The sequence below is a fragment of the Chenopodium quinoa genome, unplaced genomic scaffold (genome assembly GCF_001683475.1).
Source record: "Chenopodium quinoa cultivar QQ74 unplaced genomic scaffold, ASM168347v1, whole genome shotgun sequence".
NCBI classification, from domain to species: Eukaryota; Viridiplantae; Streptophyta; class Magnoliopsida; order Caryophyllales; family Amaranthaceae; genus Chenopodium; species Chenopodium quinoa.
In genome coordinates this window covers 310767-382855 of record NW_018744093.1, presented here as the reverse complement: position 1 = coordinate 382855, position 72089 = coordinate 310767, and the positions used below count along the sequence as shown (strand labels likewise).

The 72089-nt window shown below is 36.1% G+C and overlaps 1 protein-coding gene across 4 annotated transcripts; it reads left to right on the top strand.

The window, feature by feature from the left end:
• Positions 1-15163: 15163 nt before the first annotated feature.
• On the top strand, positions 15164-53208 carry LOC110692103 (putative 3,4-dihydroxy-2-butanone kinase). 4 transcript variants are annotated; one of them, XM_021869087.1, is made up of 21 exons: positions 15292-15365; positions 15457-15524; positions 16379-16452; positions 16542-16605; positions 19487-19599; positions 19742-19789; positions 29458-29529; positions 29605-29691; positions 31520-31693; positions 32984-33067; positions 42345-42400; positions 42964-43094; positions 43169-43261; positions 43468-43532; positions 44345-44488; positions 44587-44630; positions 48830-48913; positions 49042-49115; positions 49194-49306; positions 49392-49487; positions 52684-53208. In XM_021869087.1, the coding sequence occupies exons 2-21, from the start codon at positions 15485-15487 to the stop codon at positions 52807-52809; spliced, it is 1782 nt and encodes a 593-aa protein (XP_021724779.1). In that variant the 5' UTR covers positions 15292-15365; positions 15457-15484; the 3' UTR covers positions 52810-53208. The 4 variants fall into 4 exon arrangements, 3 of the variants coding, with proteins under 3 accessions (XP_021724778.1, XP_021724780.1, XP_021724779.1); XM_021869086.1 differs by having other exon boundaries at positions 15169-15524; XR_002505383.1 differs by lacking the exon at positions 52684-53208 and having other exon boundaries at positions 15164-15524; positions 49211-49306; positions 49392-49485.
• Positions 53209-72089: the final 18881 nt, after the last annotated feature.

Genomic DNA, 72089 nt, shown 5'->3' with positions numbered 1-72089 from the left:
CAGGAGCATCCACCTAGTGGTTAAAGAACATAAAAGGCTTAAAAATCTTTTCCTTCTGGCCAAACATCTTCACACAACAGGGGGTATGATCTATCAATCCCTCAGGCAAGAAAACAGCAGAAGCATTATCATGATGATCCAACCATTAATTATTCACAAGAACCCTATCTATCTTAGATCACACTCTCCCTTTCCCATTTTGTTTATTATTCCAGGTATAGAATAAGCCTCCTCTTCACCAAAGGTGCAACTCGAGCCAATTTTGTCGTCTAAATTTAGGATATTATAAAAATCGCCAAAGACTATCCAAGGACCTGAGATCCCATTGGAAATTTCAACAACCTGCTGCCACAAATCAACCCTCCTACTAGGCTCATTAAAGCCTGAAAGGAATGGTGTCCTTCCAACAAGTGTATTATATTGATAGAGGGTTTAGAATTATTACAGAGTTAATTCTTCAGTAAGGTCAAGTGATCAGAATGCCTAGGTGGAGGCCGCTTCCGATCAGTAATATTAAGGTATAATTAATATTACAACTTAATCTTAATTGAACCCTTCGGGTCGAACCCAATCGAACAAACGAACCGAGACGACGAATTAATCCAAAGGATTTAATGAGTCGTCGGAGTTATACAAACACGGACGTCGAATATCAAGCATAGGGCGTCGAGGTCGAGCGTCGCAAAATCACAAGCAACAAGTACGAGAATAGTCGTAGCACTACATTGGTCAAGCCATGTGGATGCTAGGCTAGCTCGAGCTAGCATGCACCTAGCATGGCTAGGCGCAAGCCAAGACACACTAGGTGTGCTAGGTGCACCATAGCTAGCACTAGGCGCTAGCATGCGTGCGTGCCTAGCATGGCAGCACCATCGCTAGCACCGAGTGTTGGCATGCGTGCATGCCTTGCATCGCAGCAACATACGTGCTAGCTTGCGTGCTTGCCTTCGCATGGCAGCACTAAGCAGCACGCTGTGCTCCGCAATGGAATGTGCGTGGCCTAGGCGCTAGCACAATCCTAGCCCTCGCTCAGCAGCCCAACAACACTACGCACCAGCCCGCAAGGCTGTGCGGGTGTGTGTGTGATGGCCAGGCAGCAGCGCCCAGCAGCCAAGCATGCATATTTGTATGCGGGTACCTGGGCCAGTGCGTGTGCATGTACGTTGGCTAGGCAGCAGCAACACCAGTAGCGCCCAGCAGCCAACAACATGCGTGGCTCGCTAGCAGCATGCATGCGCTAGCTGTGCCGGCTGGTGCATGCTGGCCATGCTAGCTGCGCACAGCCTGGCAGTGCATGCTGACCAGCTAGGCTGGCTGCCAGCCCAGCAATGCTTGGAGCCGGTTTGGGAGAGTGGGGACCAATCCTTTGGGCAAAGGCTTGGGGAGCAAGGCAATGGTCCCCCCCCCTTGCTTTTGGTCCTCACCTAACTCCCTCTCTCCCCTTGACAGTTGTTGCATTATGATTGATTTTATTATTCATTTAATTTAAAATTAAATTAGTTATTAATCTTATTCAATCTCCCACATTGGTTGGGGATTGAAAATCAAGGGTTCATTTCCCTATAAATACCAAGGCTTGGGTATTTGGGAAAGAACACACTTGAGTGGAATATTAAAGGAAACTCCATAGTTGAGTATACCTTGAAATTCATAAAACTCTAAGTTTATATTTATTCCGGGCCTTGACTAACCTTCGAGGCTTAGGACGATCGGGTCGGGTTCGAGGGTACGATCCCGTTGGAGGCCTTGCATTATCGAGGTTGAAGTAAGAGCTCGTTGTAAGAACAAAGCACGCGTCGAGGCTATATTTCTTATCCTTACTCTTAATTGTGTTTTAATTATGTTTTGCTTGTATTAGTTTCTTTAATTATGGGAACGGTTCTTGGGGGGTTTCATTCCGCGTAGAGAAGGTCACTACGAAACCCTACAGCAGTATCGGAGCCATGCTCCTTTTAATTTTTGCAATTATTTATTGATCAAGGTATTTTACAGAAAATTTATTTCCTGGTTTTGCATATCTAATTGGATTAGAAGCTCGTTTTAATTAATTTTAAAACTCGTATTTTTCTCGTTTTGGCTGTCGAACCCAGATTTTTGCTCAAAAATAGTGTTTTTTGGGTGGAATCGACATTCTGAATCAGATTCAACCTTCTTCGAGAACTGTCCAGAAGCCAAATTCGAACCAGAAACCCATTTTTTTGGGTTTTTTCATTTTAAACGAAAGTTTTAAATCTTTTAAGCCTTGATTAATGCAAGAATTTCAAGGATAGATTAAATGCATTATTGCATCCCAAATCTACTGCCATTTTAAATATCCTTAAGCAAAATTATGGAGTTGTAATTAGTGCTTGAGTTGATATGCTCCTTTTCACACAAACTTGTTTCTTCACAATTATGCAAATAAATTGCATTAATGTGTGAATGTTTGATGTGAAATTTTAAGTTCCTAAGTATGTTTAAGATCTAATCTTTAAATGTTTAAATGATTGGAACTTTAACCCTAAATTCCATGATTGAACTAAGTTTGGATTTTTTTCATTTTTGTTTGATTAAAATCCTTGAAGTTCAAATGCTTGTGAGTAAAAATTGATAAAGTTCATATTGGAAGATGTAATCTTGTTAATTTACACAAATATGAAAGTTAGAAAATTGTATCATTAAATGATTAATTTATTTTTCCAACTACAATTTGTCAAATCTATTATTAATTTGCATATTGGTTAAATTAATTATGGACATAGCTCTTTTTGATTTTAAGCATAAAGGAAGACCTAAATTATTTCAAATGAAATTTTGGATGATTTAGGCTTGTGAAACATTAAAATTGAATTTAATTAAGTTGGACTTATTTTATTTTCATTTTTTCACTAAATTAATACTAAAATAAATTTAGATTAATTTTACGTCGCACGTAAATCGGGATTAAAATCCCGAGAAAAATGCACGCAAATCGAGGCAAAACCCCAAAAGTCACCGAGGCTAGTCGGGCTACCCAGCAACCTGCATGTAGGCTGCCTATGGTGCGCACAGGGGCTAAGCCTCAAAGCGTGCAGTTGTGCGCTGTTGTATGGCGAGGAGGCTGTTGCGTGATGCCTGTGCTGGGTGCGTGAACCTTAGGGTGCTGGCGTGCTTGTGCTACTGCTGGGCAGCGAGGCAGCAAGCCCTAGCTAGCCAGCCCACTGCTGCCAGCGCCAGCAAGTAGCTAGCATGCGTAGGGTGCTGCTGGTGCTAGCTAGCAGAGTAGGTTGTGCTAGGCATGGTTGCTAGCAGCCAGCACCACACACATAGGCCATGGGCTGCCTAGCAGGCATGGTGCGCAACCCACTAGGCAATTCTGTGGGCTATTTTTGCTTAATTTCGAGCTATGTATTTTGCGAAAATTTTGCCGGTTTTAAAATATTTATGTAATTATTTTAATGAGGTTAAACCTCAATTTTTCGGTTTTTGAAAATTTTTGACAAATTATGGGTTAAGCCGACTTAATTTATCGGATTGATTAAGTATGGATGCGAAATTTAGTGGGAGCTTAGTTAATTTCGTGAGCAATTTTGCACCTTAGAAATAATGGATTAAACAACTTTGACTAGTTTTAATTAGGCGCGTTAATCGGATTAACCACCTAAGTTAGTTACTAGTTTTGTGTGTTTAATTATGTATCTCGAAATGTGCATGGGCCATTCACAAATAGTGAATGGGTAAATGAAAGATTGTTTTCAAAACAGGTTTTGAGAAAATGGCAACTAGTGGGACCCGACTAGGATAGAAAATACGGACTGCGTTCCGTTATGTATTTTTGTAAATCTAAATACGGTCTGCGAACCGTTAAGTATTTTTGTACTTTAGATTAATCTTAGTCGTAGTAGCTAGTTATTTTATTTTGGCAAAGATGTCTAAAGACGGCGTTTCGATGAAGACGAGCCAAAATGAAGACCCTTGAAGATTTGAAGATTTCAAGGGGTCATGCTAGTTGCCAAATGCTTCAAATTTATGCTTTATATATTTCATTGTTATATATGAATATTAGATGCATGTCTAGGATTTCCATATGTTGCGACAATTAGTTAAATTCACTTAAATCAACCAACATAGAAACCCTAGGTCCCTTATAATATTGAGCTAAAATTTTCCGTTCCAAGAATAACACTTACCGAACTAATGCGCGTATGTGATGGGCTATGCCAAAGCGAGGCATCACTACTTCCCTAGGAACGTAAGGTATACAAGTTATACAAGTTGTCTTGGTCAAGCTCAATGATATCAGTGAGGAGTCCTTAGATGTCGTGGCAAAAGAGATAAAATGTCAAGATTGCATTAGATGCGACATTTTATCAAACCGAGAGTAGCTTAGAGCTATTAGAAATTGGATTGCTTACCTTAAGATATTCAATGTTAAGACAAGCCAAAGCATGCTTAACCATTTCTTGATCTTTGGGATCTCGGAATCATTTTATTCTCGCCCAAACGGGACAATTTTATTAATGCGTGGATAAAATGCTCAATAAGATTGAAAATTTGCATGAACGCTTTTAAATTTAAAACTTATTGGTTATATGAATGGTTTTTCATTTCAAATTATTTCAATTGTAGAACAATGTCTGCAAGTAACTCAAACAACAACCATGTGTCCCCAGAACACCTCGATAAGTTGGCTATCAAGCTTAACTTAACAAACCTTGAAGAATGGGAAGAGTAACTCAAGAAAACTCTCCGGAGTTGTTCCAAGGAGTATGTTTTGAATACTTCCCTCCTAACCCTCTGTACCAAGAAAAACTTGAGTGACGAAAATTATTGTGCATGGTCCAATGACTGAAAATTAGTATCACAACTCATGGCTAACTCCATCCTAGAAGAATAGAAAGAAAAACTTTCATTCTCTTTTCCGGACTTATTCCTTGGAGGACTAAGGGATGTTGTCGGTGTGAGATTCTCTAAGAGTTTCAACGACAACAATGATGGACTCTTGTTTGAGGTGACTAGGTCACTTACAAACATGAATGTGAAGGCATCAGATAAAGGTTGTCTTGCTAAAGAGAGGTACTATCTTTGGTCTACAGTCTGTAACACTAAGTTGAGACCGGGTATGCCCCTCCGACCCCATGTGGCAAGAATAACTATGATCTTCATGCACATGGAACTCCTCGGAATTCCATTAGAAGATGAAATGGCTGGTCATATTATGCTTACTTCACTCCACTCAGGATATGATGCACAAGGGCATATATTTCTGAAAGAAAGGAGACACATTCTTTGAAGAGTGTGGTGGAGCTACTTCACTGAGCCAATTCATTTGGGGCAACCAAAAGACCATCAAGGAGGAGGGATTTCAAGAAGGTCAAGGCAAAGATGCGTTGCTTCTATTGTGGTGGGCAAGGCCACAACAAGAGAGAATGTAAGCTCTTTCGAGAAGAGGAGGAGAGGAATGGAGCATCTGCCTCAGGTATCTTCCTTAAACACTTGTGAATTAAGCTTATCATAGGTATTAGATACCAAGTATTACTCACTTTATGTTACCTTTTCAAGAACCAAGTGAGAAGCTTATCAAGTGATGGTGCAAGGACAAGTAGACAACGAAGATGGTTTTTCGGTCGAGCTTGCATGCACTATTTTGTCTATGACATGTAATTAAACTAATCTTAGTTTTCATCATGCTTTTGAACATATTATGATCTATAGTGTTGGACACCTAGTTATTTTGAATGTAAGACTTTGACATTAGTTGTTTCAAAATTGTCTTGCAAATATATGTTCAATGGAAATTGCATGTTTTACATATGATTAGACAAGAGTTGATACCGCTAACTAAGACATCTAAGAATTCATTTTCATTTACGACAATTTTAGTACATATGGCTATGTCTACTTAATGTCGAATAAATATGAATCCTTTGACAAATTCAAAGAATTTCATAAAGAAGTTGAGAATCAAATTAGCAAGAAAATTAAAGCACTTCGATCGGATCGAAGTGGCGAATATTTTAGCCATGAATTCGACGATCACTTGAAAAAAATGGTATTCTCTCAGAGCAGACACCTCCCAGAACTCCTCAAAGGAACAAAGTGTCCGAACGGAGGAATCGAACCTTGTTAGACATGGTTCGATCAATGATGGGTCTTAGTGAACTTCCTATCTCTTTTTGGGGACATGCGCTACAAACCGCGGCACTAACACTAAACCGAGCTCTGTCAAAAGCTGTTGAAAAGACTCCATATGAATTATGGACTAAGAAACCTCCTAGGTTGTATTTTCTTATGATTTGGGGATGCGAACACTAGTAGAAAAAATGAAAAAGGCACCCCCCTTTTCGCACCGGTTCTTAAAAACCGGTGGGAAAAATAGTGGGCTTGATTTTAGATAATTACTTTTCGCACTGGTTCCTGATAAACCGGTGCCAAATCCTAGTTTTCCCACCGGTTTGAACCGGTGCTAATTGTTTTTGTTAAAAAAAAAAGGAGGAAAACAGATTTGCCACCGGTTCAACACAAACCGGTGGGAAAAGTTGTTTTAGAAGCGGTTCGAACCGGTGGCTAATTTAAAAAAAAACCCGCCTTATACCTTCTTTTTCCTTCAGTACTTCGTTTTATTACTATTCCATTCGCATTCCCCATCCCCTGCTTTCCCAATTGTTGTTCTTCTCGCCTCCATAACTGCAACTTCATCAATTATTCTTCCTCTCTCGTTCTCGCCTACATATGACCCTCAACATTGCTCTCGTCCTTCGCTGTCGTCCTCCATTGAAGCGCATTCTGGGTTTCTCACCTCCATTGCCGCGCAACTCTTCTCTTTCTCTCCATAACTCTCCTCCATTGAAGCGCATTCTGTCGAGCTTTCTTACCTCCATTGAAGCGCATTCTGACTTTCCAACTGCATTGTAGCAGCTTGAGGTATTATTGATTAATTTCTCAATCTAGGGTTAGTCGTTAATTTACGGTTTTATGTTCTTTGTGGTTTTCTTTAATTTCTTTTCTTTAATTTTGAGTTGTGCATATTCAACAATATAGATTTATGGAGATCTTACATTTTCTTGGGAGAATTTTCAGATTTATGTGATTTCTGACAGACCATTTGTATGTCATTGCACTTGCATTTGAAGTTAACATTGTAAAATGTAACGGAATTTCATAGATTAGCATAAAATCGCAAAGCATTTGGATATTGTTCTGCTTAGCTTCTTTTTTACTTTTTATTTTGATACATATGAAAATTACAAATTGGTTGAATAGGAAAATTAGATTATTGTTGGCATCTCACTCTCCTAGACCTTGTTTTCCCTTTCTAATTTATGCACTTTAATCTTATTTTCTTTTTTCACTTTCAATATATGCATTTAGCTATTGATGATCTTTGGAAACATACAATTATTATCGTGAATTTACATAAGAACGTACGAAATCGGAAATTTAAGCTATATATCATAGTCATTGATTAAAAGGGGAGGGCTAAAAGCATGAAGAACAAGGAGCAGTATCACGATTTATCTTTTTCATTCTTAACAATAATTAATTGAACATTGTTTGCACTTTGTTAGACATGCATGCATTTAGAACAATTTGTAGCCGTACGTAGCAAATTAAACAAATTAATAAAATGCATCACCACACCATGAAACCTCTATTGTTTTCCTAGCTGCTTAAATAAAATTTTATGTCTCTTTAAATTAAAGATTATAAACCTTGCTTTGATTAATTGATGATTTTATATACGTCATATGTATAGGTGATAGGCTATTATTGTTTTTGTTGCAACAATATATAATTGAAGAGCAAGCTAAAATGTGATTGTTTAGAAGCATGGTCATTGTTATACATATATTGTCGGTGTAGTGAAGGCCTTAATAGGGATAATGTTGTATAAACAGATTATCACAGGCTTTCCTGTGCATCTGTAATTGTCTTTTTAAAATTCCTCTGTTATCTAGCTGCTTATAAAAATTATTACTTTTATAAATAATGACATTTCAATGGGGTGAGATCCCACCAATGCTACTCGAACTCTTTGTGATTTCATTATTTACTCAAAAATTTAAATAAACTAGTGATTAGCAATTGTTAGTTTGGTTAATGATGTGTTATTCTTTAGCAATGTATGTAGGTATTAATTACTTACTAACTTTTGTTTTTCTTTTTAATTTTTTTATAGATTCATATGTGAATTGAAGCACAAGTTTAGCTTGAAGATTACAAATTTAGCTCAATTGTGGTATGAATTAAAAACTTAGTCTATGTTTCTTTTTCTTGATTCATGATGAAAGTTTTCTCATGCCATTACAACTTGTGTATTGTTTAATGACAAATTAATACAACAATATATAAATGCTTCTATCATCATATGCCTAGATACCCGTTCAAGGCTTTCTCATTAGGAGAAAGTCTTGAATAGTCCCCGGTTGGGACTGTTCTTGAACGTTTACTCTCACTTAGGTGGTGAATGTATGTCTTCTTTTTTCGATTTTAAGGAACATCTTGGCTTAGCATTTCCTCGATCACCATGTTCTCTAGGTACATATGTGGGTAAGTTATTACCTACATCGTGTACTTGGAGAACTGGGGGGAAATGCTGCCGAATTTTCCTTAAAATTGGAAAGTCGACATACATTCACTAGTGAGAGTAAACGTTCAAGGATGGGTTAGGTTGGAGCGATAAGGACCCTTTGGAAGCATATATGCATTATTGTATCTATATGAATGTTATATGCATGGTGTGTGTTTAAATTTGATTTACATATATAATAGATGTAGCAATTATACATTATTCGTAATATGTTGTCATGTTTAGAGGCAATTTACTTAATGGAGAAGGATCGTGGCTGGATGTATGGTAGACGTGATACATTGGAATTCTTTGATGGGGTTCAAGAGTTTTGTGAGAGGGCTTCATCTTATCAGCGTAGAATGGGTTTCGATTGCCTCTATTGTCCTTGTGTTGATTGTAATAATGTGAAGGTGGTTAATAATGTGATTGTTATGGCAGGTGATCACATCTCATGGCGGACGATCAGGATCGTGTTTGTGTTGAGGATGTAGAGGATGATGATGATGACTTCTCTGAGGATGGTGATGAGTTGTATGATGTGAACAAGGAGCCTGATTTGGGTGAGGCAGAAGATCAGGCTCAAGATGAGTTAGAGCGTAGGCTGGATGCATTTGAAATGGAGGCTGAACAAGCGCCTCCTATTGAAAATACAGCTTCTGAGACGGTTGGTGAAAATGCTACTTCCCACAATCAAATCCAAGGACAAAGTGGAGTAGGGGTGAGGGCACCGGCTAAGAAAAAGGTGAGGGGTCCGACGACAAGTTTCAAGAAACCCGTCGGTCCCATGGTCCTGGAGTACGACAAGGCTATAGGGTTTCGTAGTGACCCGACACTACGCGGAAAGGAAACCCACCAAGACCCGCCCCTTAATTAAAGAAATTAACAAGCATAATAAACTTAATCAAACAAGATTAAGAACAAGAATTATACCTTTGACGCGTGCTTCGCTCCCAAAGAGCTCTTACTTCAAAATCCCGAAAAGACGAGATCTCCGACGGATCGTACCCTCGACCGACCCGAGCGTCCTAAGTCTTGAAGGTTAGTCAAGACCCGGACAAAATAACTATGAGTTTTATGAATCAAAGGTTTACTCTTTCTTAGAGTTGGCTTTTTAATTCCACTCAAGGTTGTTCATTTCCCAATACCCAAGCTTGGTATAGGGAAATGAACCCTTGGTTTTTCATCCTCCCCCAATGTGGGAATGTTGAAAATCAATCATTTATTTAATTTCCAAATTAAATAAATAATGAAGTTAATCATATTGCGACAAGTGGCATGTTCTCATGCAAAGGAGTGGTGGCCAAGGTTAGGTGGGGGACCATATCCCTTGCTCCCCAAGGGCTTGACTTGGTCCCCACAACCTTGCACAAACTAGATTAAGGGAGGGGTAGCTGGCTGCCAGCTAGCGAGCTAGCTAGGGTTGCCAGCTAGCAGTCCCCTGCTGCAGAGCACCCAGCCAACCAGCCAGTGCGTACTGCTGCTTGTGTGCTGGCGCTGGGCGCTGCTAGCACATACTGCTAGCACTGGCCCTTGCAGCCCACGCACACCTCCTTTGCGCGCCATTGCTAGCACAGCCAGCATGCGTGCTACTAGCGAGCCACGCATGCTGGCCCTTCCCTCGCATCATCCTACGCACTACGCACCATGCACCACGCAACGCTCGCACACGCATCAGCCAGTGCCTAGCACTGCTATGCTTGGTGCGAGGCACGCAAACACATAGGTGTGTTGTGCTTGGTGCATGGCCTGCGATGGTGCCCATGCACGCATGGCCAGCGTTGCTTGCTAGCTCGTTGTGCTTGGTGTTGCCATGCGAAGGCACGCACACAGATGCGTGCTGCTGGGCGATGGTGCACACGCACATGCACACACGCACGTGCCTAGCACTACGATGGTGCTGTGCGTGGTGCCATGCTGCTGCGATAGCCTGCCACATGCACCCAGGCACCCAGGCTAGCACGCTGCTAGCTGCGATGGGCTGCCTGGGGCTTGTGGTGCTTTGCGATAGGCTGCGATGGTGCCCCTTGAGCTTGCGATGGTGCGCCTAGCCATGCTAGTTGCATGCTAGCTCGAACTAGCCTAGCATCCACATGGTAAGACAAGGTAGTAATCGTGCAATTTTGTGCACAAAACTAGACAAGGAACCCTAATTAAAATAGATAGTATGTGCTCACTAATTAATTCAAGAATGAATTGAAAGTATGTGTTCAATGTTGCTATGTTTATTCTTGATTGATTGGTTTGAGTCGTCACATGTTAAATTGGTAAATCACGTAAACTATAAGAGGATACGCACCAAAACTATTGGAACATATATACCTTGAGTATGAACATATGGGGGGAGTTATAGGGTTTTATATTTAACCATAGCTTCTATAGGGGTACAGGACGCTGTACTTTCTTTTATTATTTATGCGCTGGAATTTCGTCACAAGTGTGACATAGTAGGTGCCAATTGGGGTAGCTCCCTGATTGGAAGCTCAATATTTAAATAGGCTATTTTCAAGGAAGGAAACCCGTTCGATGCGTAATTCAAAATTTATTTTTAATAACTAATATTGCTAGTTATGAGTCAAAGGTAAGTTGACTTGTGATTGTATGGCGAGTATGTTTTAATTATTTTTATTTTGATGCTAGGATATTCATGTTAGTGTGCTACATATGTACTCAGCTTTGCTGATTTGTACTTTTGTGTTTGTGTTTGGCTTTCCTTTGGATTGGCCCTACTATGACCCATTTATATGGTGAGTAGAGGGTTGAATAAAGAGGAAGTAACAGGTACTTGAAGCATGAAGAGCATGATGGGATAGAGTGCACAGAGTTACTTGTTATGTTTCTAAATTTTAATATTTTGAATTATTGATTTGTTTATGGACTAACAATATTGAGTTTATTTTTAATTGGTTTTAAGAAGGGCCATGTTTGAATTGGTTCTAACTTGTGAATGTTTTATTTTACTTTTGTTTTGAGGTTGTGAACTCAAACTTTATTTTGAAAGTTGGTTTTTATTTTTAGACTTCCGTTGTGTGACTTTGAAAATTAGCCTTAGCCGTTATCACGGTGGCGGTAATATTTTGGTTATTTCCTAAAAAAGGTTTTATTTAGAGTAAAATGAGTATTTTAAAAAGAAGGAAATTTCCAGGGTATTATATTAAAAATCCCGAGGCACACCCTAAAACTGAGGCATTGAAACTCGATGCAACCCTTGGCCAGCATACGGCTCACACAGCTATGTTAAGTTGCTTACCGAGAGCTGTGGTGCGGATGTGTACATTTATGTGCACGAGCAAAGTGTGCGGGAGGGAGTGCGATGGTGCGGGTGTGTGCATATATGTGTGTGAGCAAAGTGTGCGGGAGGGAGTGCGATGGTGCGGGTGTGTGCATATATGTGTGTGAGCAAAGTGTGCGGGAGGGAGTGCGATGGTGCGTGTGTGCGTGCCACAAGGGCCGCTAGGCAGCACCTAGCTCGCAAAGCAGGGTTGCCTAGCAACACCTGCTACCAGCACTAGTGCACGCACAAGCATGCTGTTAGCACCATCAGCACACAAGCATGGTAGCTGCCAGTGCTTGCGCATGCTTTGATGTGCTGCAGTGCTTGTGCCCGACACCTGCACGCAAAGCTAGCTGGGGTTGCTAGGCAACACTGAGCGCTAGCAAGGCTGCTCGGCTAGGCAGCATAGCAGCACCTAGCCTTTAGCTTGGGAGCTAGGCCTCGGCTTAGACTTGTGATTTACAGTTTTTGTTTAAAATTGAGACTAGGCCTCGGTTTTTTACAAAATTGTGTAATTTTGACCAAATTCTCTCGATGTGCTTGATTAAATTTAATAGATTAATTTAATTAGGATGGATGTGGGATTTAGTGGGAGTGTCGTTAATCGTTTTTGAGCATCTAAAGCTTTAATTATGCTTATTATTGCATTAGTTCACATAATTGGTTAACAACTCAACTAGTTGTAATTAGGCATGTTAATCGGATTAAGCACCTAATTAAGTTAGTAACTAGTGCGCGTGTATTTGATACATGGTTTTGTATTATCACTTGTATTGTTTGTAAAATATATGTATGGGCCATTCACTTTAGAAGTGAATGGAATATTATAAATGTTCTTATAATCTTATGTAGGTTTTTATAAAAAGTGACTAGTATGGCCCGACTAGGATAGAAAATACTAATTGCATTCTGTTATGTATTTTTGTAAATCTAAATACGGACTGTGTGTCGTTGAGTACTTATGTACTTAGTTTATTTAGATTAATCCTAGTTACTAGTACTTGCATGCTTAATGGTGAAGTCTAAAGATGGCGTGTCTTTGAAGATGGTGCCAAAAGGTGCCAAGATGATCTTAAAGATTGAAAATTGGATACTTCAAGATAATTTTCAAGGGGTCATGCTAGTTCACTATACATTTTATATATGTCGATTTACATTGTTTATATATATCTTGATATTTCGATGCATGTTTTAGGATTTCTAATGTTGAATGATTAGTTAAGTTCACTTAAATCAAAACAACACATAAATCCTAAGTCCAAAATAAAATTGGGTTGAAATTTGCCATTCGAAAATGACAACTTACTATTACTTTGAAAATCGTGATAGGCTATGTTTCGGGGTTTTTTGATGTCCTGCGGGAGAGTTACAATTTCGGGACTGGTATTCTTGCGCCTGTACCTGCAAAACAACGGAGACTCCGGGTGGTGGGAGCTCCGCCTCCGACGATCAAGTTAGTACTTGTATGTGGAGTAAAAGGTGCGGAAAAGTAAAGAGGGTGATTTGGTTCCTCAAAGAGGAGGAGTGATCGGGGAGTGCAAATAATGCTAAGTTTGGTCTAGCAATTAGTATGCACGTGTGTTTAGGATTCTCTAGGTGAGATCATTCTGTTGTTTAATGGAGGCTAATGACCTGTTTATATAGCCTCGAAGTACGTGCCCAATACTAGGTTAATTGGTAAACCTAGGACTGATTGGTCTTGCCTCGGGAATCGGGCCTGTGATGGCCGTTTTCCAGGTTGGCGGATTATGGGCCACATGGCGTGGCCTGATAAGTCCATGTTGGACCTCTCAGGTGACAAGTGGCGGATGCTAATTGGCCCACGTGGTGGACACGTGGCAGGTCCGGATTGATCCATTTGTCATGGGTAATTTTACCCTAAACAGGCTATGCCAAAGCAAGTGTAATACTCCGTATTTTTATAATATTTTTTATATATAAATTATTTATTTTATTTATAAATTAAAATGATTTATTTCATTTAAAAAGAATTAATTATTTAAATATAAAATAAGTGTGTATAAAATAATATGAGTCATTAATTGGGGCAATAAAGTGTTTTTATTTGGTTCAACATCAGTTAAATTGTTGGATCAGGGTTTAGTATACAAACCACTTACTTCCTCCTTATTATTTCCATGTGGGAGAATTCATCCACATATAACATTAATGTTGGAAATATATTCCGACAATAGGAGGTTACTTGTAGGGGATACTTATTCAGGAGTTATTCATTTGGTCAAGGGTTACTTATTTAGGGGTTACTCGTTTGGTCAGGGGTTACTTATTTAGGGGTTACTCGTTTGGTCAGGGGTAAATTATAGGGGTTACTTATTCAAGGGTTACTCGGTCGATCGGGGTTACTCTCACATAGAAAACGTGCTAACCAATTGAGTAAGTAACCTTTACAACTAACCCCTAAATAAGTAACCTTTACAAGCTACCCCTAAATAAGTAACCCTTGCCTCATGTAACCCCTGCCACACGATGTGGTCAGCCAGAAAAAGTTGCTATAATCTATCAATACTTATATACTAAAGTAATCCCCAACCTTATCCTCCTAATACATATGTCACCCCTCTCAGTAAAAATTTTCCCGCCCAAACTTTTGTTATTTTTTTTACAATTTTTATTTTTTATTTTTTTTGGTCATCTTTTAAAAAAAGTTTGTTACAATATAAAAGATAATTTGGTTACTTTGTTTTTTTATTTTTTTTAAAAAAAGATAATTTGGTTATCTTAATCTTCATTCATTTATAAGCATAAAGAAAATTTTCCCACAATATCTCTTATATTATAAAAAAATATCATTATTAATTATGTACTTTGAAATAATTATGTAATATGTGTATATAAAACCTATAAACAAATACAAAGTTAGAGTAATTTATAAAAATATTTTTTTCCAGTAAATAACCGAGCGGGTAAAAGACTAGTACTAATATATTAATGTAGTTATAATTAATAAATAAAAAAGCTCACCATAAGATTTAAACACGCAACCTCTAATTCTAAAACTAAATATTTTACCACCAATGATTTTTTATGCAATCTTTTGAATACAAAATATTAATATGTAATAAATGACTAGAAGCATAAATTACACCGTATAATAACGATCAATTCATGTAATAATACGGGGCATTGTCCGAGCCTCAAAAACTACTCCCTCCGTTTTTCAATACCTGTTCCACTTTCCATTTTCGGCCGTTTTTGGATACTTGTTCCATTTCCTTATTTAGAAAACTTTTACAATATTTAATTCATTTCTCTCAACTAGTAGACCCAACATAAATCATATTTTATTAATTTTCATATTATATCTCCTCCAATTTTTTCAATTATTTTATTTTTTATAATTTTTTATTTTTTCACCTATCCCACTACCTCTATATTTTAATACTTTTCCCAGTTTTTCGTAAAAAACTCTGAAGAAATAAAACAAGTATCTAACAATGTAAGGAGTACTTTAATTACAGTACTCCGTAGGAAAAGTTGGCCGAAATTGTTGAAGTTCAATTTAATCTCTCTCTCCAGTTTCTCCCACCAAAAGTCAGAAACTAGGTTTCCCCAAAATTTCCTTCATTTCTTTCAACAATTTCTCCCAAATTCTCTCGTAAACTGCAGTACTGATTTCTTCTTTCTCTATCGCTAGAAATTTATCAACTTCACTTGCCATTAACATGTCGTTTCAAGGCAAGAAACTCATCAATGATCCCAATGGTCAGTTTATCCTTCGCAATCATTCAATTTTCTCGAATTATTCATATATTTTATCATTTTAATTCTTTTAATTTTCTTATATTCTTACAATTAATTTGCGAATCGTTAAGCTTCAATAATGTAGATAAATTATGAACTAACCAGATATATTAGTGTTTGCATGTTACTTTGGGTACAATTAGCTGCTAATATGTTTAACAGTTACTGAAAGATTATTTAAGATGAAACATACAGTACTTGTTACTTTGACATCAATTTTTTTTCTTTTTTATCTTTTTTTTTTTAAAAATAATTTTTAAATGACTTGTTTATAATTCTGCTACACTAGCACTATGATTTCCATAATCTAGAGTCAAATATTCAAATATAGAGCTTCCTCTGTTGAAATTGCTGGCAATGTCAAAGGGGCGTATTTCGACTCCTATTCGAAACATGGTTATGTTTTATACTTATTAATGTATGTCATACTTTGTAGTTTAAGTAATCCGTGCCTTGTTGGGGTTGTGTTTTGTCGTGTTTTCTTATCATTATTAGGATATATGGTGATTAGCAATTTTAGCACTTCCAAATCCGTAAGTCCTCTAATGTGGGGCTTGTGTTTCATGCAGTTTGTTTGGGATGTCTTGAGTCAATGTGTCAATCACATTGGTTTAAAATTTAGCGGCTATTAAGGAGTCCCATGGTACATGGAAGAATTAAAACTAATCTCCTATATCCGTTATTAGCTGTCACATTGTCTTAATTACACCCCTCCTGACTAAGGATTCGGCATGATTTTACTAATCATCTTCTATGAAAGAGTTGAGTAGGTTCTTACTGAAACAGTGCTAACATATTTTTTTTTTTTCTCACAGCCGTGGTGACAGAATTCATTGAGGGACTGGTGGAAACTTACCCTGGATTGCAGTATTTGGATGGTTTTCCGGAGGTCATTATTCAAATTAACCCTTTATTCAATTACTTTTCCTGGTTTTCGGCTTTTTATCGTAATATGATTTTGTTATTATGTTTGTATAGGTAAAGGTTGTTTTGCGCGCTGATGTGTCAAGCTCAACTTACGATCATGTGTCTGTTATATCAGGTGCCAATGATGTTTGTTTGCTAAAATTTATGTAGTGATCCCAATTTCTAAGATAAAAAGTCAATCTTTATGATTTATTTATTTTTAATAATATGGGGGAAGTGGGGGTGGAGGGGAGCAATATCACACCTGGAAATTTTTGGTCATACTTTCTGCCATGCTTATTTTGATATGGAGAAGACGAGAGCAAATAAATTAGAGTCGTTCTTTGCTTTATTTATGTTGAAGTTGAGTTTTCTCATCCAAAACTATTCAGTCTGATCTGGTCCCTGTGCATTTGAGTCATCTCACGGAAAAATAAAAAATCAAAAGTTTTCAGTTTTGTTTAGGTTTGACAAATATATAATTTAATTTACCAAGTTACTCTCCATGTCTCTTTGTTGTTATTATTTGGGATGTAGACATTATTGACACTTAAGGCTTTGATTGATTGATTGATTGAAAGAGAATTTTTTTAATTCTTTCCACCATATAATAAAAAACATAGTCATGTGGATCGTTGTTTGATTAGTTTCAATGTGAAATTAAAATCTATCAAACTTTTATAATTTTACTAACATGTATCTGAATAATTTGACGCTTATAAATGTTCATTGAGAAATGTGACAAACAGGAGATAAAAAGAACTTTTAGACAAAAGTCGCGAAGGAAGTAGCACTTAATCTAGTGGCTACTTGAGGTTATGGGATCAAACCCCAATAAGGGCACTTAATAGGTAGGGAATTCCTTACCCTTCACCTACTCCTAAGAGGCCTTTTTTTTGCTAAATGGGCAGGGATGAGCCATGTTGGCTTCTCCAAGAGGGTGCTTTTCTTGCCTAAATTATGGAGTACTTTGGTAATTAGTTGCATGCTGATAAAGTGGTGGAAAACGAGGTAGTTAATTGTTAAAAGTTTCTCTAAAAAAGTAGTTAAGAGGTAGAAATTTTTAGAAGATGCAAGCAAATCAAAGTGTGGTGTACAACCCGAACTCTTGGAAGAAGAAAATGAATGCAAGTAACAAAAGCTTTCTCTACTTACGTTTTCTGACTCATGTTCTTTATTCCTTGAATTCATTCTCTTGAATCTGAAGCATTCATTTCCAACACAAAAAGTTTTGTGAAATTATGCTTGGCAAGAGCAGGTGGCTCCACCATGACGTTTTTGAGAGATTCGAATGACTTTGTGGCTGCAGTGCTCCAACCAAATCAGGCCCTTTTCAAATGCTCAGTCAATGGAAGAGCAATTCGTGTATAATTGGGCACTGTTATGCCTATAAATCCCTGCCATTCTTTCTTAGATAGTGACTGGCTGACTGCGGCCTAGCTTTCATGGCTTTAAGATGTCGTCAAAATATACTTATATACGAGCACAAAAATCCTGTGATAAGTCTTGAACACATTGCAATAACTAAAAACTTGCCCTAGCATTTTTCAACCTTATCTTATCTTTCTCTTTGTTCAAAGCACTGTAGTCCACACAAAACTACCTCATCCCCATTTCTTCTTTCCACGTAAGTACGTAACAATAGAAGGGGGTAGTGGAGGTTGTATTATTCCTACAATCATCATCAATTTGGTAAGACTTTCAATTTCATCATTCTGGAATAATGGTAGCAATGTAGTGGTAAGGTCACTGGATTGTCACTTGTCTTAAGAGTTAAGAGTGATTTTTGTAGGAACTTAATAGTTGCGATAGTGGAATTTCAGGAGCGCTTTTTAAACATCTAAACAGGATTTCATGGATATTAAGAAGAAAATCACATAATAGGAGTTAGATATACCTTTGCTGTGTGTACTCCCTTCTAGCCTTTGATAACCCTCCTTCGGAAATCAAGAACCTCAATTGTGATTCCTCTACTTGGTCCACAAACACGAGAGAGATCCCCACGTATGCTAGTACGGAAGGAGGAAGAAAACTGTCATTTTCTTTCTTTGTATGGGTGGCCGTGTATAGTAGTAGTATTAGGGTTGTATTTCTTACTCAAATGTTATGTAACATTATCATATACATAAAACCAACCCTAATTTATAACATAAATTAGGTTATAGGAAGTTAATCCCTAGTCTTTTGCCTGCCACTTAGCCCTATTGGGCTTAGTGTGCTTTTGATCCAACCCATGTTTATATGTGTGACTATTTAGGATCTGGCTATAATTAGTACTAAGCCCATTTACAATAAACTTACACACTGTAGTTGGTTTCTAGCAAAACATTACGACCCCTAAATAAAGAATAGTATTATTTTCTTAATTAATCCTATTTATACGTTTGCACTATTTATCACGCTTGTTTGACAACATATTGACTTATACGTAAAGTAAAATATAGTCATGTGAGATCTTGTTAGATTCGTATCGTAAAATACTTTCACAATGTCAACTTTTTATAATTTTTACTCTTATATAATTATATATATTTAACATATAAAATGTGCTTTGGGATGCGTAATTTCATCCTTATTGCAATATTTGTGGAATGGAGGAAGTATTAGTAATTGCTATACTTGATTAAGGACACTTCCTTCAATTGCGTGCTCCTTACCATATTGAGGAACAAGGCTTCAAAGTGTATTGAATACCTCTTCAAACTGTCTGAGTATTTCTTATCTCGTCTGGCATCTTACTGGCCAAAGTTTCAGGGAATTGGTTTGGCTGATAAGTCTAGATTTTTGCAAAAATGGGGCATTTTGAACTTAATAGTATAAACTCTTTTTTTTTTTTTTTTTTCCTTCCTTTGATGTGTTATTAGTGAAGTTTATTTATTTATTAATTATATTGATATAAATGCAATTCTTATTTTTTTTTAAGCTAAAAACTTTGGTCTTGTTGCACAACTTATTATCTTATAGTCTCGTGGGGGGTGTTTTTTGCCTATTAATTTTAAAATTTATGTTTCCTTTAGGAGGTGGCAGTGGTCATGAGCCTGCTCATGCTGGATTTGTGGGTCAAGGAATGCTTACTGCTGCTATATGTGGGGATATTTTTGCCTCTCCTCCAGTGGATTCAATTCTGGCAGTATAACCTTCGCTCACTTCTGTTTTGTAGTTCACCAGCTAAATATTTTCTCTCTTCTGCAATCATAGAGAAATATAGATTTATAGAAGTTTGTTACTTATTTCTCAATATATACCATGTTGAATACCTTAATTTTCTGCAGGGTATCCGAGCTGTAACTGGGCCCAAGGGATGCCTTCTAATTGTCAAGGTATTCAAACTTCTTGTCATCATTCTAGCTTGCTGAATTATTATCGTGGGATGTATAGGTAGCCTAAGATTTTGATTTCAAATGTGAGATTGAGAACAGTATCCCATTCATCCACTTCCCTTGAATAGAAAGCTGGTGGGTAGGGGCAGTACTGAAGATTAGGCCCGTGCAAGGGGGCACTTACTAAGTTGTCACCTGACATCATAAGAAGGCTGCAGGGAAGTCAATTGTTCATCTGGTATCACTGATGATCGTAATTTGAACAATTATTTGAATTACCATTAATTATATTGTCATTTGAAACTTTTTCTAAAATCTTGGTCCATTATGCTATTTCTGTCTTGAGACTCTTGACTTCCTTCTACCCCACTTTTGTGTGCATGTGTGTTGGAGTGGGGTTGGCTGATTGAATCTCTTTCATTCCCATGATCTTGGTTCATGCATGATCAGGAGTATGATACTGTCTCTCTTGTAGTAATGCATAGCACCACTCACAGTTTACTTGCTATAATTAGATATTTGGAGTGGACTTTTATGTTATTCGCCCATACTTTCTTACAATTTAGTATGTGACGTTTGGTGTTTCAAAGGGAGAAGAGTATTGTAGTATTACTGGTATCAGCCCTCTATCCTTCATGTAGCAGATTTGATTGGGCAGAAATGATAGAAATTATAAACTGTAAGTCCTTTATGTGCGAGTGTGTAAGGCGACACATAAGACAGATTTATAGGGCTCAACCTAGAGGTGGAAATTGTGCCGGGCCGTGCCGCTGCGGGCAAGAGGATGGGTGGGCCGTGCTGTGCCGGTCCATCAAATTGCACACCCCAGCCCACGACACGGCACGGCACGACCCATGTGCGTGGCGGGGCCGTGCCGTACCGTGTTGTGGGCCAGCCCTTAATTTTTATAAGGGAAATTATCATTGGTACACCTCAGGTTTGGGCTTTCATCAATGATACACCTGCTTAAGTTTTAATTATCAGCGGTACACCTATACTTTCAACTAATTAACTACAGTAAGCATTTCGTTAATTAAACGTTAGTAATAGGTTAATGACTTGCAATTTTGACTATTAGCCTCCTTTTTTTTTTTTTTTTTTTCCCCTCATAGGCAAATCTATTAGCCCATGTTGAGCAGCAGTCTGCAGCCTTTTTTTTTTTCTGTGACAGCAGCTATTACCATAGTAAAGATGGACAAAAACAACCCGATTCCAATTCTCTGAAGCATTGATATGCCTGCAGGCTTTTTGGACAATTTTCTAGCCTTTGGCACAAGAACGCGGTCATAAATAGGGATACAAGATATAATGCTGATGCCATTAAAAGACATTAATGTTGCAGCTGGTATTGCAAAATTAGACCCGAATGATCTGTCCAATGTAATGCCTTGTTTGGTGAAGAAAGTTGTGGGTTGTGAGAAGTCGATTGCAAAGACCAGAGTTGTTGCCTATATAGAAAACAACCTAAGTACCGCCTTTGCCTCTTCAACATCATTCTTGCTGCAAGATTTTACACCTCTCTTTACAATGTCAGGTGCAAGTAAAGCTTTATATAGAAATCTGAATTGTCTGAAATCTATCATAAGGTTCGGTTTCTTCAAGCTCTCCTCAGTTAGCAACCACAGGAAGTGTAGCATTCTAATTTCTTGCTGCTGCAACAAATACCCTTCCAATCCTTGTGAACGGACTCTCCCCTTCAACTTTTCATAGAGTAGCGATAAGTCATAGTTCCAGCCATAAATATGACCAAAGCAATTATCATGATGATGCATGGAATTCCAAATCCAAGGCCCCAACTAAGGTTGTCCTGAACATAGCTCTGATACCAACCAAACCACCCAAGCAAACTCCAAAATACCACCAGTTAAAGAATGAGCTTTTAGCTTTGCGCTCCCTAGGATCTTCTCCATCAAACTGATTAGCCCTGAAAGCCTGAACACAAGGCTTGTGACCACCTTGCCCAACATACCAGGTAGAGGGCAAAGAAAGGAGGGAAAAAATTTGCAAGTCATTAACCTTTTACTAATGTTTAATTAACGGAATGCTTATTGTAGTTAATTAGTTGAAAGTACAGGTGTACCGCTGATAATTAAAACTTAAACAGGTGTATCATTGATAAAAGCCCAAACCTGGGTGTACCAATGATAATTTCCTCTTTTTTTTTTAATATCAATATATTATTTAAATAAATATATTATTTTAATTATTTAAAGTTCTTTATAGTATTATGGTTCTTTTTATTATTTTTAGTTCTTTTTGTTATTTATGTTCTTTTTGTTATTACAGTTCTTTTTATTATTCTTATTTTTATTATTATAGTTCTTTATTATTATTTATGTTATCGTTCTTTTTATTATTTTTATTTTTTATGATTATATTTCTTTATTATTTAGCAAATAGCAATCATGCATATATTTAAAAAATTTACGAGTACTATTTACGAGGATCTAAGTATAGTAAAATAATTAAAAATAAGGAATACATACTTCATATTACTATTATTTGAAAGATTGTTTAATTAAACTCAAAGTCTAATATAAGTCGAGACCCGAGAGTAACGCTAAAAAAAAAATTAACAACATTCCAATCTAATCGAAGAATAATGATAATAATCGTACAATAATTAATGAATAACTTATTTTATTATATTGGGTACGTTCTTCTTCTTCTTGACGTTCTATCATCATCGTCGTCGTATTGTGCATAAGTACGATCTTGCAAGCGATTTTCGGCATCCAACCAATCCTTGAAATACACATACATTTCAAGTGTTTTGGGTTTTAGACTTCTTTTCGTCTAAAACTCTTCCTGTCGCATTAAAAGCTCTTTCAGAGGCAATAGAGGAGATTTGGATAGCGAAAATACCACGTGCCATTGTCACCAAAATTGGATGTTTCGTGCTTTGTGCTTTCCGCCAATCGAGGATGTTGAGGTCGTGTTTCTCTTCTTTGTCTATGCCTTTCATGAAGTCGTAACTTAAATACATTTGCAAGTCTGAAACATCGCTTTGTGTTTTCATAGACGATGATTTACTACCGGAAAACTTAAGACATTATGTTAGCCGTGCAAATAAACCTTTAGCACTTTTGCTTACGTTTTGGGATGATTGAGAAAGAGCAAATCGAGAAACGGTTTCATTTTTAGATTCATAAACTCTATATAATGCAAAAAATTGATCGTTCACATGAACTTTATAAGACTTAACATCATCATCAAATTGCATGCATTGAAAATAAATGTCAATTAATAGAAATGTGTCATTATACTTTTGTTTTGGATCTAATATAGAAGATAAAATATAAATCATATGAAGATTGGTGTAATATTTACGCCATTTTTCCTTATATTGATGGAAGATATTCATCATAATCGTGTTGGGATCGATGTTCAGCGAAAAGTTGGGCAAGTAAACGTGCATTGCTAAGAAAAGATTGAAACAAGGATTATAAATAGAAGAAAAACAATGTGTCATACTATATATTAATGGTAAAAGTTGCATATATTTTTTTTTACAATTAGACTAATCATCTTCTAGTAAAGCAAATTATGGAAACTTTTGATTAAAAAACTTGTTAGTGGAACCTTTTACTCGATTGCCGTACTTAACATCTCATAGGTGGAGTTCCACCTAGTTTGACAATTTGTTTTGATTTTGATATCCTTTGTCTTTTGCTGCCTAAGAAAAGTTTTCCATTGCTTAAATCTCATGCTGTTAATAGAAATAATAGCATTTCTAATTTTGTGATAAAATGGACCAATTGCACGAGTTCCATCCTTCACACACAAGTTAAGAACATGACAAATGCATTTAATATGAAGTGCATCTCCATCTAATATGACATCGGTCAATTGTTGTTGAATTAACTTTGCACTATATGTCATGGATGTTGCATTATCAAATGTCATAGACATGATTTTGGGTCTAAGATTATATGCATCAATATCTTGCATTAAATGATGAGAAATGTTAAGATCGGTGTGGGGGTATTCTAGCATTTTAAAATGGATAATGCGTTTTTATAATAACTAATCATTAGTCACCAAATGATAAGTCACACATAAATACTGATATCCATAACCACTATCTCATGCATTTGCGGTCAAAGAAACTCTACAAGTAAGATTACTTATTCTTCAACTAACCTCCATCTTTTACTCTAAAGAGTTTTCATGGGAACGGGCAGTTTTTCTAGAGATTTTTTTGTGTTGGGGTTGTAGTGCTTTATTAATGTAATTGTTAAACGAATCATTTTTAGCAAAAAAAAATGGTTATTCAGCATGTACTAACAGTCTCCCAAGTTTATCTCTATCCCTCTCATAATTGTAAGTGAAGCCATGTGGACGGTATTCGAGAAATTTTAGGTTGAATTGGATCACTAGATGGTTCACCACATTTATGGACATGTCTACCTAGGTGCCCTGCCTTGGACTTGGTTTCGGCCGTGAAATCTTTGTTACATGTTTTAAACTTAGTTATGGATTCATCTCTTCTTAACAAAAAATATTTCCAAACCCTACTCTTTCGGTTTGTCTTAGCGGCCATTTACTCTCCGGTACGTCATTGTTCTAATCGGTTTGGAATTTGGGGAGTAACATTTCCAGCATTTTCGGTAGAAAGTTCACTAGACCTGGCGGTATATGTTTGGCTCATTTGGCTAGTTTGATAAGCAAAATCATGTTGTAAGTCGTATAAGTGAGGTGAGAATTGGTTTGGGTGAAATATTCCAAGGTTGCATATTGTTATATTGATCGAATTCTCTCATGGTTAGGTTTGGGAGAAGGGGATTGAAGTGTTCGGAATGGTTGGGGAATTGTGGGCATTGAATTGTATGGATTTGGTGATTCCCTACTACTATTTTTTATAAAAATATAAATTTTTTTTATATTTATTTAATATTTAAATATTAAAAAAAAAGAAATTTTAAAAAAATATAAAAAATTTTATAAATTTTTTTTTTTATAAAAAAATATAAAAAATATAAAAAAAAAATATTTTTAAATATCTAATTAATATTTTTATATTTTATTTAAATATCTCTTGTTAATATAGCCGTTTCTCGGATGGGCCGTGTTGTGTCGCATGCCGTGTTGGTGGGCCTAAAGGATGTGTTGCTCGCGGGCTCGTGTCAGGTTTGTGCCAAATTTTCCCACTTTTGTTCACGGCACGGCCCACTCGTGCCGTGTCCGGCCGCAAGCGGGCTCGTGTCGTACCGTGCCGGATCGCTATTGTGTTGGACTACCATACACGGGGCACCTAAAAAGACATGTAAGAAAATGTGGTGAAACATCTAGTGATCCAACTAAACCCCCAAAATTTCTCAATACCATCCACATGGCTTCACTTAAAATATGTGAGAGATAGGGATGAACGTGGGAGAATGTTAGTGCATGCTGAACAATCTTTTCTTTTCGCCGATAATGATCCATTTAACAATTACATTAATAAATCACTACAACCCCAACACAATGGAAAAACTGTCCGTTCAGCTGCCATGAATTTTTTCTTAGAGTACAAAATGAGGTTGGTTGAAGAATTAAGTAATCTTACTTGTAGAGTTTCTTTGACCGCAGATGTGTAGGATAGTGGTTATGGATATCCTATTTGTATGTGACTTGTCAATGGGTGGATAATGATTGGTTTTTACAAAAACGCATTATCCATTTTAAAATGTTTAAAACTCCTCACAGGTCTTAATATTTCTCATCATTTAATGCAAGCTATTAATCCATATAATCTTAGGCCCAAAATCATGTCTATGACATTTGATGATGCAACATCCATGACATATAGTGCAAATTTAGTTAAACAACAATTGACCGACGTCATATTAGTTGGAGATACACTTCATATTAGATGCATTTGTCATGTTCTTAACTTGTGTGTGAAGGATGGAACTCATGCAATAGGTTCATTTTATCACAAATTAGAAATGCTATTATTTTTATTAACAGGTCTAACATGAGATTTCAGGAATGGAAAACTTTTCTTAGGCATCAAAAGATAAAGGGTATCAAAATAAAAATGGATTGTCAAACTAGGTGGTTCTCCACCTATGAGATGTTTAGTAAGACTATCGAGTATAAGGTTCTAATAACAGTTCTTTTTTAATCAAAAGTTTCCGTAATTTGCTTTAATAGAAGATGATTAGTCTAATTGTGAAAAATATATGCATTTTTTACAATTATTACTACCTCCGGTTCTTATTACTCGCGACAAAGGGGTGTTATTCGTGAGACACAAAATATTCTTTTGTTGCGAGTAATAAGAACCGGAGGTAGTATATAGTATGATAAATTGTTTTTCTTCTGTTTATAATCCTTGTTCTCAATCTTTTCTTAGCCATGCATGTTTACATTCCTTTTGCTGAACATCGATCCCGACACGATTATGATGAATATCTTCCATCAATGGAGGAAAAATGGCGTAAATATTACACTAATATTCCTATGTTTTATATTTTTGCTTCTATATTAGACCGAAGACAAAAGTATGATGGCACACTTCTATTAATTGATATCTATTTTTCAATGCACGCAATTTAATGATAATGTTGAGTCTTATAAAGTTAATGTGACCTATCACTTTTTGCATTATATAAAGTTATGAATCTAAATATGGAACCGTTTCTCGATTTGCTTCTTCTCAATCATCCAAAAACGTAAGTAAAAGGGTCAAAGGTTTATTTGCACAAGCTGCTAACATGATGTCTAAGTTTTCAGGTAGTAAATCATCGTCTATGAAAACACAAAGCGATGTTTCGGAGTTGTAAATGTACTTAAGTTACGACTTCATAAAAGGCATGGACGAAGAAGAGAAGTAAGACCTCGACATCCTTGATTGGTGGAAAGCACAAAACGTTAAATATCTAATATTGGCGGCAATGACACGTGATATTTTCGATATCCAAGTCTCCTCCATTGCCTCCAAAAGAGCATGTAGTGCTCGAGGAAGGGTTTTAAATGATAGAAGAACAAGTCTAAAACCGGAAACACTTGGGTGTGTGTGTTTTAAGGATTGGTTCGATGTCGAAAATCGCTCGCAAGGTCGTACTTATGCATAGAACGTCGACGATGATGATAGAACGCCGAGTTCTAACAGTTCTTCTCTAGCTGATGACCTTGAACGAGAAGAAGAAGAAGAAGAAGAAGAAGAAGAAGAAGAAGAAGAAGAAGAAGAAGAAGAAGAAGAAGAAGAAGAAGAAGAAGAAGAAATACTATTTATAATAAAATAAGTTATTTATCAATTATTGTACGATTTTTATCATTCTTTAATTAGATAGGAATGTTGTTAATTTATTTTATTTTATTTTTTATGCGTTACTCTCGAGTCTCGACTTGTATTAGACTTTGAGTTAATTAAACAATCTTTCATGTAATAATAATATGAAGTATGTATTCCTTATTTTTAATTACTATACTATACTTAGATCCTCGTATGTAGTATTCGTAAATTTTCCAAATATATGTGATTAGGGGATTTTTCCCCACCAATCACCATCTGACAAGTGGACCAATCAGGTTCCGCCATGTGTCCGTCACATGGGCCAATAGGAGCCTGCCACGTGTCAAGCAATGATCCGTCCACTATGGACCAATTACGACACGACACGTGTCCTTCCCATGACACCTGGGATAACCGGTCACCTAGGCCCAACATCCGAGGGAAGCCCAATCAGCCCAATGTTAACCTAAACCTAGATTGACACGTTTTCCGAGGTTATAAATACCTCCCTTAATCCTCATTAAGGGAGATTACACGCTAAAAAGCAGATTACACACATTAAACACTCTCACCTAGAGAGAGCCAATCACTTTAATTTTCGCATTAGTTACTCCTTAATCAAGTACTAACTTGACCGTCGGAGGCGGATCTCCAATCATCCGGAGCATCCGTTTGTTTTGCAGGTACAGGCGTCCGGTTCCAGTCTCGGAATTGTAACTCTCCCGCAGGACATCAGAAAACCCCGAAACAATATGCATGGTTGATATTTGCTAAATAATAATAAAGAAGTATAAAAATAATAAAAAAAATAAAAAGAACTATAATAATATAAATAATAATAAAGAACTATATCAATCAATCAAAGCCTTACTCCCATAAGTGGAGTCGGCTAACATGAACCAAATTTGATTATTCCGTGTAGTTATCGACATAAATAAGAACTATAATAATAAAAATAAGAATAATAAAGACCTATACTCTCTCTGTCCCTCCGTGTTTGTGTTTTAAATAGTGTTACACTTACCAAATGCGGCTGTGTTTTAACAAGTGTTACACTTTTTTTTTTTTTTTTTTTTTTTTTTTTTTTTTTTTTTTTACAAAAAACTACATTATAATATTATATCTCTCTCATCTCATGGTCCCCTTTCAAACCCACTACTATTTTTTTTTATTTCTTTCCTCTCACATTCATTACTTTTCAATAAATATTAACCCTATCCCCTCCGTGTTTCAATAAGTGTTATACTTATCAAATGTGGCCGTGTTTTAATAAGTGTTACACTTCCATTTTTTTTTGGCAAAAAACTACATTTTAATAATATAGCTCTCACCTCTCATGGTCCCCATCAAAACCCACTACTACTTTTTTATTTATTTATTTATTTATTATTATTTCTTTCATCTCACATTCATTACTTTTCAATAAACTATTAACCACTCTATCTTACTTTTACAATTTTTTAATACTCCAACTACCCCACTTACCTTATTTTATTTAAGTCAATTAAATTGCCTAAAACTATGTGTCGGTCAAAGTGTAATACTTACTAAAACACGAAGGGAGTACTATCTTTGTTTTACAATTTTTTAATACTCCAAATACCCCACTTACCTCTTATTTTATTTACGTCAATTAAATTGCCTAAAACTATGTGCCGGTCAAAGTGTAACACTTATTAGAAGACGGAGGGAGTAATAATAAAAAGAACATAAAAAATAAAAAGAACCATATTAATATAAAGAACTTTAAATACTCAAAATAAAAATAATAAAATTATTTAAATAATATATCGATTTTTAAAAAATAAAGAAAGGGCTGGCCTGCGGCCCGGCCCGCAAGGCACGTGGGACGTGGCATGCCGTGGGCTGGGGTCTGCAATTTGATGGCTTAGCCCAGCCCAGCCCGCCACCACCAAGCCAGCATGACCGGCCCATCCACTGCCTGGCACGATTTCCACCTCTAATGCTAATGTATGTAGAAAATTCAATGCTGTATGCCTGTACTTGATTGTTATCTATTATGGTAGAGTACCAGACCTCAATCTTTGCAATGTCTAAGTGGTTAAAATTTTCTCATTCTAAAAAAAAATAAAAAATTATTGGAAGAGTTGCTTGCATCTTGAGCACTGTATCACAATTAGTTAAGCAAGATTTCTAACTTTGATTATTCCCTACCTTGTAGTAATGAAGCTTGCTAGGGGTGACAGAAACTGACTGCTGATCTGACAATAGCGAGAGGGCTCAATGTTTTTGTTTTGGCTGTAAAGTAGATATACTTTTGGTTGGACTATTTATGTAGCATTGTGCATTGATTTAGTTGCTGAATAGTATGAGCACCACATTTAATGTTTCCTCATTCACTCCTTTGTATGGTTGTCTCTTAGATGGACACATCTTTACCTTAAAGGTCTGATTGTGAGTATCTAACTCTATATTCTTATAACAGAATTACACAGGGGATCGCCTTAATTTTGGTTTGGCAGCTGAACAAGCAAAATCTGAAGGTTACAAAGTCGAGGTATATGACTAATTTTCCTTGTCTATGTAATATTTTAACAAGAATTATGTGATGGGTTATACTTTTGCTTTGTAGATGGTCATAGTAGGAGATGATTGTGCTTTACCTCCTAGAGGGATAGCTGGACGTCGAGGTTTGGCGGGAACTATTTTCGTCCATAAGGTTGTTTCTGAGTTTCTTTCTCCTGATTGTACACTTGCTGGAAGTCACTTTCACACCTTCTTTGCCACTTCTATAAGGCTCATAGTCGCTATTCCCCTTTATGGACAAAAATGAGAATGAGAATGAAGTGCACTGCATTTGGTTTCAGTGTAGTCTACACCAAGTGTCTTGGTTTTCAGGCAAACAGGTTTATGTAAGATGGTAGTGATGAGACTTCCACATTTGTACTTATGGAGTGATGGGTAAATGGATTGACGTAAGATAACTGGTTTTGAAAATTTCCCTTCTGCCTAGTGCCAAGTGAAATTGTCCTGTATCTCTATTTATCTCTGAAAAGTTTTGAAATTACATGAACATAATGCAGTATAACCATCAAATTGACCTTAAACATGAATGCAGCATTGAAAATGACAAGAATGGAACTTATATGCTATGATGTGTAGGAATTTTTGAACATAGAGTAATTATGCCGCGTAGATTGGATGTCATAGGGATAGGAAATGTATGATCTAATAGTCAAGATATTGCCATAGTGGCACACCTGAAAATAGCAAGACTTAGGAGTAACTAGACCAGGGAGCAGTGTTGGGTATTGGCCTAAAATATCAGAGGGGCTGAGATTTGAATCTCTTAACACTTTGTCAAAATTAATAATTATGCAGCGACATTTTATAAGTATAATAGGGTTATTTTAGTTTAATAACTAGTAGATCAAAATAATTTGCAGGGGGCTGGGCCCCAACTAACCCCGGTAGAAGGACCCCCTCTACCAGGGAGAGATTGTTTGTTTTTCAGCCTGTAATTAATAAATTCTATGATAATTTAGAAAATTTGGCAGGCTTCTGATTCCAGTACTGTCGTTCTTTCTGTAGCCACGTATTAATTGTCCTGATTTGCAGCCTTGTCCTGTCTCTAACATTATTGGAGGCTAAGATTTAGAAGCCAGTCAAAGTTTCTGTTTTGGTTGCTAGTTTGGAGAATTCTTTATGTGTGAGAATTTGCAGGATTGTTGGCCATTTATTGCATTAATGAAAGATTATGAAATTATTTATTTTTACTTTGGATGAGGTTTTTTTATTAAGGTGGAGTTAGTTGGCTTTTCCCTCTTTCTTTTTGTCTTTTCAAGAGAAGTATTGAGGACTTGGAAAAGGTGTGAGGTACACAAACTATGTGGCAATGTGCATGTTTTGCTATTTTATAGGTGCTCTGTTTAGAAAGGAATGAAAAGATACTTGAGACTGATGCCTTCTTTAATATCATTACGTGATTAGGTGTTTGGAGAATGGCTGCATTTTTGCTTAAACGGCTTGTGAAGAAATAATAAAACAGATCGCAGCAAACGCGGTGTGAATTTTTTCAAAAAATTCACATTTTTGTGGGTAACATATTTGGCGAACAAAAAATTACAAAATATTATGTTTTATGGACTATATAACTAATTATTAAAATATTTTTTTTGTCAATTAAAGCAAAAGAATGGATGTAACGGATAAAAAAAACGTTCTAATGCACGGCGAGTCACCATTACCTAATGGATAACGCGGGGAGAAAGGTGTGATTTTTGTCGCGGCGTTATATAGCCAGGTTTCACTGATTGGCAAATCTAAAATTCGTGTATTTTTGTTACGGTGTTATATATAGCCGGGTTTTGCTGAACGGCAAATCCATACTTTGTTACAGAATGGTTGATATTTGACAGAATGACTGAGTTTTTATTCCATGGGTGGTTTGTCTTGCTGTACTTATTTAAAAAGTGTTTTTGTAATGGGGCCTTTCATTACCTTTTGTTTTATTTTATTTTATTTGTTTTGACACCTACCTGGTGTAGGTTGCTGGAGCGGCAGCTGCTGCTGGTTGCTCCCTTACTGAAGTTACAGCTGAAGCTAGAAGAGCATCTGAAATGGTTGGAACTATGGGTGTTGCATTATCTGTGTGCACCCTTCCTGGTCAAGTCACATCAGACCGTTTGGGCCCTGGGAAAATGGAGCTTGGTCTTGGAATAGTAAGCCAATACTTGAATTTGTGTAGTGCTACTTTTATGTGGCTATGTGTGTGTCTTTGTTTTGGCTTAAATTATTTTTTATTATTTTTTTTGTTTATGGAGTGCACCCTACTTCTTTGATATTCTTATTTAAAGAATTAGAGCTGTTAAATTGGGTCTGTGGGCCGATCTCGGGTTGGGTCTACTATGAAATAGTTATGCAAGGTATAGTGTGTCCATGCAGATTGAAGGCGAGATCTAGTTTATTTGGGTCACTTAGGGTTTTTTTCCCTGGCAAAAGCCTAAAACAGCAAAAAGCTTTACATTTAGCTCTTCCAACCACCTCCTATTTTCCCTACTTCATTTCTTTGAAATCATGCAAAGAAATTTAGGTTTGATATACAAGGACAAAATTCTCAGATCCAAGGATGCTACATTCCTCAAGCTCTGAAAAGACATATCTCAAATCCTGATTTCATTCTTCTAGCAGCTCTGATAGCTCTTGTTAGACTCTTCAGTTGGCTCTGAAACCACATCATCTGCTCCCACACTTTCTGGCTATAACATCATGTTTGAAATAGTGCTCATGGTTTTCCTCACTATCCCCACATAATAGGCAACTCCCATCATTATCAGTCCCAAATTTTAATTACCCTATCCCTTGTCTTGAGTCTGCTCTGAACAGCAAGCCAAGCTATAAACTTATGCTTATGAGCTGCCTCTTTCTCCCAAACAAGATTGTCCCAACTGCACCTTGGGAGATGAGGCCTGAAAACTTCATACATATTGCTGATCTTGTTATGACAGTCCATTACACTCTTCATTTTTCTCTTGATTGCACAGATTTGCTTCCATTACCAGCATGTATCCTTACTAGGCTGATAATCCAACCAATATTGAGTCCTCAGGTACAATTAACCCATTTCCCCCATATATTCTCTTGCTGTTGAGCTATAGCCCAAACATGCTTTGTCCACTTCGGTTTTGGTTGGGTTGTTCTTGGGTCGGGTAATTTTCTGACATCTCTATGGGAAATACTTGGCTATTAATAATGTTGCCTATTCCTTGGTGGACTACAATATTAAAAAATATACAGCAGAAAGCTTAGGTTTATTAGTTGTTACTGTTATGTGCTTATGTCTTGGCGGGTTCCTTTGGCTGAAAATAGTTTGTGCTGAACTGCTGATGTTTTCAATATGCTGGTTTATCATTCTTTTCGTCTCATACAAAGTTAATATTTAGTAAAAATTAAGGCAATACGAAAACTTATCTATTTTGAATACTCACTAAGCTAATTTTATGTTTTTACAGCATGGAGAACTTGGTGCTGCTGTGGCTGATTTGCAACCTGTCGATGTGGTTGTTGCTCATGTTCTTATGCAAATATTATCACCGGTACGTCTCTGCAAATGGAGATGTTTAAGCTTCAATTCTCTCTTTCTTATGGCCATGGCCCCATGGGTGATCAACCTTTTTTTTTTTTTTTATTTATTTATTTATTTTTTAAATTGGATTGTCGTGACACATGATGCAATTATTGCTCTTGAACTTTCTGACTCCTTTGTCAATGTCGGATTAAGTACGGAACTGCAGGGAGAAAAAAAAAAGAAATTTCGATAACCTTTTCTTTCTCTTCTGTGTTGAATCTTTATAGGATTAGCCAAACTTTGCTTTTTGTGATTTCATGGATGAAATATTGCATCATAACATGAGAGCTTATTTGGCTATAACCCTCTGTTTCTATATAGGCACCACCAGGGTTACTCGGACTCGTGACGTGTGTGTCGGACACGACAAACTGAAATTTCAATACACGGGGACCCTATCCTAACACACACCGGTACGGGGATGGGAAATTAGGAAATAGAAGTCAACTAACATTTGCAGACGTATAACAACTAATGACAGAAAGCCTCGAACAAAAATAAAAAAAAAACTCTTAAAATGAGAGAAGATTGTTTCAGAAAAGGGGAAAAAAAGAGAAGATTAGAAGACCAGTGTGGCTTCCTTGATTGGCGCCAGCTAAGACCAAATTGACAAAAAATTGCATCTTTACGTCCGGGATTGTACATTTAACAAAAGTACCAATTTTGAAATCCTAAATTATTGCTCCTCCTATTATTCATCCAATATGAACAAGTAAGCAATGGTAAGCCGATTGGCCTTTTCGGTTTCCCTCTCTCCGCGGATCCGCTACGGAACCCTGGATCCTTGTCGCGTCGGGTTGAACCAGGTATGAGCCTAAAATGGCCGTGTCTAAGTAACATAACACTACCTCGGTTTTTTTTTTCTAATCCCTGTTCCTTTAGTTCATTTTTATCTTCAAGATTCCAATGCAAGTGGAATGTAATGCTTTATTGAGTTTTTAGTACTTCAAAATATAGACATGTGTGATCTTGTTAGATTCGTTTTGATTTTTGGCTTTCAATCATGCATTTTTTTATGATTTTTCAAATGATGTTTTATTATATTAAATTATAATATTGCATTGAAAACTATGTAAAAAGCAAATAGGACAAATTAAAAAAAAGAGTACATAAAGATGCTGACAGAATGGGGGTATTGAGATGTTGTATAGGAGCATAAATTTCATAAAAATGGTAAATATTGGGGTACCCAATAGATTATAAACATTTTTCACAATAAGTTAATAGGAGTTAAATGGAGTCATTGTGTGAGTGTAATTTGGGAATTACATACTACCTCCATTATTTTTAGTTGACACATTCTTTTTTAGGGAAGTTTTTTTTAGTTGACATGTTTTCTTCTTGGGTGTGTTTTGTATTGTAAGATGCCAATTATACCCTTCTTTTTTATCTCCATAATGCTGATCGTAGACACTTCTCTATCCTCTCTCCTTCATACGGCCGTACGGTCCGTACACATCTCTCTCCTTTGTCCCAAATGAAATAAACATTCCCCCCTCCTCTCCATACTCACTCTTTCTCTTCTATGCTTCTTTCATCAACTCAATACTCCCTATGTTTTTTCTCTCTCCAGAATTATCAAACAACTATTACTCCGTATAAATTACTTCCTCCGTTCTTTATTACTTAGAAGGTAAAGAGATCCATGAATGGGTGAGGGTGGATGTAAGCTTTAGGCTGAAGAGACTCTCAGGGAGAGGCGCGAGAGAATGGTTCCCTTATAAGTCTGATTTGCAGGTGAGCGAGATGCCGAGTCTACCTCTGACAACTTCCTTTTTCTAGGAGGATTTTTTCAACAAATGTCAGCTGTATTAGTATTACATCGCTTATTAAAGCTTAAGGGGCGTAGCGAGTGGCTAAAGCGAAGTTTTTGGATTGGTAAGTTGCTTTTGAGTTCAATTCTGCCTCTGCTTCCTTGCTCACAGAATCCCAACCGAACAATTCTCATTGCCTTGCTTCCCGCTACGACACCGGTTCTATTCAAACTACTAACTATGATTCTGATTTTCTACCAGACTTCAGGTTCCCCCGACGTGTATTTCTTTTTGGGAAGTTTCTTTTTACTTGACGTGCTTCTTTTTATGGCAAATATAACACTACACTTTAACTTATTTACCCTCATAACCTTTTCAATATAACACTACAGTATACCCTTCAACCTTTCCTTCTTCCTCACCCCATAGTTTAATTGAGTACCAGCCACCACCACATCCTCCCTCTCTCCTCCACTTTAACCATGGAAGCCACCACAACCACCACCCCACTTTTTTTTTTTAAACATTAATCACCGCCCTATCTCTCCTCTTCACCGACAATAGCCTCCTCCCTTCTCCCATCATACTCTCTCATCACCTCCGGCTGTTTCCACCATTGTCGATGTACTTAAAAGTTTACCAAAAGTCCAAAATCGAGGCTACGGTGTCAAATTTGGCTGCCAATTCCAGATCTAAAACAAACCTACATGTATGGGTATTTGAATCTCAATTTCTTAAAAGTTGATCGGGTAAAGGTGATTATAGTATGGGTATTTTCTCTCTCTTTTGTTGTGTTTATTTTGGTGGTGGTATGTACGATCTACAACCACCACAACCAAATTCGACCTTCAATTTTTCAATATTTTTTTTTAAAAAAATGCTCATGTATGCACGGTGGTTGCTAGAGCGTTATTTTCTCTCCTCTTGTTCCTCTATTTCAGTGGTGGTGGTGAAGAAGGTGCTTTTTCTAAAAAAAATTAAAAAACGGTATGGTGGTGGCCTGAATAGGGGCGATGAAGGGGGAGTGGTTGTAGTGAAGTGGTGGTTGTGATGCGGCGTAGGCGGTTGTGGTGGTGAAGGGGAGCGTTTGGGTGAAGTGATGGCTGAGGTGCAGCGTAGCCGGCTGTGGTGGTGAGATTGATGTAGTACTGTTGTAGTACTGTATGTGTGGGTGGAAGGGAAGGGTAGGAGTGGAGGGGTGATTTGGTCTTTCATGTTTTTTCCTACTCGATCTTCACCTTGTCACTCATTATAAAGAAGCTAAAAACCATTTTTTTTAAAAGTTTCCAATTTTCATACAATTATTATTAATTGAAACATTATGGAAATATTTGAGAAAAAAAAAATCAAAGGATTTGCTTGAAGAATAGTGGTAGCCATTGTTGAGTCTTCGTTATATTTTTTTTCCCCTATCCTCCGTAAATGAGGTTTTATATTAACAATTAAAATCAATGTTTTATTGATGTTTTAACTATGAAGTTTATAGTTTAATTTAATTGATTAAGAGTTTTTAATTAATTTTGAATAACTAATCTATATGACTTCTAGAATTTTTAATTTATAATATTTTGAATATTTTTATTTTTTTTTAATTGATTGAGATTTTTTATGAGTAAGGGCGTGCCATTGGGGCGTTCCCTACTGAGCGACGCGCTGTACTTCTCGGGTGCAGTGATAAGTATGCAAGGGTTGCTAGGTCGTCGCATGGAAGCGACGCGCCACATTGCCAAGTGTGGTGTCAAATGATCAAGGGCTTGCAGGTGGGGGCATGAGGGAGCGTGGTACTAGTGAGCGTGGTAGGAGGGAGCGTGTGAGGAAGGACGCTAGTTTGCGAATTGGTTCTTGGAATGTGGGGTCTCTTACGGGGAAATCAGTAGAAGTGGTAGAAATGATGAAGAGAAGACGGGTAAACATCATGTGCCTCTAAGAGACAAGGTGGACAAGAGAAGAAGCTCGTGGCTTGGTTTTGGGGTATAAGGTGTGCTATGTTGGACAGGAAACGAGCCACAGGACTAGGAATAGTGGAGCTAGGAAAGCAGTTGGTGTGATTCTCGATGAGAGGTTGTCGAAAGAGGTAATTGAGGTTGATAAGGGAGAAGTTGCTATGTGGCAAGGAGATTGTGTATGTTATTAGTGTTCATACTCCCAAGTTGGTTTATTTTGGGAGTATTTTGATGAGGTGGTATAGGGTTTCCACCACACGGAGAAATTTATATGTTGCAGGTGATTTCAATGGGCATGTTGGGGTGAGCCAAGATGGCTTCGAGAGGGTTCATAGAGGCTTTGGGTATGGGCAGGGAGACGCAAGTGGTGAGGCTATTATGGATTTTGCCAAGCATATGATTTAATTTTGGCTAATTCTTGGTTTAAGAAGCAAGATTCGCACTTGATAACTTTTCGGAGTGGAGCTAATGCGACATAAATAGATTTCCTGCTCACAAGGAGCAAGGATAGACAAAGTTGCTTAAACTGCAAGGTCATCCCAGGAGGGAGTGTGGTTACCCAACACTGGCTTTGGGTTATGAATATTCGTTTGAAAGAGAAGGCGAAGAAAAAAGGAAGACAAGAGGAGCCAAGGATAAGATGGGACTCTAAGGGATGCAAGTGCTAAGGTTTTTACAGAAAAGGTAATTAAGGAGGCTGATTGGGATGGAGAGATGGATCCAGACATGACTTGCTTATGGATAAAGAACTGTTTCTTGAGAGTGGCCAAAGAGGTCTTAGGGGAATCAAGGGGGAGAACTTCGATGCAGCGAGATACTTCGTGGTGAATGAAGAGGTGAAAGCAATAATTAAGCAAAAAAGAGTATTATGAAGCCTACTGAAAATGTAGGAGCGACGAAACTTTTGTAGCATATAAGGAGGCTAAGAGTAAGGCAAAGACAACTGTTTGCCAAGCGAAAGAAAAGACTTATCAAGAGTTTTATGAAAAGCTTGACTCCTAGGAGGGAGAAAAGATCATTTATAAGATGGCGAAGAGAAGACAAGAGGCAAGGAATGATATTGGCATGATAAAGTGTGTCAAAAGATGAGGACAAGGGGTACTTTGATGATTGGTTGTTCACCATATACCCCTGAGTTGTGTTTTTTATTCACCAAATACCCATGAAAAATTTCAAATTCATCATATACCCAAGATTTTAACAAAAATGTCACAGAATGCCCTTAATAACTAACGACAGTTAAGTCCGTTAGTCATTAAGGCTAATTAGGCCACGTGACAGCTTATGATTGGTTGTCATTAAATTTATTTAATTAAAAAACTTTAATTTTTTTTTTTTTAAAAAAACCATCACCGTACCCAGCCCTCTCCCCTCTTCCCTCACTCCGGCGAACGGCCACTTTCACCGCTCCCACGTCTCCACCACTCAGCAACCCCCTCTCCCCCACTCCGGCGATCGACCCTCCCCTTTCCCTCGTCGCACCACCACCCAAACCCACCTCGTCACCCCCGCACCCTTAAAACCACCAAATACCCACGAAAAAACCCTCCCCTTCCAAACGGTCGGCGCCGAAATCAGGCAACTAGCACCGAAACTCGTTCGCTGGCAAACCTAGGTCCCCTCCCCCATGTCGTCGCCGCCCAATTTGGCGGAAAAAACACCATCCCGACACCTTAAAACCCAAAATTGAAACCCTAGCTTTTGAATTTTGGGTTTTTAATTTGAGGTTTCTACATGGTGTTTGACGGGGTGGATATGGCAGAGGGAGGGGTGGTTTGGGTTCGCCGGCACGTGGATGGGGGTTTGGATGTCAGCAGTGGGGGGGGGGAGAGGGTTTTTCGAGTGAGAGATGAATGGGTTTTCGAATACGGGGGTTGTGCCAGTGGAGCCCGGGGGTTGTCGAGTGTGGGGGTTGTGTTGGTTTGGGGGATTTCGACGGTGCGGGGAATTGTGTCGATGCAGGGGTTGCGTTGGTGCGGGGATTGTGACGGTGCTGGGCTGGCGGCGGTGAGTGTTTTTATTTATTTTTTATTTTTTATAATTAATTGTATAATTATATTAAAATAAAAAAAATAGCCAATAATGCCATGTGGCAAACTTTAGCCTTAATGACTAACGAAGTTAACGTCCGTTAGTCGTTTGGGCATTTTGTGACATTTTTGTTAAATTAAGGGGCATACGGTGAATTTGAAATTTTATTTGGATTTATGGTGAATAAAAAAATAACTCAGGGGTATATGGTGAAAAATCTAATTGTTTAATGGAAGTAATGGAGTGGTGAAAGGAGATATCTCTGTGAGTGTTCGAAGAAATCAACATGGAGTATGCGCGGAGGATTAGGAGGGTAGAGGTGGAGATTGCACCGAAGAAGATGAAGCGTAAGAAGGCGGTTGGCCCTGGTGGTATACACATAGAGGTGTGGAGGTGTTGGGTAAGATTGGTTAACAAACCTCTTTAACAAAATATGGAGAGCTACAAGGGATCCCGCAAGATTGGAGGAAAAGAACCTTGGTCCCGGTCTATAAAAACAAAGGAGATGCTCAAGATTGTACTAACTATCAAGGGATCAAGCTTATGAGCCACATTATGAAGTTGTGGGAAAGAGTGATTGAACATAGATTGAGGGCATGCACAAGCATTTCGGATAATTTATTTGGTTTTATGCCAAGGAGATCCACTATGGAAGCAATCCATTTGATAAGACAAATGATGGAGTTTTATAGGGTAAAGAAGAACAGTCTTCATATGATCTTTATTGATTTAGGAAGGCATATGACAAGGTGCCAAGAGAGGTACTTTGGTGGGCAATGTTGAAGAAAGGTATCCCACGGAAGATATGTGATGAGATGTGTCAACAAATGTGAGGACATGTGAAGGGCTGACGAAAGATTTTCATATTACAATTGGATTGCATCAAAGGTTTGCATTAAGACTTTTCCTTTTTGCAACGGTTCTAGATGAAGTAACTAGACCAATTCAAGATGAAGTCCCATGGTGTATGTTGTTTGTGGATGATATCGTTTTTGGTGGATGAAACTAAAGATGGGGTTAATGCCAAGTTGGAGTAATGGAGGCAAAGGTTGGAATTTAGAGGGTTTAAACTAAGTCGAAGTAAGAATGAATATTTGGTATGCCGCTTTGGTACTCAGAGGGGGACAAGTAATGAGGTGGTGAGTTTGGATGGAAATGACTTGACCATGAGCGATGTTTTAAATATCTTAGGCCGATCATCTAGAAAAATGGTGACATTGATCAAGACGTGACACACAGGGATTAAATCGGGGTGGCTTAAATGGAGAGCGGCTACAAGAGTGTTATGCGACGGAAGCATCCCTTACAGTGAAAATTCTACAGGACTGCCATAAGACCAATGTTGCTCTATGGTACAGAATGTTGGGCTTCTAAGGAAATGCTAATGTTAAGGTGGATGTGTAGGAACACTTTAAGAGATAAATCAGAAATGAGGTTATTCGCAAGAAAGTAGGTGTAGCATGCATTGCAAACAAACTAAGGGTAAATCTTTTGCGTTGGTTTGGGCATGTAAGACGGAGACCCGAGGGTGCACCGGTACGAAGAGTGGAAGAGTGGGACCATGGAGGGGTTAAACGAGGGAGAGGGAGACCGAAAATGACTTGGTTGGAAGGAGTTAGGAAGAATATGAAGTATATGGACGTGCATGAGGATGAGGCACTGGATCGTAAGGGATGGAGGAGGATCTTTGTCGATGATTACACGAAATAATCAAATCTGGTTCATGTAGCCGGCTCCACTTATGGGATTAAGGCTTTGATTGATTGATTGATGACTTCTGGAATTTTGTGCAGTGAGTGTTCTTGTAAAAGAAGAAGAGAGATTAAGAAAATCCTGTAATCAATGAAGATGATGACCACATTTGGTCCCAGATTACGATACGATAAAGCATTGGGCTATTGATAATGCGAGGGAGTAAAGTGGAGGGCAATTTAGTATTTTAAATATATCTTACTTCCTTCTTTAATTTACGCGCCAAAATGAAACACGTCAACTAATTAAGAATGGAGGAAGTAATAAATTAGGGTACATGGTGAATTTTTCTGAAGTTTTGGAGTGCATAGCTTGTTTCAAGGTCCTATCCCATCTTTTTGTTGGAAGGTGAGCGGGTGATTCACGAAGAAGCTTTGTTTTAAGGTTATTCTTGCATTGGTAAAATATGCCCTGGATTTCCCCCCTTTCACAATTTGCATTTATTTGGAAGGCTAAAGTTCCACTTATGGTGAGAGCTTTGTTTGACTTTGGCATTAGCTAGATATGCTTAGGTGGAATGTAATATCTGGTGAAGGCTTTTTGATATGTATGGGGAGTGCTGGGTTTTCACTTTCACTGTTTTGGAGCTGCTGCATATTTGTTTTGTAACCTTTGGGGGCTCAACGAGTTTGGTTTTGAAAAGCGTGCCTTGGTTGCTTATAAGGCTGAGGTGATGGACGGGGAGAAGGTCTGGGGAATAACTTAAGAATGAGCAAAAAAGTTCGGATCAAGTCTTACCAGGCTTAGTGGTGATTTTGTAATATCTGGCTGGGATACACAGATGCATTTCGGGAGCGTAGGGTAAAATTACTTATTGTGTGTCTGTAAGGCTGATGGGGAATTTTAAAAATTACTTGGCTAGAAAAATTCACCTTAGATTTTTTATTATCAAATTTCTTTTCTTAATTAGATGGACCAAAATTAGAAATCTAAGCGTGTTGTTTCTCGTTGGACATTGGAATAAGATTTGCAAATCTTTTCTGGTCCTCTCAATCATGTACGAAGTACCTTATTAGGCTATGAGAGATTGAGAGTTACTTGATTTCAGAGATTTAGAGAAACTGGGTCTTTGTAACTTTTTGCTGTTTACTGAGGAGTGAGGACAGCACATTCTTCTGACAATTGTATAATTACAATTTTCATTCATCACAAATAAAAAAAAGCTAAAAAAAAAGAAGAAAAAACCTGAGTATGTGCAACTTCATCAAATGGATTGTGGGAGAGCTGACTAGTGACTAGTATCTTTTAGGGTGTGATGTGTTTTTGCCTATGTGGGTGGTCCATTTGATTTTGAGAAAAATGTTATCATTCTCTTTTAATTGTCTCTGCCTGGTTATCTAAAACCCTTATGCCTTTAAGTGGGGTTTTTAAGTGATTTATCCTAGAGGAGCTTCAAAAAATGGGGAACACGTAATTCATTATTCCCACCCCACCCCCCCCCCCCCCCCCTCTTTTTTTTGCCACTTATCCTAGTGACACTTTGCTTCTGACGCTATGTATGTCTTTCTTTCTAAGGTAATGCATTAGTCTTTTGTTAGTAGTTTTAAGATATTGTTTGATAAATTTGTGTACAACATGTTCATTGGGTTTGGAATTCAGTTATTAACATTTGATTTCACTTTACCTATGACTTTTGGGAAACCTGTAGAAGCTCAATAAAATGATTACCTTCATATGGTATTTGGCTTCAAACTTGTGGTGGGCCTGTTTATTGTATCTTTTCCTGCATATCGTATCTTGCCTCATCATAGACTTTTCATTGCAGGAAACTAAGTACGTGCCTATTGAACGCGGAAATAATGTAGTCCTCATGATTAATGGGTAGGTTCACAGGCCTTCGGTGGTTTGAAGTGTTTTTAACTGTTTGTGCTGTATATGTCATCTACAATCTCTTTAAAAATTTGGGTATTGATAGATTTGATATGCCATGTATAAGTCTTTGTTCTTTCTACCTTAATTAATGAATTTTCACGATAATACTAGTTAAGAGGAGCTTAGGAATGTTTATCTTTCAGACAATGTTACTGATCTACTGGTATGTAGTGTGGATTTTATTTTATTTCTTAAAAAATCATAATTATTTGATAGATGTCTTGTTAAGACAATTTTAGTGTGACTTGTTCTGCTTTTATTAATCTGTGAATAACTGAATACTACCCAAACTAACTCTATTATAGAGATGTCTGCTTTCAAGTTTGTGTAACGTGGAACCTCATTGTGCTTATCACATTTATGATAGCTAATCCCTTGCTTATTGCTTTCTAGATTTCGTCTACTTCATGGAGACAGGAACACTCATTTAAAGTTTTGAAAGCATTGATAACGTTATCATGTTATTTACGTTGCTGTTGCATTACATTTTGTGATCTGTTCTTATGTCACAGGTTGGGTGCCACTCCTGTGATTGAACTGATGGTTGCTGCAGGAAAAGCTGTTCCTAGGTTGCAGTTGGAACATGGACTTGCTGTTGATCGAGTGTATACTGGCTCTTTTATGACTTCCCTTGACATGGCAGGTAGGGTCCTATTGAAGCAAAGGAGTATTTTATTTGGGTAATTCTTTTGTGGTTGATTTTTCCAATGCTGTCAGGATTGTCAATTACTGTCATGAAGGTTGATGAAGGAATTCTGCAACGATTAGATGCTCCAACAAAGGCTCCAGCCTGGCCTGTTGGTTTGGATGGTAAATGGTTCGAAATTGTGTTTTATTTTATTTTTTATTCTTTTTGGCTTAATCTGATTCCCGACCTTTAAGATAAATACAGAGATATATCTTTTGTTAATTTTCCTCTACTTGATTAGAAATCATTGTCAAAACCCACTAGCTGTTTCGGCAATCAATAAATCACGTCCTTTCCATGTACTTCATTACATGTGGTTATTTTTCAGGTAACCGCCCACCTGCAAAGATTCCTGTCCCAGTTCCACAATCTCCATTATTAAAGTGCAATGAGGTATGTCATGCTTCTATTAGAAATTGAGTATTGCCTGAGGATATAGGCCCCTCCTTGACGCTCCTGTCAGTGTTGGTTTGAATATATTCCATTTTCTGGCAAATTATAATTTGTCATGTTCTAGGAAGGGATTCATAAAGCTGTTTAAAATATACGAGTTATTGGAACTGTATCTTAAGTCTTTCCATTTTTTATTTGATTTGTAGCAAGGGAGATGTTTAAATATTGTCATATTTAAATGGTCTTTTCGAGTTTATAATTATATTATGGTCAGTGTCTTCACATTTTCCTGTCTGGGATCCATTTTATTTTAGTATTATTTTTCCAATTCCTTAAACTAACCTTCAGGTTTTGGTGGCCTGATTCTCATTTATATGCAGCTTTATCCATGAATTCTAGATTTCTAGGAGGCTCTTCTGGCTATACCGTTGATCATAAGTTGCATTTATAGACCTGGAAGTGAAGAGTTTAGTGATCTTTATAATTCTATTGTAATCCAAAGTCGATACATCACCCGATAGAAAATTTTGCAACTTTAATTGTGGATCGTGTTTCTTTTCTCTCTATACAAGCTGTACACTGGTTCTTATAATGTTTCTTAACCTAGCAAAACCAATCTCTTTGAGCCTCTGGCAGTTCCATTCTTGACCACCATGGACTTATGTTATAAACTAACTGCAGTCATCATTGGTGTGTACTAGCTCATGCAGTGTTATCAACTGAAAGTATTTTAGCAAGCTATGTACCACGATTTCCAAATACCCATTTTTATTTATCTATTTATGAAGCTAACTGTGGTTTTGATTCACCAGCTCTCTACTCGGCCACAAGAATTAAGTGAACAAGGTCATACTCTTGAGGTAGCTATTGAAGCTGCAGCCAGTGAATTGATCAATATGAGGGATGCTCTTAATGAATGGGATAGTAAAGTTGGTGATGGTGATTGTGGATCTACTGTATGTACTTCCTTCTTAATTTCTATGTATCATTGTATCTTACATGCTTGCAACTATGAGATGTGCACCACACAGTTCTAATAACTTGAGTGTTCTAGATGTTTCGCGGTGCTTCTGCAATTTTAGAAGACATGAAAAAATAGTAAGTTACTTATGACTTGCTTGAAATATCTTTTATGTGTTACGAAGCTATAAGTGGTTCATATTTGCTTTTCCTGCTGCTATTTTTCGCATTTCTTTTAGCTGTTTTATGCATTCATTGATGCCCTTTATCATGGAAGATTTAATCAGCTGCAGTATGATAGTTGGTATTTGTTCTTCTATGCTTGGTGTTGTTACCCTACGATTTATTGTTGAGGGAGCCAACTATACATGGGGATAGGAAGAGGGGGCGGGTGGGGAAACCTTTCAGGTGAAGCTTGCTTAGTATTGCAGTGATCCTTATAAGAATAAAAGATAAAGGAAGTCCATATATTCCCATCTCGATTACAAAAGAATGTAAGATTTTGAAACAACAAGAATGATACATCAAAGATTGGTGTCAAATGGTTGAGAGGATCTAGATTTATGCTGAGTGTTCAATGCTGTGGCTTAGTTTCTCTGCTGTCAGATACTCAGGTTTTACTGGTGCTGTGAGGTTGTCCTGTCAAAATTGTGGTGATTCAAGTTTTCTTAAAGTTGTTTTGGCTTGCAACTGAGCTTAGCGTTTGATTGTCAATGTTTTGGTACTTAGCTTAGAAGTATCGGTGAGAAAGGTCATATAGATCTTTACTTATGAGGGTTTTTTTTTTTTTCAATTTTTTTTGGTTATAATAGCTGTCACTTTAAATGTTGGTCTTAAGCTGATTGTGGGAAAAGTGATACGAGAAATGCATAGCAGAAAGCTCAGGCAAGCAATGGATTAGAAGAAGCCTTGGAGAGTGCTGTATTATTTTTGTTTATTGTTTTTTTCTAACCAATCTTTTGTTTCTCTCCTTTCTTTTCATATACCAGTAGACTAGGGTAGGATTTTTGTTTAAAAGAATTTATGAGGGGAAAGTTGGCCTCAGATTGGAAGTGAATTCCATCAGTCAATGCTCAGTTTACATTTAATCTAATCATAGGTTCTGAGACCAATAGAACAGGTCTATCTTCTTATTTGGTAAAGTGGCCGTTTTAGTTCAAATTTTTTCTCTAAATGCATCAATATTTAGATGGCTATATTGATTTGGTCAAATTAATTATTCATCTATATTTTATTTTGATTGAGTATTTGATAAAATATGTATATATATAATAAGCAAAGAAACATATTATAAAAAAGGACATAAATACCCGGAAGAGATTCTCAGATTCCTCTGAATCTTGACTAGTAGATCAATTTTAACTAGTTATTTAAATAAATAAATCTTTGATGATGTCCTGTGATGTCCCTGCATACGGTATCTATAATTATAAATCCTAATTTTGTTCATGCTGCCTTATCCCCACTATATTAAATCACAGATTCTTGCTATATTATTGATTCTTACACTTTTCTTAGTCTGAGTTTCATAACTGGTAGGAGTTCAATGTGCTAGCAGAGTAGCAGCAGTACAAAGATAGTGCATTGTGATTTTTTATTGACTTATTTTTTTTTTTTTTTTTTTTGAACTATCAATTCTTTATTACTAGTAGTTCTGTAAGGCAATGCATATCATTTACGTACTTCCTCCAAAAATTTAGTGGGCCTTTGGTCCTTCCTCTTATGAATGTAACTAGTATTTAGCCTGTGCAATGCACGGGTTAAATTTTTTGTTAATTATTTTTTTTTGTTAATTATTTTTTTTTTTTTTTTTTTTTTTGGAAGGATTGTTCATTTGCATATTTAAATTGCTAATGGATTGAATTTAACTCAAAGTATATGTAATTAAAATTTTTAATGTAGTAAGAGAATGAAATTAATTAAGAATATTGCAAGGTATGAATCCAAATCTTTAACAAAAATTCTAAAACATATGGTACCATATATACATCATATATAATTAACATTTTCATTTTCAATAGGAGATCCAATGTTTTATAATGTAAAACAAATTGCTACAATCTTAAACCTAAGCTAAGCATTGCCAATTGTGATATTTATTCATCTAAATGATATCTTTCAATTATTTGTGAGCCTTTTGAATTAGAAATAATCATGAAAGCTAATAGAAAAAGCTCAGCAAATGAAACTAAAAATCAATGGATCCTATGAAACCTATAATAATTTTTTTTTCTCCTCAAGTCACAAAATTGACATTCACTTTCTTCCTGTATTGTTGATTCACCTGCACTTAAAAGCTTTGGCATTAGCAGTAAAAACTTAGGACTCAAAAAGTCATGCATAATTTCCTATCAAAACTCATATCTAAAGCCCAATCGTCTCCTCGTATCACTTGAATAAAAACCCTTTTAAAGCAATCTATTTATCTTGAAAACCTTATATCGTAAATAATTCTTGGCAATTTATTACTTGATAGTATTTTTTTTTTTTTGTTTAAAAACCAACTGTAACTTTATGATCTTCTATGGATGAAATATCTAAGAAACAATGGGAAAAATAAAAGAAAAACAATGATGCAACATTACAGTCTAAATTACAGTCACAATCAATGAACCAATTTATTGACTTGTTATCAGATTGAGCCATTTTGTATATTTTTTCTCTTTGTAATCCCCTGCAAGTAGGACTACTAATTGGAACAAAGAGATCAAATGTGAAAAATGTGATGTCAATAACAAATACACACCTGAAAAACTACATCATACACTCAATCATAAGTTCCCTACACGAACAAATTGGATGATCTCCAATCATCAAATGAATCATAATTTTAAATTAGATCAAAATCCCACAAATGTCGTTTACTCGTATAGTATTATAATAACAATGGTGTAAAAAAAACCTGACATGACTAACCAACTAATCAACTAGACACAACTCACCCATATACCTGAATTAACAACACTAGCATACAACTGTTTTACCATTATTATATGATAGAAATATGGAAGCCATCATCATAATATGAAATTAATATAGAGAAACAAACCAAATTAGAAATAAAAATCATGCACGGTGAAAATGAAATTAGTTTCTCGTCAAAAAAAAAAAAAAAAAAAAAAAAAAGAAAAAGAAAAAGCAAAAGAAATTAATTTGGGACAATAGTATAAGTAGACTTGAAAGGAACCCAAAGTAAAATTTCAATACAAAGCATTCCTTTAGTTGTTGGTCACAGTTAAACAGGTTAGCATCCTTGTTACGTATTAGATTCCAATGCATATAGAATTTGATTTAAAAAAATACGGAGTAATAAAAAAAAAAACCTGAGAACCTTCTGGAAAAAAAAACTTATTTTATTTTTTTTTTATAAAAAAAAACAGCAATATCCTCCTACAATTGATGTCAAAATAATACAGTAACACATTAAGAGCATTTTTCGAAGTAGACAATAAAATATTTATCAAATGAAGATGGAACAAAAGCCTACAAAAATTAATGTCAAAATGTTCAAAATTATAAATAATGTATATAATATGAAGTATTCATTATAAAATTCTTCAAAAAAAAAAAAAAAGTATTCATTATAACAAAGGATTATAACAGAGGAGTTCATCAAAATAATATATTGAATTCCAAATCAGGAAGAGAAAAGGCTGGAAAAATAGTATTTTACCCCAAATTAATATTATTAATGGTAGTAAGAAGAGATTAAAGATTAAATTCATACCTTTATTTGAATTGGAGAAGAAAAACGAAATTCATTACCAATCTATGAAAGTATAAACTTTGCTAGACAGAATTCATATATCATAGGCATGCACCCTAAAGCCACATTATTGAAAAATTGTTGCCTCAACACCATCAACATTCAACACCATTATCAGAAAAAAAAAAATAACAATAAATAAATAAATAAAAAATTGAAGAGTTCGGACAAAATTAAAACACAAAATGTGACTGAAAATATGAGAAATTAAGGGGAAGGAAATTACAACTAACCTTGAAGAATCAGGCAGATTGTGAGGAGAGATAAAGAGGATTGTTAAGGTAGCAGTTAAGAATTTTCAAACAATTTATCTGTAAATAGTTAATGAAGGAACTATAATACGGAGTAGCGTCGATTGGGAAACAAAAAATACAGAGAAGAGAAAATTGAATGAATTTTTTTTTTTTTTAAACCTAAAATTAAAAGAGGCCACCTGGCACTTTAGATTTCCTTGAAATCTTCTTGTTATTAAATATAGTATTGATTTGTTATTAATAAAAACTCTTATCATGATTAGTTTATAAGAATTGTTGCAGATTCTAACTTTTTATATCTTGTTATTTTTATCTAGTTATCCTTTGAATGATGTAACAGAGACTGTAAAGGAGATTGGATCTTCTATTAGAAGGGTCATGGGAGGGACAAGTGGTATAATGTATGGTAGTTTTCCTTTCTACTTATCTTAGCTTCCCCTTATCACATGGACAAGTTCATGTTTTTTTTTTTTTTTTTGTTTTCTTGGTCTCTCTAAGCACTGAGACTTGAGCTTTATTCTTGAAACAGATATGACATCCTCTTCAAGGCAGCATATGCTGAATTGAAGTCTACCAACCAGGGCACAGTTACATCTAAAGAATGTAAGATTGAAATTTGTTTTAAATATGTCAATCATAGGATTCATAGATATGAGTTCATTAACAACTGCTATTTATTAGGGGTGTTGGCACTTCAGGCCGCTATTGCTGCTGTGAGTAAGTATGGAGGGGCGAGTGCTGGCTACCGCACACTATTAGATGCTCTTATTCCAGCTTCAGAATTACTTCAAGAGGTTGAATTTCGATTGAATGTGTTCTCTTTGAACCATTAAAGTTAGATCCTTCCCTGCTGAACTAATGTTCTGTCATTACATGCAGAGACTAAATGCTGGGGATGATCCTGTCGATGCTTTTGCTCTCTCATCTGAAGCTGCTATTAGTGGTGCAATGTCTACCAAGGACATGCCTGCACAGGTTGTTTTCTCAAATGGCTTGATCTTTTAAACCTTAATCACACCAGGGTTGTTTAAAAAAATTTAGAGTTTTTGTACTTATAATCATTTAAATGCCAGAAAAAAAATATGAGATATGTTATTATAAAATCTTTCAATTTTTATTTCCTCTATCCCACATTATTTCAAACTCTTATCACTACACATAGTTATAGGATCATAGTTGCTGTTGGGTTATCAACTATTATTTTAATTGAAAAATCAATGTGATGAAATTTAGTGCGGTATCTCTATGGTTAATCTAACGGATAAACTGGGCGTGATAAAGAGTTAGTGAACTTTAAAGAAACGTGAGAAATAATTGAAAATTGCTATGATCATACTAAAAGGACGTGTTCAAAAAACTGTGGGGCAAATCAAAGCTTAAAAATGTTCAACCAATTTTTGAACGGACGGAGTAATATTTATGGAATTAATTTAATGACTTGGTCCTTGACTTTTTATGTTGTAGAAAGTCTATTGTATTTTTTTATTTAAGTAGCATTGGTCAAGAATTAAAGTCAACATCATTTTTGAGATAATTGTAATATATGTAGATATGAGACTGGTAAAATAGCTAAAGATGTTTGGTGTGTAAAAAAGCTATTGGGCTTGAATACAACTTCATGAAGATAAGTCATGTATTTAGATGTTGCATTAGGAATCTGCTATTAACCCCTTAAATGTTGCAATAGGATTGGAGTTTACTTGCAGAAATAATAAGATGTATATAATTATTATTAGGTTCCTAATCTAATTAGGTATTTGACTATTTAAATTCTACATAATTTAGAATTTTTTGTTAGATTATTCTAAAATTATATTGATAAAAAGAGACTCATCTGTTGTTTTGTTTGTGAGTGATTGAGATTTACAGTTTTAAAGTTTTGTGATATAACTCTTGAGAGTTTGTGAGATTTATACACAACCTAGTGATTATTTGGTTCAATGTTCGGTCTGTTTGATCAATTGGTTTTAGTTTATTTGTCCGTTTGACTCTTAAGTTAAAATCTAAGGTTTTGTGCAAGTCCATTTGACTTTGCAAATCATATAATCTACTAATTTCATAGACATTATGGGGTCTTTAAAAGAGATGAAATAAAAAGTGTGGTGAATGGTTTAGGTTTTCTGTAAGATTGTGGACTAAATTGCTCATTATGATGTTTAAGAACAGTGCCAATGTACCATAGATTTAGAGATATCTAAGTTCAAAATAATTCTTTATGCAAGCTTGTATATGATCATGTATGAATATTTTCCAAATATTATTTTTTCATAAAAACCATTGTCTAATATCACGGGGCACCCAAATGTTGGGCCTTGTGCGATTATGTAGACCACACATGTTGAAAGTCGGCCATCATCAGACCTTGTATTTGGGTTTACTTGTGTTAAAATTCATCAAATACCTTGTTTGCCTTTTCAAGTTATGTGAAAACAATTGAACTTTTTTGGGTAATTTGAATGTGCAAAAGTGGTACATGGCAATGTGACTACATGTATTCCCATAAATAATAATTAATAAAATTGAGTGAAACCATTTTACTGCAGTGTCTTGGGCATCTTTGCAGTACTCTGCCTTTTTCCTTGGTTGGTTGAGGGGATTGTTTAGTTTACTTTCTGGAGGATTCTATATTACTTTTGGAACACAAACACATTAAAACTGGGTTTATCATTTGTTGATTTGATCTGATTTGGGATAAAAGCTAAGTTGTGCAAGTACAGTTCAGACACTTGAAAGAGTCATACGGGTACTGGTCAATGTGGTCATCTTCTTTTGTCTAGCCAACCAAATGGCAACTTTCTTCATACATATCAGATCTAGGGTTTATACTTGCATGAAAAGCATTATTCACAAATTGAAGTATTAAGATAAGGAGTACAGTGTGGGTGCTTTTTCTATACTTTGAGGGGATTTGTTGTTGCCCACTGATGGCCAGTTTTCGGTAGCTGTAATAAAGGATGAGACCAAAGTACAAATTTAGGGAAGAGCTGAGATTTTATGTCATGAATCTTTATAATAGGAGAGGATGAGGACTTGGTTGGTTGTCATTGCCTTGCCAATAGGATAGTGGCGGTGAGGCTCTTGCTTGAGATAGATGGGAAAGAAAGGATAGAGGAGAAAAGGCAAAAAAATATACAGTTTTGAGCTTGGTTATTTATGTTAAAGAGTTACTGTATCCTTTCCAAGAATTGGAAGTTTGGAACTAGTCAAGGTTGCTTCTTCTACAATACAAGGACACTAACAAATTGATGGTAAAGCAGATTTGATGGTAAAGCAGATATTGTGAAGTGATTTCCTTGTTTCAGAAGAAGAAAAACACGCTTTTTTTTAAACCCCTGTTTAACTCTCCATTTTTGCTTCTCCTCCTTTTCTCCTCTTTTCGCATGATAAACGGTCTTAAATTAGAAGGTAAGAAGGATAGGGTCATCAATTTGAGCTGCTGGTTCATGAATTTTCTTTTGGTTCATTATATGTGTTGCATATGGACATGTGAGTAGTGTTGGTTCTAGAGAAATTCAATTTTGAATTTGAACCTACCTTGTAATGGTTTTCAAGCCTTCAGGACTGATGAGTTTATGATATGTTTATAAAGGGACACTGGTAACTTGAGGCAAATTATCGTACAATCAGAATCTATTCTGCTTATCATGTTCTTGACAAAACACTGTGGTGAGGATGTAAGTCCATAACTAACATGTGAGAAGAAGGTGAGTCTTGACAAGATATTTATGGGCTTAAACCTTTCAAAAGAGCCATTGCTATGTATTGTGCAACTATGTCAGAAAGAACCTGTTTAGGTATCAAGGAAGGCAACAAATTGATTGATGGCTTATGTTAGCTGAGGGAAGATACCTTCCCAAATACGTAAATAACAGAAGAGACGATCCTCATAATCTAAAAGTTGATTTTGTGAAGGGAATATCTTATTAAATTTCTGTTTACTGATGTAGGTTGAACATGTTGGATTCCCTATTCCTACTAATACTGTGTTTTATGCAACAAAATCATGAATCTAGTACTCTTTGGACTCTTGGAGGAAATTTTTCACTTTAATTAATGTCAGAGTATATAGCAATAATCCTTAAAAAAATGGGTGCAACATTGGAAAAGCAATAGATTCATTTTCTTGTTTTGCTTAAAATGTGTCTGATAATTTTGTGGTACTTTTCTGCAGGCTGGCCGCTCAACATATATTTCCAGTGATATTCTAGCTTCAGTTCCAGATCCTGGTGCTATGGCTGCTGCTTCATGGTATAAAGCATCAGCTTTGGCTGTCAAGAAGCTTCAACGGACTTCATAGTATACTCCATCTGTTGCAAAGTTTTCTTTCTGCCCCCTTTTCGGCCACTCAACCTATACTTCCTGTGATATTTACCTTCTGTTCCAGATCCTGGTGCTATGGCTACTGCCTCCTGGTATAGAACAGCAGAATTGGCTGTCAAGAAGTTTTACCAAACTTGATAGTCTAGTTTATTTGTTGCCAAGATTTTTCGTTGCCCCCCTTTTTTTGGCCGCAGAGCTAAATTGATGTATAATCTTGTGCATATGACAACTGCAGTTGACATCAGTTCATCTGCTTACTTCTATGTATCCTTGAATCAATCAGATTTTACTGTTACAATCCATTGGCTTCCTTTGAGAATGTGTTTTACTCTTGTCTGAATTTAATTTTATACTATTATGTGCCCGTGTTGCTGCACATGATTACTAATTTTATATCAAAGTATCAATTAATTAATTTACCAAATCAATGTTTGGACTTAACATATACTTGGAGTCTTGAAACATGGATTATTAAGCAAAAAATAACAACACTTTAGGCTGTATATTGAAAATGTGAAAAAAGACTATTGTCTTAATGCAAATTATAATATACTTCTTTCCTTCTTACTTGAAGAACCAAAGCGATTTTTATTCCTTCAATCTCTTCTTGTGAAAACATGTAGGATATTGCTTCGAGATGTTCACTACGTATTTCTTTGAAAGAAACATTATTGGTCAATGTATGTGATTTACACAGTATAAATCAATAATTATTTTAAAATCATTCTTGATACAAAGTAGTGTTTAAGACATTATAGCAACATTGTCACATAAAATTAGACAACATAGCACCAATTAGCTATTGTGAAATATTATTATTTTTTTTTTATTGTTTCGAAGGAGTGTGAAAAGTTAATATGATTAATAGCAAAGTAGAACTTTGTGTTAAAAAAAAAAAAGCAAAGTATTTCTATGTCAAAAATTACACTTGATGACCGGATAATAGGTCGTGGTCTACTATCCTAGATCAAATCAACAATTTATATTCCTATTTTTATTCTACCAAGATTACACAAGATAGTGGCAAGCTAGGGTCGAACTTCAAGAAAACGGGAAAATGCACAATCAAAGTAAAATTAAGAATCTATTGCAAGGTAACAAGGGGTATTTTGATATTTTGTTGTTTTCTATGATCAATTGAAACTACTACAAATGATAAAAGCAAGTAAATGAAATGAAATCAAATTAAAAGAACTAAAATGAAGATGAACAACTAGATTTGGGAAATAAGAACAAAACACTAGGGAGAGGGGGTTCCAATCATGATCAATTAAGGCAACAATGAAGATTAACATGGATACATGCCAGGGAATACAAATTCTACCCAAATAATTCATTCCCATGCAATTATTCAAGCAAATTGATGAAATAGATCAACACTAAACTAGATCATTCCCATGCATCCAATTTAGTACTGAAGTGATGAAATTAAAGGTGCACATCAATAATTCCAAGCAATTTAAGCACAAAATTATCAACTCAAAGCAACATCCAATCAATCATCACCATATTCCAAGCTAATCATGATCTTCACCCCTTTCCCTAGCTAGAAATCTAAGCTGGAGAAGAGAAAATAGCCATCACAACTACTCTAAACATGAATTCAATCTTAACCAAACAAAACATGATTCAAAATCAAAGTAAATCAATCAAACAAGTAAAATCAAGGAAATAGATGAAGATCAACACAATCAAAAGCAATCAAACAAAACAAAAAGGAAAGAGATAAGAGATTACTACTATGAAACTTGATTGATGAAGAAAACATGAAATACTTGCATTAGATTGAAAAAAACTTGAAGAAATCTTGATTAAAATGATGAAACTTGAAGATCAAGCAACTTTCTCTCTCTAAAATACCAATAGTTTCTCTCTCTACAAAGCTCTAATAATATTTTGAAAATTAGATAATCCAAAAATTCAAGAAAAAGTCTATTTATTGTGTTTCAAAGCTTGTGAATTTCCTCTAAGCCTTGACCATTTCTAACCTTTTCTTAAATGTTTTTATTCAAAATCATTCATTTCGTGTCTTTGAAAATTATTCATTTCGTGTTGTCTTCATAAAAACGTTCAAACCAGCCTATTTTGGTCCATAATCTTGGTCCAATAATTGTGTAGTTGGATGGGGTTTGAAAAGAGTTTTCCAACGAAATATTATAAGCCTAAATCTGAGTTATAACGAACAAGTTATGACCAAAATACTAAATTGAGCCCAAACAGAGCCTTACCTGCGACCCAATGATCATGTGGAGGGTCCATCAACCTTACCTCATTCCTAAACCAACTAGGATTTATTACAAGTTTCTAAAATCTTCTAGAAGGTTGTATTCGATCCTAAATCCATAATGATCTATTATTAGCTTCTAGAATCCTCTAGAAGATTCTAATTTATCCTGTATTTGAAAAGATGACTTAAGGATTTTACATCGGATAAAACCTTTTTTTTAATAATTTTTAATTCTGATAAAATTAGAATACGTACGAAAATTCGATTGATCCAATTTGATTGGAAGTCGGATTTCAGACGGATTCAATCTTCCTAAAAACCATCGCTGAGCGACAGAATCATCGCGTCGCGACAAGCTTGTTGCGTCGCGATAAGCCTATCGCGTTGCGATGGACTTTGTTTTACTCCGAATCAAATTCTAACTCTTTTTCTGATCTTTGAACCTCTTTTTCCTTATATATAGAGGTTGTATCACCCCGTTTTCATTCACCAACAATCATCATTTCTTCCCCTCTCTAAGCTAAAGCTTATTCTCTCTCTCTCTCTCTCTCTCTTTCTCTCTCTCTCTCTTGATTTCTAGCCTAGCCTTAGCCTAAACACATCCTGACACATTCACAAACATGTATCCTTTACTTTTCCTAATCAAACACCATACGTCCTTCACGAGCCTCGAATACTCCTAGCCAATCTCATAGTTGCCTTCGACCTCGACGTGAAAGGTTGATAGTTCTGAGGGTTTAGTCCAAAATCTATATTTCAATTCATATTTGATTTATTTGTTTAATCTTTCTTGAACTTTACTAATGTGTGTATTGTTTTGATAGAAAGAGATGCGAGGCATCAAAGTAAGTAATTCGATTACTTAATTATTATTTTGATGTAGAAATCATGCTTAGAATATTATTTTAATCCCTAGTATCATGTTAGGATGCTTTTATGATTCCTAGTATCTTGTTTAGGGTGTTAATTAATATTTCTAATATCATGTTGATTTTGATTTCTAGTATCATGTTTAAGATAAAGCTTTGATCTTTATTCTTTAGTGACATGCTAGGATTTGTTATTAATCCATTTAGTATCATGCATAGGATCTTGCTAATCATGCATATTTTGATGATATTAATGGTATTATTAGGATGATTGTTGTGTTGCTTGATTATTCATGATTGATTGTTATTGCTTGATCACACCTTTCTTGCAGGTTTAAAGGGAATTTGTATTTGAAATCACGCTTAATAAGATAATTAATAAATTGATTTAGACTAATATGATTTTAATTCAATTGATCACCAATAATAGATTTATTTGTACATTAATAATCAACACAATGAAGATTAAATATGCTTAGGATTAATTTGATGAATGTATGTTGATCGAAAAGCGCACGTGAATATCATAAGAATTAAGAAGAGGCCGATTTAGGGCGGGTTTAATCTCTTTTAGGTTGGATTCGTACCATCATCGCCATATATCCAGTCATGGTTCTAAACCACTATGGAGTTAGCGATCTCCGTGATCGTGAATGGGGTGTAACCTTTACACTCGTGAAAGGTTTACAAGTTCCTAAAACTTGTTGGTGACTCTTTTATCTCAAACTTCCTTCCCTTTGGACGCCACCATGCATAAAAATATGACCACAGTGGGGCTCAAAGTTGAGTTTTAAAATATTTCCTACAATAGTACTTAACAAATCCGGAAATAAACAACTAAGCTAAGCCGCGCCGTCTCTAGCTGCACCGCGCCCTCTATCATTTGTGTACGGCCAAGCAGACCCCATGGACCGCCCCTGCGGCTTGAATCACCGTGCCCGCAGTGGCTGGTGGAGAGGCCGCGGCGCGAGAACAGGGGAAAACAAGGAAGCAGGAGGTCGCACCCGCGGTATCTGATGGAGAGCTCTCTCCTGGGGTGCGGGAAGCCATCTACAGGAACCTCCAAAGTCACCTTTCTGCGCCCGCGGCTAAGTAGCCCACGCGGTGGCTGGAAAGTAGCGCGCCCTCTCCATAAGGCATCTCTCCACTCCTAGACCAAGCATAACTCGTCAATCTAAATCTAAAAGCACCCAAAAGACCTGCAAAACATGGATAAAATGATAGAAAACACAAGAAAAGCTAAACGAAGAAATCACAATAGAAAGCAAATATAACTAAAATAAGGGTAAAAATGATTAGAAAAGGCGCAAACAAGTGATAAATGAGGGTAAATTCTCCCTAAAGAGGGGTGAAATAATGGCATAAATGCCACTAATCAACACTACAACACAAATTCGAAAATCCAAATAAAGATCATACACATAAATTACAAAGATAATTGTTATGGGCAATGTATTAGCTTTATTGTTGAGTCGGTTAGAGGCTAGCCTCTATTTCCACTTTGTCAACAAAAAATATAAATATAAAAGAAAATGTTATTATTAGTTTATAATCATAAATATGTCATACAATGAATATTTCTCGTACATATTGGACCTCACTGAGTAATATTGCTCCAAGTTAATCCTTTAGGATCAAACAACTAGATTGATTATTTGAAAGATTCCAAGTGGGCGAGGTCTAATTGATACTCCATTCATTTTATTTTATTTTATTTATTTATTTTTTTTATATAAGGGTCCTTACTTTAAAAAAAAAAACGACTGGTTTTTTTAGATGTGTTATTACCAAATTTATAAATCCCACTAAAATTCTCTCTATTTCTTTTGACCCTATTATTACTTTTTAATATTTTTCCTCTAACACTATACCTAGTGGTTGGTTATTTATATTCTCTTTCTTATTTTTTAAAATTTAATATTCCAAACCATATCCACTTATATATTATTGTACTCTTTAGCGTAAAACTCCATGCACATCCAATAGGGCACTTAAAAAAAAACCCAACGGAGGGACTATGTGTTATGATATAACTATCATCGTCATACTTATATTTTTTGTTTAGATTACCTAACTAGTTTAGTCCCATGCGTTGTACGGATTAAATAGATATTATTTATTTAAGATAGTTGTCAATATTCTTTATTCAAAAAAGTGTAATAATAATCTCATTAATTAAATTAGAAAGAACAAAGAAGTATTGTATTTATTTAGTCTTAAAACTTAGGAGGAAATAATAGAGAAAAAAAATAATGATGTCAAAAATAGTTTTAACAAGAATTTTTTTTATAAGAAGTTGACATGTGTCCTTTAATGATGTAAGCATATTTTGTTTTAGTAAAATGATATAACCGTTAAATCAAGACAAGTTTTATTTTATTTTATTTTTTATTTTATTTTTACAATGTTTATTCCTTAAGATTATGTTGTGGATGTGATTTATGTATTACCGATATAGTCTGCAACTGTGAACTGAAAGCCTGGAAGGTAGCCAAAAACACGATTTGTTTTGTTCATCAGCTCATAAATGACCTTGATTAGTGGCAAACATACCCAATAAAGTTAGCCATGTGGCTTCTCCTGTATAGATAAGGACTAAGGAGTGCAGGAAGAACAGGTAATTTAATTAATTAGTTCTTCGTATTTTATTACTTGCTCCATTTAATTTTTTTTTTATTTAATCATCAAATAGAAAGTAAAACTAATTTTGGTTTGCAGGAAGAACATGTAATTTAATTAATTAGTTCTTCGTATTTTATTACTTGCTCCATTTAATTTTTTTTATTTAATCATCAAATAGAAAGTAAAACTAATTTTGGTTTAGTTGAGTACATGGTACATCCGTGTATAAAATATTTCATATAAGTGGGGAGGAAAGCAATATGAAAATTATTAAAATATGATATAAGTGGACCACTAGTGGAGAGAAAAATAGTAAAATATTGTTAAAAGTTTCTTAAAAAGAAAATGAAGCAAATAATAAAATATGGTCGCAAAAGAAACACAAATTCTTATATGCCATGTGGCCAACCATTATAGAGGTTATTTTATTAGGGTAATAGAGGTTACTTGGTCAGTGTTAAAGGGGTTACTTCGATAGTGTTATAGGATTATTCCGTTAGTGTTAAACGGATTACTCGGTTAGTATTACATGGGATACTTAGCCAGTATTATTGAGATTACATTATTCTTTTATAAGTGATCACACGATGTGACTAGCCACAAACAAAACGAGTGGAGCAAGTTATGAAATGTGTTAGGAGTATTTAAAATGAGTATATTGATCATAAATGGACCTACATACTTTGTTTTGTTATAATTGCGCAAAATAAATATTCACGGAAGGCAAAATAATTGATTCATACTTAGTGAATATCCATTTATTTTTAATCGTACTGATTTTAAGTTTTTACCATTACCATTTGATTTTCATGATTAAAGATTAAAATTTTGGTAAAATTTTCTCACGTCTAGTGTACTACGAATTAGTATTTCATGGTTGCATTAAAAAGAGTTGATGCACTACTTATATAAATAAGTTACATGGACGCCTTTACTTTACATAGATCATCATATAGTACTCCCTTTATCCCTATTTTTTTGACCCATTGCAAATAAATGGGTTAAAATTTTATAAACTTCATAAATTCTCATTTATCAATAAGACATAATATTATCATGTGGGGTCTTATTAGATTCGTCTCATTGTATATTTTATTAATATAAAGATTTTTTTATAATTTTTACGCGTTTAGAAACGCATCTAGGAGACTATGAAAAAGTCTACTGAGAAAAAAAAAAAAAAAAAGAACAGGGGAGTTTGAGTGAGGAGAAAATATGCTTAAGAAAAATTATGTTGGTTGGTGAAGATAGACCTTGAAGCTTATTTTGTAATAATGGAATCTACCTAATTAAGGATTCACTGATTCAGATGTTACCTTTATTTTTAAGTGTTGACACGCAAAGCAGGATTAGCTTTAACACGTGAGAGGTGCTGGTTCAATAATATAAAGTCCTTCATCTTATCTAAAAGAAAAAAAAAATCGTATTGAAAAGTTGTAAGTTTACAAAATAGAAAGTAGGTTTACAAGTATCTAGGAATACTAAGAGTAATTCTAGCGACTACTATATCTAGTCTAAATATGGTCCTCATCCAACCCTCTATTACTGTATTTCAATTAATTTTTTCCTCTCAAATTAATTTTCTTTAATAAACTATTAATTCTACTATTTATCTTATATAATTTTTAAATACTCCAACTACCCCCCTTAACTTTTAATTCATTCAAGTTAATTAAATTACCTATATATTTTACGCCGGTCAAAATGTGATAGCTAATAACATGGAGGGAGTATTCAAAAATATTATTTTATACTTCCTCCGTTTTTTTAGTTGACACTGTTTGACTTTTACACTATTCACACATTAAATTTAGACTTACTTTTGTGATTTATAGATACGATAAAACATAATCATGTGGGATCTTGTTTGAATAGTTGACAAAGGGTGAAACTAGGGTCATTAGGCTAGTCAACAAAATTTACAACCAAACCTACTCCTAGTATAGGGGCAAGTCCAAGTCGATCCACGAGGAATGGAGGGTCAATTACTATAATCTATGTGTTAAGCTACCTCGAAAAGTGTGTGAGAGTATGTAGTCAAGTAGGCTAATCAAACTAAGCAAGTAATAGAGGTGAATCAATCACAAAGATGGTAGGGATTAGGTTCCACATGAAATCATGATAGAGGTGTCAAATTGGGGGTGAATTGAACCAATAAGTGTTGCAAGGACTAACGATAATTGCATTCAAAGTGTTCAAAAGGCTATCTAGAATAATTGTCAAGCTAGGTTTCCTCTATGGATGACAAATTAATAGAATCACAAATCAAACAAGATCAAAATTAACAATCTCAAATCAAGTGGTCATGTCATCAAAATCATCAATGCAATCAAGTTTAGAAATCTAGGTTGATCAATCCTATTATGCTAAACACATGCACAAATTCATCAATCAATTTAATTACAACAATCTGTTGATCAAAATCCCCAAATCAACATCAAACTACCAATCAAACATGCTTCCCCTTCACCCTAGCTAAGAAATCTACTCACTAATCATCTTGAATTAAAGAAACATAACAAAGCTAATCATCATCATTATCATAGTTGCAATCAAATCAAAAATCTAATCAATCAAGTTAATCAAGTTCAACAAGCAAAATCAAATTGAAATCTCATCAACAACAAGTATTAAAAGCAATGAATGAAAACAAGAACAAAAGAAATTTACCAAACTTGAAGATCAAAAGGAAATCAAACTTGAAATAGATTGAATTGAAGATCAAATGATGGAGTTATACAATTTCTCTCTCTAGTTTCTCCCAAATTCTCTCTCTAAAATTCAGCTAATGAAGTATTTTAAGTTAGTCCTTAAAAGGGAATTACAAGAGTATATATAAGCAAAGAAGAAAAATCTGACGTGCGCGTCCTCTCCATTAAGCTGCGCGCCCGCGAAAATAAGGGTACGGACGACCAACAAACATTGCGGCCTGTCTAGGTAAGTGCCGCGCCTGCGGCGTCTGAATTCCGCGCCCGCGGCAAGGCTGCGACAGATGCCCTGCTCCAAAGCTGAACCAGAGGTGCGCGGTCTCTCCAAAATAGCGCGCCCTCTCCAAAAGTTGCGCGCCCGCGGTTGAGGCGCGGGTCAGGCGCGACTACTTCCTGCCTCATTTTGACAAAAATGTGCAAAGGTTCGGAGCGCCCACGGGGACTAGTGGAGCGCCCGCGGTCTGTGAAGTTGTTGCGCGACCTCTCCGGAGGCGCGCCGGGATGCCTTGCTTCTTCCTTGTTGCTTCTCTTGATTCCATTCCAAAGTTAAACCTTTAAGCACCTACAAAAGACACCAAGGGAAGAAGAAAGAAGAGAGAGATAACAAAATAGAAGGGAAATATAAGAGAATCTATATAATTGGAAGAAAAACTCAAAGCAAGCAAGAAATAGAGAAACCGAGGAAAATAGACTAAACCGAGCAAAGAAAGCTACGAAAATAAAGTAAAAAAAGAGGAAATATAAAGCTAAGGGATGTGAGAGAAGAAAAAAATAATAAAAATATAAATAAGTAGGGTAGAATGGGAAATCAAACATCTTTATATACACACAAGTGCTCATAAAAGTAGGTGCACTCAAGCATAGATTTTGCTCATTTGATAATTTTTTGCTAAATTTATGATTTTAAAATGAACAAAAACTATTAATTGAGCAGAAAATACTTTTTAGTGTACCTTCCACCCGACTGTATACAATTTTTTGTAGAAATAAAAAAATGAGTGAGAGAGAGAGAGAGAGAGAGAGAGAGAGAGAGATACTATAAATATATATTACTCTAACTATTTCACAATGACCTTACCACTTTGATTGTACATATATGCCAAAGGATTACTTTGACCATAAGTGTCCTTATTTTCATATTAGTAAAATATATTACTATTGTGAGGATTATAATACTCAATTCAATATGCAATATTGGTTTGATGATCTTTTTTATAAACCACGTACAACTCTTAATAATGCAACCATACCAAAAATTCAGGATTTTTTTTCCAAACAAGCCTTATTGGCAAAATATTTTTCAAAGTGTACTCGTGGCTAATTTATTTACCAAACTAAGCTTTTGGGGTAAAACTCTGTCTCGGACAGCGTTTTATACCCTGGTTTTTCTTAAAAAAAATATTTAAAGTATAAAATGCTGTCTCGGACAGCGTTTTTACTTGTTGACTTTTTTTTTTCTTTTTTTTTTGTGATTTTCTTAATTTCTGATTTAAAAAAAAAATCAAATACACATAAGACGCTAACTGAGACAACGTTTTATGTACAATTTTTTTTGTACATAAAACGCTGTCTCAGACAGCGTTTTTCTGCTGGACTGCAGCAGCCAACCGCCTCCTCACTCCAAATTCAGCCCCCAACACACCACCCCTAGCCTTCAATCAGCCACCACCCTCCAACACCACCCCCACCACCAACCCCTACCGTCCCACCACCGTCGACCACCACCACCTCTCGCACTTTCGACCACCCTTATGCACTTCAAAACAATCCAACCACCCCCAACAACACTACAACCACCCCCAACACCAACCGCAACCTTACCACCACCATCGACCACCACCTCCTGGGACTTTCGCCACCCTTAAGCACTTCAGAACACTCTGAACACCCCCAATAGCACTACAACCACCATGAGCCACCACATTTACCACCACGGGCCATCGCTTCTACCCCGTTTCTCATTATGGAGCCCAAATGTCTTGTGTTTGATATATATCGGCCTAGAAGGATCTATTTTGACTGACATAAGTCCGATTTGGACAAATAAGGAAATTAAACTTCAAACCACACACAGATTCATTCAAAAACATATATTATATTAATATTGTAAGTGTTATATACATCATTCTAGAATATCTAGCTCCAACAAATAAATTAGATAATACTATCCCAATTCATTTATTCGGGGTAACGGTTCTCCATCCTGTTTGTCGGCCCTCCGTCTAACATGACGCCGCCTGTAATGAGTAATGGTGGTGAATGGGTCTCGGGGCAGTGGGGGAGTCTGCTGGTTGGATGATGGGTCCTCCTGGGTAGGGGTGGGCGCAGAACTGTGGATGATGTAATCCTCTGTGTCTCTAGGTAACGTAGGATCACCTCCACCGCTACTCTGGCCGAGCTCGTATTGTGAATGGACGGAGTGGCCATCATGACCGTCCTGCTGGTAGGCGAGATAGCCGTGACCATATCTCTGTAAGGTAGCCATGCCCATATCTCGCACCCGCTCGACCTGGGCTCTAGTGGGTCCGTCTGCAAGGGCGACTGATAGTGCATCAACCATCGCCACCACATCCGCCGCCTGCAGTAATCATCGATCAGTTAGTTGTATGATATAGAAATTTAAAAATTGATTAAAATAAGTAGAATAAAAGAACTCACATATCCGCTAATGACGTCATATGCTGGATGGTAATGTGTGGATGGTGGTGTGTAGTTGGGGTTGATGAAACGTTGTGTAATACGCCTGTACCAGACCATGTACGGATTGTGAGGATCCATAACGCCCTGCATCGGATCACCTCTAACAACGAACTCCAACCGTCGCTGCCATAGGTCAATGTAAAGCCTATGCTCCACTAACCAGTTTGTCTCCCCTTTTCCCCGACGGTCAATGTCGTGCAGGCGGATACTAGTGTCACACTCCTTAGGGACAGGCTGGCATTGTCCAAACTATCTCATGACTCGGTCGGGTAGGTGACTCTCCACAACCTCGAAACATATCATGGGGGTCCTAGCACGCCACTTTGCCTAATGATCGAGCAGATGAGCAGGCATTGCATCAACTAAGTCAGCTATATACGGATCCCATGTTACCCGCAAAAACACATCAAAAGTAATACCATAAATAGGTTAGTGCACTGACAAGAATCATATTAAATAAATGTTTACAAATTCCTTTTAAGTTACCACCTGATCCTCGATGAGTCGGTCAAGGGCGTCTCGGTAGTACGGAAGACCTCCCGCCGCATGCGCATGTGTCAGTCTGGGGACCACCCACCTAATACCAAAAACTTTTTTAGTTTGTCAACTAGCATAATAAAACCGTATGAAGTCTAAAGTAATGACAACTGTAACAAACTTGCAACCGTACTGCTCGTCCCGGTCCTACTGCCCCTGACGATGTACAGCAAGCCTACCTGGTCTACCTACATGGATATGCTCCCAAGCCCATAACTGTACACAAAAATACAAAACTAGGTTAAGTATAAACTAGGTAAGTAATAGACAAAAAATAGATTGTTGATAATAAGGTGAGTTACCTGAAGCACAATCAAAAGGACCTCCGATCTCGCCAGAACCACGGTGGGATGCTCTACACAGGTGGCGATACAACGTTGCCAAACGGGCACTACCCCAGCTGTAGCCACGGATATGATCCCAGTCGTGGTCTAACAGCTGTAGGTAAATAAGTTGTAGATGGCTCCCGCTCTTGTTGCCGAACAACACGCCCGAGATCTCGCCCGAGCGTGTCTCTGAACCATGGCGTCATCAGCGTCTGCAGGCGGTGGTCAGAGGGAGACGACGGTGGGGGTGGCGGCCTGAATGACAAGTTCTTGCTTTGAGTTAGAGAGAGATTGAGTGAGGGAATAAAGATTGAGTTAGAGCAGCACCTCGCATGGTATATTGGTATACCCGCATGAAACGCTGACTGAGGCAGCCTTCATTAAAAAAAAAATCCACTATTAACGCTGTCTCAGTTAGCGTCTTATGTGTATTCGAATTTTTTTTTAAAAAAATCAGAAATTAAGAAAATCACAAAAAAAGTCAACAAGTAAAAACGCTGTCCGAGGCAGCATTTTATACTAATTTTTTTTTTTAAAAAAAACCTGGGTACAAAACGCTGTCCGAGACAGGGTTTTACCCCAAAATCAAGTTTGGTAAATAGTTTAGCCACGAGTACACTTTGCAAAATATTTTGGCAACAAGGCTTAGTTTGGAAAAAATTCCAAAAATTGATTTAAAATGTATAGTTATATTTTGCAACATAACGAGACTGTATGTCAACTTGATTGCATTATTTTATTGTAGGAAAGTTATATATTGTTATACTAATACTATAATACCCAGTTTCAATATTTAGCTTAGAGTGTAGGGACGTCATTTACATGCATAATTAGCAACCACTTTTGTATTATCATGTGATAATCAGTAACTAATTTATGTGCAATGTCAAATTTGGTGTGCAAAGGGGATAGTAATAAATTGTAACACCCTAGAAATTCCTCTCCTTTAAAATACCTGTTTTGTCCTTTTTAAAATACAAAATTGGAAAATCCAAGACATTACTGCCACAGTGAAAAAAGCTAAGACAAATATCAAAGACACACAGCGGAAGACTATTTTTTAAAAAAAAAAAAAAAACTCAATGAAATAAATTTTAATAAAATCAACTCAAATTTTAAAACCAACTTGCACTAAAACAATAACTTGGAACCATTAAAGACCCTTTAAAACCAAAGTAAATATCAACATTAACTAATGTTAGTGTCAACACTTACATAAATAATTTAGTACAATAAATAATAAACAAAGAAACATGTAACCCTCTTCGCTAAACCCCATCATGCTTGATATGCTTCATCACCTGAAAGCTTCTCTCTACTTGTCCCCACTACTCGCCATTAGAAATGGGTCGTTGTAGGGCCAAGATAAAGACAATGCCAAACAAACATACAAACACACAATCAACAATGCTGAGTACATAAGCGTAATAAAACAAACTAACATGCTTTCATCCTATCAACACATAACTTACCTTGTTGCAGCTGTTTACAAGCATACAAACATTCAACACTCAACTAGACCAATAACTAGTCCACTTATTTAGCTTGATTACGCATAGAAGGGTTTCCCCCTAACCGGCCCCAATAAAAGGGGCACTAACACGGGAGCTAATCGTGAAAGTATAAAATAAACCACTTGTAAGTGGAAAAATTCCTGCGCATAATAAAAAGGAAAATACAGCATCCTGTACTCCTAGTAGAAGTTATGGTCAATATATAAAGTCGCATAACTCCCCCCATATGTTTATTCTCAAGGTATATACGCTCCAAGAGTTTTGGTGCATAATCTCTTTCACTTTACGTTATTTACATATTATTGGACTTGGTGATGACTCTTATATCACAACATAATCAACTATTATAATTTATTCAAGCAATCGAACATACCAATTTAGTTCTTGAACAATTAGTGACCACATAATTTAATCGTTGAACCCTTTTTAATCTACCTCAGTGTCAAAGACACCTTAAACGCATAATGCGCCACAAATCCTATCCCTCGGTGTTTAAAACACCTTAAGTGCACCTAGGCACCACTACTATATTATTGACCAAATGCAACAGCCTAATAAAGGCTAATACAACGCTATTTTAGTTGTCGTTGCAATAGAGTAGGCTATTGCCACGGATTTAACACTAATGTTCTTAGAGGTAGAGCTATTGTCATGGCTTTAAAGAACCGTTGCAATAGCCTAGCTATTTTAACAAAAATGAGAGCTAATGAAACGGTATGTGTTGTATGACGAAAAATTTAAAAGCGCGCATTTCTTCCCACTATTTTTCCCCAAATATTTTGAACAACACGTGTTACTTCCCTCTATTCACAAATCATTCTCGCAGTACCGATTCTCACAGTACCCATTCTCACATCACCCATTTTCTCCATTTTCCCCAATTCTCCATTTTCCCCATCTTCTCACATTCTCATATTTGCTTCAATTCTCCAGAATTACTTCGAAATTCTGAGAGGAAAATAAGCAAAGAAATTTGAGGAAGTAGATGAAGGCGGCAATCAGGCGGTGGTGGCTGATAGCGGCACAGGCGGTCTCATTTTCATCTTGCATGTCCCTTCCTTGAGCTGATTGCTCGAATTTCTGTTCAAGGTATACAACAAATTTTCGTTTTTGAGATTGATTAATTAAATTTGAAGTTTTTGCTTTTGTGTTTGGGAATTTGTATTTGATGCCATGGAAGATGAAGTTTCTGCTCTGGTAACTCTTGGAATTAAATGGCTAATGGGTTTCGTTTAGCAATATTGATTTTTTATTTTATTATTTTTGAAACCTAACAGTGCTGAATATTGTATTTGAGTAGTCTAATGGGGTTTTTCGGGCGAATTTCATAAAAATGGATAAGAAGATATATTGATTTTACTTAGTTCTTAGTATGAACTTTTGTATAAGAAGACACCTAGCAATACTTAATTTTTGTGAGCTGTGAATTATTTGTGTGAACTTTTTTCCCTGTTTCTCTCTTATGTATGTTTATGTATGTAAATTTCGGTTTCTGACTATTTATTTTTGATAATTGGTTGCCGAAAGTTCTTTTTTCATAATTGCATGTGTATATGTGCGTTGTTGTATATGGCTCATTAGCTAGCTGCTTTGAGCATTCGTATGGCTGCTTAACAAAGTGCTTTTTATGGTGGTTTCTAGTTATAGTCGAACTGTAAAACTATGAATCTATGTTTGGAAGTACGCTGTTGTTTGGAATTCTGGAATTCAATTTTAGTGAGGTCTTAGCATCAATTGGGCATTCATCTTATATTTGTCGTCCTTCAATTGGGTTATCTTCTAGAAGTGATGGAATGCCATTTGTTATCATATGTTTTTCAGATTGTTGCTCACTATTGTAGATACTTGAGTTACTGGTAAGGCTTATGAAGAGTGTCATCTTTTGAAGAACATAAGGTGTTTAATAACTATGTTTGCTTATACATAAGGCAAGCTCAAACATATTAATGAGCTTTATCAAAAGCTTAATTTCGTTAAGTTAATTGAGCTTGCAATGTTAAACTTCAATAAGTTAGTACTTACTCAGATCAAATTCGCACAACCCCTTCTTAAAAGCAAGTTTTTCACCTTCATGCAGCTTTGTATGCACTATGCAGTAGGAAATTTAAAATTCGGATTGCACTCTTAGCTTTAATTTCTCCCTAATGCTCCCTGCTTCTTGAATGGACTCACTAGAAAACTGGACACTAGTTACAACCTCTAAATTATATGCTGCCCACTTTTTCCTACTCCTTATTTTTGCTGCCCTCCTTTTGCTACTCCCGTGTTGTCATCACTTCCCCTCCTGCTCCCCCCTTTTGCTGCTGCTCCCTCCCTTCTGCTACACCCCTTTTGTTGCTGCCCCCTTATGGGAAGAGTGCTCTTGAGTGGGAACTGGTTGTACATGTTTTTTTTGTTTATTGTTGATATTTACATTGATCTCCATGAGTAGCTTAGGTGATGTATGCCTTCTATGTGGAATCCTGTAATTGAGAAGAATGTATTTGTTTTTTCATTTGTGGTGTAGTCTTACCAGACAACTTTGTTTTATTTAAAGCTTGCATAAGGTGGATTGTTTAACATATTTGTCCGCACTCATGCATTTGCTATTAAGTATATGAAACTTGACCGATTAGGTTGTAGGCATATAGATTAGACATTGATGGATTAGGCATTTTTACTCTAATGTGCTCTCTTATTTACTATTTAGTTAAAGAAGTCACCCAAAGCCTTTAGATTTAACAGAAATTATTAGAAATTACTGTTATTCACTCTTTGAGATGTGTATCATTGTCTGTGTGTGTGTGTGTTAATAATAGCTGCACCGAGGGCTTTAAAAGAGGCCTAGAAGTCTGGGTCTGAATACGTAATTCACATGAGAAGGGTTTGAGGCAAGCAGTTTCTGCAAATATGGTTTATCTTGATTTGTATAGTTTATTTGATGGTGGCTCTTAAAATACTAGAAGAATGATTATACTCTGATATGGGTTCTCCCTTAATATTATTAGTTTTAGGCCTTTTTAACTTTCCTTGCTAATTACAATTGCCTCTTTTTAATATTTCATTTATTTTTCATTGTTACTAGATTAATGTAAAGTGGGTCATAAATTTGTATGAATACAACTTTGATACTCCTTGCTTATTACACTTGATAAAGTTGTCCTTGGCAATAGAAATACACAAGTTTTAAGTATTCTGATCATATCATCAAGCTATAAACGACTTAATACTTAATTGATACTGTAATATATTTATCAGAAGACCATAAATGGCTACCTAGGACCTATTAGCATGTAAAAACTAGGAAAAATCAAGAGTGGTTTAGAAAGATGATGTAAAGATATAGTGTGTTTGTTTTGTTTTCCGCCAGTTGCTTGCAGCTTTGTTAGTTGGAATATATTGGTAATTTGTTAACGTTTTATGATATATATTTTTATTTTCAAATAAAATTTATATTTCTCATGGAAATGTATGTCTGAAAATGTTCTTATGTATCACAACTCATGAGTCATGACTATAATTTAAATTGTGGAGCACAAAGTTGATTTTTAGAGTAGTTCTCTTTCTTCCTGGTGATGGTAAAGCAGATTATATTGTCAGTTCTTTCTAATTGATTAAAGTAACTCTCTTAATTCTTAGTGAATTGATTAAATGTTTTTACTGTAAAAATTAATTAAAGAAACACTCATAATTCTTACCCTAAGGTATGGATAGCGGAACTAAAGAGTGGTGGATGTTTGCCAAATGGAGTGATGAATATGAGCGGGGAGTATATGAATATGTACAAAAGGCTTTTTCTTCTAAGTCTCAAGGAAATCAAATTTGTTGTCCTTGTGAAAGTTGTCATTATTGTTTTTGGCGTCATGTAAGTGCTGTGAGAGATCACCTTATTTGTAATGGTTTTGTTCCTCGAACGGATAAGTTATCAGATTTAGGGATCAGCATTGAAAGGGAACAAACTATTTTGGATAATGATGAAGGGTCAAACCCAAATGATTTTAATGATGACATAGTAGGGTTGTTACATGATGCACGTGATGCTTTTAGAAATAGGCCAAATGACGAGGCAAACAAGTTTTTAAAGTGAGTTGAAGAGGGCCAGGAAGAATTGTATGTCGGTTGTAAAAATCATTCAAAACTTTCCTTCATGATCCGAATTTTTATTTTGAAGTGTGATCATAAGCTAACTAATGCTGCTTTTGGAGATATATTAGAGCTTATAAGGGAGGTGTTACCTGATGCAAAAATGCCAGCTTCTTTTAATGAAGCAAAAAGTGTTTTGAAAGTGTTAGGGTTGGATTACACTAAGATAGATGCATGCCCAAATGATTTCATGATATACTGGGAAGAGCATGAAAATGCAACAAGCTGCCATGTTTGTGAGACGCCAAGATGGAGATCAAATGACACAGAGAATGACATACAAAATGAAAATGGAAAGACCTATAGGCTTCCTCAAAAGATTCTTAGGTACTTTCCAATAAAGAAAAGGCTTCAACGACTATTTATGTGTCAAGGACGACGAGATACATGACTTGGCATGCTGATGGGCTTGAAAATGATCATCTTTTACATCATCCAGTTGATGGTCAAGCTTGGAAGGAATTTGATTCTTTATATCCAAAGTTTGCTGATGACCCACGCAATGTGAGGCTTGGGTTAGCCACAGATGGATTTAGCCCGTTCAACTCAATGAGCATTGTCCATAGTACATGGCCAATTATGTTGATTAATTATAACTTGCCTCCTTGGATGATTATGAAGCCCGAGTATTTGATGCTAGCCTTACTAATTCCCGGTCCGTCTTCCCCTGACAATGACATTGACATATATATTTGCAACCACTTATCAAGGACTTGAAGGACTTGTGGGAGTTTGGGTTGGAAACTTATGATGCTTCGACTAATCAAAGGTTTGATATGCATGTAGCATTGATGACTACCGTCAGTGATTTTCCAGGTTATGCAATGTTGTCTGGGTGGAGCCAAAAGGATACTTGGCATGCCCTGAATGTCATTACGAAACAGATTCCGAGTGGTTGCCTTGTAGTGGTAAGAATGTGTATAGGTCAAATCGTAAATTTTTGGATCCATCTCACCCTTAGCATCATGATAAGAGTAATTTTGCCGGAAAACTTGAGGAAAGATGTCAACCTATTCCATTGAATGGAATTGATATTGAGAATATGTTGCGTGATTTTCCAAATGCATTTGGAAAGAAGAAAAAGAAACCAAGGTGTGATGTGGATGATCCGACTCCGTGGAGAAAGAAACCCATATTTTTTGAGTTGCCATATTGGAAGCATTGCTCTAATCTCCATAATCTTGATGTAATGCATATTGAGAAAAGTGTCTTTGATAATGTCATTGCGACATTATTAGACATTTCTCAAAAGACCAAGGATAATGTGAGTGCTCGTCGAGATTTGGTAGAACTTAATCTGATGCCAGAGCTCCAACCAATAGAATTGGAAGATGGTAGTGAAGAATTTTCGAGATCTCGCTTTTGGATGTCATTGGAACAAAAGCGTAAGTTCTGCCAGGTTATGAAAAATGCTAAGCTTCCTCAAGGTTATGCTTCCAACCTTAGTCGTTGTGTGCAAGTTGGAGAAAGGAAAATAGCAGGCTACAAAAGCGATGATGCTCATTTTATGATGAATTATCTTCTTCCAATTGCTGTGAAGACAACATTACCCAAAGATGTTGCTAGTCCTTTGATAAGACTTTGTGATTTTTTCAAAGTTATATGGAGTAAAACTATTGATCCTCGAGATCT

Bases quoted from the DNA above. Each gene is read 5' to 3' on its own strand.
- LOC110692103 (XM_021869086.1), top strand. From the start codon at position 15,485: ATGTCGTTTCAAGGCAAGAAACTCATCAATGATCCCAATG. The intron at 43,533-44,344 runs GTATGTCATGCT...TTGATTCACCAG, and splicing joins CATTATTAAAGTGCAATGAG to CTCTCTACTCGGCCACAAGA. The intron at 49,488-52,683 runs GTTGTTTTCTCA...ACTTTTCTGCAG, and splicing joins CCAAGGACATGCCTGCACAG to GCTGGCCGCTCAACATATAT.